Source organism: Ranitomeya variabilis, chromosome 5, assembly GCF_051348905.1.
Source record: "Ranitomeya variabilis isolate aRanVar5 chromosome 5, aRanVar5.hap1, whole genome shotgun sequence".
Classification (NCBI taxonomy): Eukaryota; Metazoa; Chordata; class Amphibia; order Anura; family Dendrobatidae; genus Ranitomeya; species Ranitomeya variabilis.
Genome location: NC_135236.1, coordinates 373,658,320 through 373,719,267, shown reverse-complemented (window position 1 = coordinate 373,719,267; position 60,948 = coordinate 373,658,320). Strand labels below are relative to the sequence as shown.

At 41.0% G+C, this 60,948-nt stretch overlaps 1 protein-coding gene across 1 annotated transcript; it reads right to left on the bottom strand.

Moving 5' to 3' along the window:
- Nucleotides 1–6,122: 6,122 nt before the first annotated feature.
- On the bottom strand, nt 6,123–49,717 carry SLC13A1 (solute carrier family 13 member 1). Its single transcript, XM_077264940.1, has 17 exons — nt 49,706–49,717; nt 45,163–45,290; nt 39,359–39,487; nt 38,195–38,331; nt 37,832–38,019; nt 37,460–37,511; nt 37,323–37,368; nt 25,781–25,828; nt 18,727–18,881; nt 17,875–17,994; nt 16,370–16,468; nt 16,183–16,284; nt 14,173–14,276; nt 10,402–10,511; nt 9,752–9,913; nt 9,119–9,256; nt 6,123–7,654 (listed from the first exon to the last, which is right to left on the bottom strand). The coding sequence occupies exons 2-17, from the start codon at nt 45,262–45,264 to the stop codon at nt 7,484–7,486; spliced, it is 1,863 nt and encodes a 620-aa protein (XP_077121055.1). The 5' UTR covers nt 45,265–45,290; nt 49,706–49,717; the 3' UTR covers nt 6,123–7,483.
- Between the last annotated feature and the right edge of the window lie 11,231 nt (nt 49,718–60,948).

Sequence of the window (60,948 nt, the reverse complement as noted above, 5' to 3'; positions counted from 1 at the left end):
TGTGCTGCTCCATCCTGCGCCCCCATCCTGTCATGTGCTGCTCCATCCTGCATCCCCATCCTGTCATGTGCTCCCATCCTGCTCCCCGATCCTGTCATGTGCTGCTCCATCCTGCATCCCCATCCTGTCATATGCTGTTCCATCCTGCGCCCCCATCCTATCATGTGCTGCTCCATCCTGCGTCCCCATCCTGTCATGTGCTCCCATCCTGCGCGCTGAGTGCGGGCGGCTGTGCTGAGTGCGGTGCTGAGTGCGGGCGGCTGTGCTGAGTGCGGGCGGCTGCGCGTGGCGGTGGTGAGTGCGGGCGGCTGCACGTGGCGGTGATGAGTGCGGGCGGCTGCGTGTGGCGGTGGTGAGTGCGGGCGGCTGCACGTGGCGGTGGTGAGTGCGGGCGGCTGCGCGTGGCTGTGCTGAGTGCGGGCAGCTGTGCGTGGCGATGCTGAGTGCGGGCGGCTGTGCATGGCGGTGCTGAGTGCGGGCGGCTGTGCGTGGCGATGGTGAGTGCGGGCGGCTGCGCGTGGCGGTGGTGAGTGCGGGCGGCTGCGCGTGGCGGTGGTGAGTGCGGGCGGCTGCACGTGTCTGTGCTGAGTGCGGACAGCTGTGCGTGGCGATGCTGAGTGCGGGCGGCTGTGCATGGCGGTGCTGAGTGCGGGCGGCTGTGCGTGGCGGTGGTGAGTGCGGGCAGCTGTGCGTGGTGGTGCTGTGCTTGGCGGTGCTGAGTGCGGGCGGCTGTGCGTGCCGGTGGTGAGTGCGGGCGGCTGCGCGTGGCTGTGGTGAGTGCGGGCGGCTGTGCGTGGCGGTGCTGAGTGCGGGCGGCTGTGCGTGGCAGTGCTGAGTGCGGGCGGCTGTGAGTGGCGGTGCTGAGTGCGGGCGGCTGTGTGTGGCGGTGCTGAGTGCGGGCGGCTGTGCGTGGCGGTGCTGAGTGCGGGCGGCGGTGCGTGGCGGTGCTGAGTGCGGGCGGCTGCGCGTGGCTGTGTTGAGTGCGGGTGGCTGCGCGTGGCTGTGGTGAGTGCGGGCGGCTGCGCGTGGCGGTGGTGAGTGCGGGTGGCTTGCGCATGGCGCTGCTGAGTGCGGGCGGCTGCGCGTGGCGGTGGTGAGTGCGGGCGGCTGCGCGTGGCGGTGGTGAGTGCGGGCGGCTGCGCGTGGCGGTGGTGAGTGTGGGCGGCTGCGCGTGGCGGTGGTGAGTGCGGGCGGCTGCGCGTGGCGGTGGTGAGTGCGGGCGGCTGTGCGTGGCGGTGGTGAGTGCGGGCGGCTGTGCTGGGCGCCGAGTGCCGGGGGCCTGAGCAGGTGGGGACACCGGCGCCCTGGGGGGGTCAGGTGCCGGAGTCGCCGCTAGCTCAGGCCCCCGGCACTTGCTATATTTACCTGTCCCCCGTTCCACTGCTGCGCACCGCTCCATCTTCCGGGTCCTCTGCCTGTGACTGTTCAGTCAGAGGGCGGCGCGCATTAAGCGCGTCATCGCGCCCTCTGAACCGTTCAGTTCAGAGGGCGCGATGACGCGTTAATGCGCGCCGCCCTCTGACTGAACAGTCGCAAGTGGAGGATGGAGCAGCGCGCATCACTGGAATGGGGACAGGTAAATATAGCATACTCACCCTCGTCCCTGCTTCTCAGTTGGAGATCGCGGTGTGCGTTCAGTGCTTATGCATACCGCGATCTCCTGGGAGCGTCACTCTGTGGGGTCCAGACTGCGCCGGCGCTTGCGCTTGCGCAGTCTATAAAGGCTTCGGACAGAGTGACACTCCCAGCGTTATATTATAGATTTGGCAAGTTTCTGCTTCAAAAACTCAGTTTAAGACAGTGTCTGTCCATGTAAGGTTCTAGCAGGAACGAGGGATGCAGTGACAGGCAGGAGACAGAGCAAGAGTTAACAGGTTCTTTATAACTAACAAATTCAGCAGTTACTCTCCACACAGGGAGAATGGGGGAACAAAATGTAAACAACACATAAACGGTAAGGACAACAGGGTAATAGAATAGGGTCAAGTAATGGGTTAACTTATCAGTCTCTGGTTCCTGGACGGTGTAGGCTGGAAAATCCCACGATGGGTCCGTAGGTGACACCAGAAGACTCTGATCCGGTCCTGGATCTCTGCATGGCAGTAAAGTATCCAGTTCTTCCTGCACGTGGTCTCCTTATCTTGGAATGGGGAGCTGTCCATGAGCAAGTTTGTGGCACCGCTGGTGAACTGCACAGTCCAGGAGGGTAGGCCGCAATCTCACTACTGTACTCAGCGCGCACTGCGGGATTGGTACTGCACGGTTTGTCTGCGGTTGTCAGAGGTACAGTCCGGTAAGCACTCTCAGGGTCAGAGGGTGACATGTAAATGTCCCTTTTGGAGACAAGGTCTGTCGGAGCCGGGACCGTAGTTGGATCATGCAGCCCTGTCAATTGGCCTTGGTCAGGGGAGAGGGAGTCAACCTTCTAATGTCGCACACGCTGGGTACCAGCCAAAAGCCCCATCTTCCCGCGCTCAGTCCCTTTTTTACCCGATCCGCCCCCATCAGTCAGGTGCAAAGGTCTGCTCCAGTCAGGAAGTCTTTCCCCTGTCAACAATGGTGACAGCCCCTACAGTTCTGGCCCAGACACACAAGAGGGACCCCTAGCCCGTTCCATCTTCCTGCATTCACACTGATTTTTTTAACATAACCTCTCCAAGTACTCCTCAAATGCTCAAAACTTGGTTCTAGTGATTAATTAATGTACTAACGGTGATCTTAGTGATGTGTTTATGTAATTAGCCTTTTACTTTTTTTTTTTGCAGCCCTTGGGTTTCGTTCAGCATGGCAATGTGGCCCAAGGACCAAAAATATTGTGTACCCCTGATATAGACCATAAAAATATATAATTTCTTCATTCTTCAGTCAGTCCGTTGGCTGAATCCCTATCAATTTGAATGGTCTATCTTCTTTTTACAGTTTAACTTCATACTTATCTACTGCAATGCCAAGAAAGAATGCAAAGCTGACACTCTATCCAGGTCCTTAGGGTATCTGATGCCTCTGAAGATGTACCCTCACGTGTAATTGAACCTGAACATATCCTTGCGTTGAGATATTGAACTGGTAAATTTATTTCTGCTGTATCTAATGGTGGCCCAAATGAATACAAGATGTCACAGAATTAGGGACATCTTACCCTCAATGTGCATAATTCAAATCCTCACGTCAGGTGCCTCTCTACAAAAGCTATGGGCTGATATTGCTATGGACTTTATTACAGATCTTCCTGAGGTGCAAATATTCACTACTGTTTGGGTTGCAGTGGAAGTGCTCCACAGTTTGCCAAAGCGTTTTTCACAGACTTTTTTCAAATGCTATGCTCTTGCAGCTTGTATAGTGTCTGACCATAGTGACCATAGCAATTTGTTTACAGGTTCTGCAGGGTGCTCTGCAAAAAATCTATACATCTCCTCAGACTTTTCCTCAGCGTATCACCCTCTAAGGAACAGACTAAAAGAATCAATTAGTCAATAGAACAGTATCTGTAAATTTTCTTTCAAGATAATTGGCCGGACTTGCCGATCTTCTGCTAAATCCTTGTTTGTTGCAGTGTTTGGCCTAGAACCTCATTTTCCTATGTCAATTTTATCTTAAAGGGACACTGTCACCTGAATTTGGAGGGAACAATCTTTAGACCTAGGGGCGGGGTTTTCGGGTGTTTGATGCACCCTTTCCTTACCCGCCGGCTGCATGCTGGCTGCAATATTGGATTGAAGTTCATTCTCTGTCCTCTATAGTACACGCCTGCGTAAGGTAAGATTGCCTTGTGCAGGCATGTACTACGGAGGACAGAGAATGAACTTCAATCCAATATTGCAGCCAGCATGCAGCCGGCGGGTAAGGAAAGGGTGCATCAAACACCCGAAAACCCCGCCCCTAGGTCTAAAGATTGTTCCCTCCAAATTCAGGTGACAGTGTCCCTTTAAAGTCATCTTCCTGCTGTGAACAGTGACTCTCAGGATATTCATAACATCTGGACTAAGGTGTAATCCAATATGGCAGGATGTGCGGCTAAAACAAAGAGTACAGATAGACACTAACACCTTACCCAGCGATGACATTTGGATTTGCACCTAAAACATATATTTAATGACTTGTTGTTTAATTCCAGATTGTTCATGAAATTAGTCCTATCACTTTTTGTCCAAGGTTATCTTCCAAGATAAAAATTCCAAATATTTTTAATATCTGCTTACTACATCCTTTGGTCCTCAACAAATGGACTTCTACTATTGAGACAGATCCTGCTAGTGTCTTTGATACTGAGTATGTATGTATGTATGTATGTACTGAGTACATGGAGTATGAGATCAACCAAATTCTGCCTACAAGACGGTTCACGGGAACCTCTTTTACTTGATTGACAAAAAGGGATTTAGTTCTGAAGAGATGCTGGGTCTCTAAGAAGGATATTAATGCCCAAGAGATTTCATACTAATCATTCTATTTCTTCTGTTACAGACTTTTCTGAGAGGCTAAAAATAAAGGGATACTGTTCCTGTTATTCACCAGTCTTGTCTCCAGGGCCGGGCTTGCTCTGTTTTATTATGGCTGCCTTCTAGTGTTCTGGTCCTTGTCAGGTTCCGCAGGAAGCCTTGGGAACCCCTGTAAGATCATCATGCAAGGCCTTTTTAAGGCTGCCTCACAAAGCTTTGTGTATCTGAGTATTCAGTAAGTTTTGGATTCAGTTACCATGTGCTTTGGAGTTTGCGTTACTATCCATTTCTTTCAGGTAGCAATACCTCCTGCTAATCAATTATCTGCATTACTTCTTGACTGGGCTGCTAATTAATTAATCCTTCATCTGCTGTAGGCATAACACACTGTTCTCTGGTCCTGTCGACACTACAGCCGCTACTGTAACAGTGTGTATCTTCTCAAAAAGCAAGTATTCAGGTTGCCTGCCCATCAGTGCTGCATATGTCCTTGCAAAGGACCATCTCTATGCTAATAGGATACAACTTTGTTTTAACCACTTGTTTGCTGCAAGTCTTGTACTGTATGGATAAGTACAATTGATTTGCTTGCCTGCACACCTGCCTCTGTCATTTCTGGGGTTTCCTGTTCCCCTTGTCTCTCTGACATCCAACATACCCTGTTGCCCTGGTCCTCACTGATCCACATCACTTCTGGCAAGTCCTGACCCCTGTGCCATCACCTTCAGTCCATGTTGCTTTCCTGACCCTTCAGTTAGAAAATCTATTTGACCAGGTGAGCATATAACAATAATCATATTATATTATAACATTGAGTGTAAATGTGTCATTGCTAGTCTCAAGGATCACTTTGGTTCTCTCTCTGGTCTTGAGTTTTAGTACTATCTGTGCAAAAGTTCTACGTTTTAGTCTAAGTTTTAATTATGTTGCAAGCTGATTAATTAGATCCATGACATTACATAGGTAACGGCTTGGCTTCGCATCTTGTTTTTGTCATTTCTGATTGGTGGCAGTTCCAGTTAGGTTGCAAGCTGATGAACTATATCATTGACCATATATAGGGAATGATATGTATCTACACATCTCATTTTTCTCATTTTTGGTTGGCGGTTAAATGTCGTTAATCTCAAATGTTGTTAGTGACTGGCCACATCTATGTGATGCTCTTTCAACGGTTCTTTGTATAAATAAAGGGAATGGCTCTTTTGGACCTCGCCATAACCACACAACTTGTCTATGTGCTTTTGTCTACACTAGCGAGTATTTACAGGGTATTGCTAAATTAAGATAAGAATCATGTACAGGGTTTTGCCTATCCATCACAAATTGAGAAGCATTATTCCAATATTATCCATATACATCAAAACACTCCTTTTAACCGATGTGCCAAAAGAGTGTAGAATAACTTATGATTCAGAATTATTACATCAGTGATTTACATTTATAAATGAAATCACAGTTTATAGTCACGCAGAATTTTACATGTGTTTAGTATAAAATGTTGCCATCATTTTCTCATGTGGTATATAGACATGAGATTAATTCAGTTACATCGAAGGCCCAGCAAACAACAAAAATAATCTAAATTAACTCAGTTGCGATTAATGTAAACATTAATAGTAACAATACTGTCAAGCTACATATCAAAAAAAAAAAAAGCTAACAAAATCAATACAAGTTCTTGGATTTGATAAACTGTTTATTTTTGTGCTTTTATATTTACTTAGTAGCAATTATTCTGCCAATGGAAATTAGCATTCATCTACTACATTTTTAGATTGTGACAGAAAATATGTCATCTTAACATGAGAAGGCACATGCTATATAATCACATCATAGGTATGTAACAATATTGGAGTATGCGGTATACAAAACACAGAAATGTCTAGTACATGAATAGAGTATTATGACATGTGTGGTACATTACTAAATATGCACACAAATATTCAAGAATTATCATAAAAAGTATGTACTTAAAAATATCTTGTTGACAATAATTCAAATATAATTATACTTTATAAAAGTAGGATTTATATAAAAATAAAAAAAAATTGTACACTAACATTATTTCTTGCATTAAACGTCAGCACCTTACTGATATCATCTGCTGTTTTACTTTTTTTTAATAATAATGTTTTTATACATTTTTGTAATTTATTATTCTAAAGTGACTTTGCCCTGAGTGCTTTAAAAACATGGCTTTTATATTTACATTAGCTTTATTTTACATGGTTTATGCTAAATTATAATAAATCCCTCCTCTATGTACATATATACATTATACACTATGTATTTTATAGGCAGTAAAACGTCTATTTATTGGGGTTCTTAAACTACACTTGTATGAGTGTCCATGAACAAAAATATCTATGAGGTAACCTACTGAGTTCATCGTGAAGCCCTCTCAACCATAGTTTAGGTTATGTGATGAATAACTGAATGTTAATGTTGTTTTCGGATACCCAAACCTTATAATTCAGGAAAATGTAGGGGTTCTCTATATCTAACTATTTTGTCCAATAACCTAGCAGGAGCAAAAATAAGACTTATTTTCTACTGCTAGTATTGAGGTTGACTGAGGATGAGAAGTTCCAAGCTTCTGATTATCTCTTTGGTTTACTCGTCAGAGGCCACTTGCTGAAAAATATTTACCAGGAAGACGTGTTATAAGAGGTAGAAATAGAAGGCACGAGTATCTTGCATATACTTCACGAGGCATAGCAAATAATTTTTTCCTAATGTGTCTGGCAAGTTATAGGTTGAGCATGACTTACAGAGGTCACATACATATTTCTTTTTTATCAATAAATGCAAGATTTCAATAATATTTTTGTAGAAAATCTTCATAATAGACAAAGTCCAGTTGACCAGCAGGCATCCAACAAAGAAAAATGGCTGATCTGGTCTTGTAGATTATCAGTGAGGATAAGGCCCCAAGGCTATAAGCTGCTCCTCAATGACTATTAAAGTAACCAGTGTGGTATTTTCAGAATGTTGTGAAGATAGCAGTTCTTTTGCCGGTTTAAACTGGGTCACTTTTCATTTCACATTCCTGTTGTAAGAGCTGTGGTAACCAGCGCTGTAGTGTTTGTAGCCTCAATGATCGGAGCCCAGGATGGATAAATATTAAGTTTGAACATTGGGATCGCCCATGTTGATATACACAGCATTACAACAAGGACTCCTAAAATATTGATGCCTAGACCAGCTTTTACCTAGAATGGAAAACAAATAAAAACAATGGGTAAAAATCACAAGAGGTTGAAGGAAATGCTGAGAATATATTTTGGAAAATAAAATGAATAAAAAATGTTTTCTTTATAAAGATTTGCAAACTTATGACAACTCCTCCCTAAGTGTCTTTTCATTCTGCGGTTCTTCCCCACATTCGGTGACCCAATTGGGGCTTACGTCCAAAACCCCCTGAAAAATGGGATACAGGCGTTAGAGCCATTGACTATGATGATTCAGATTGAATCACCAATTCTGCATTATTCGGTATTATTCTGTTTGGATGGGGCCATGCATACCAGGACGGAGATGGGGGTCCTGCATACCAGGATACGGATGAGGGGGGCCATGCATATCAGGATAGGGATGAGGGACATATATACAAAAGGATGTAGGATTTTAGTAAAGAATTGAGCACATTTTTTGCTCCAATTTTTTTCTATTTTCCTTTTTTAAAACTTAGGTGCGTCTTATGGTCCGAAAAATACGGTAGTTTAGTTATACAAAAATGTTCAGATTTTTGGCATGTATGCACCAATATTTTGACAATAGAGCAGAGCTTTGCGTGAGTGAGTGTGTTCTAGTACAGCTCAACAAATTCATAATAATCTATGTAACAAAAGTGTAAATCACAGCAAAACTTGACTACAGTCCATAACTGCAGTACATTTTTAACTACAGCACACGGCAGCTCCAGCAGAATGTGCCTAAGTCTGGCATGCAAACACCACTCTTGAGAAAATGGCCTTACAGACTTACAGTGTCTAATGATTTTGATTACATGAACTGATTTTTATCTGTGTTTTGGATCTAAGTTTCAACAGTCTTTGGTCATTGTCCGTTTTTACAATCAATGTTTCATTAGGGATTTTCTCCAATACATTACAAGGTTAACCATGGACAGCTCACGGTTTGCATATGCATGCCACCTACGGAAACATTTGTGATTTTAATGGACCCATAGACTTTTGAGGGTAATCTCGATCTGTGTACATGATTCATGGACATCTGAATGGAGCCTAAGTGTTTGTATTTTTTTATGCCTAATATTTTCTATTGTCCCAAAATTTGGCCCAAGATAAATGTGTTGCCCAAATGTTATCTATCATTTCATAGTCATGCCAACCTTCCTCTTGAAGATGTAAGATTTGCAAAGTGAAATGGTACAAGTATAAGTTAAATAGCATGATTTTTGTTATTTCTTATGATTTGTGAGATCTTGAAACTAGCTGAAAAAATAATTTCCCACTTTTTACTCGAAAGCTATATAAACTGTCTTCAAACCTTTCCACTGAACCTTCTTTTGCTGACATCACCATTGCTTCTACATACATAGCATGACGCACCAAATAGTTTTATACATTTTGGGGTTGAGTATAATTATTGGTTTTTGTTTTCCTTTTTTTTTTTTTACACATCATGAACACCACAGTGAAATATCTACTTACCATGTCTATGACTTTTAGATGACCATAAGAAAAGACAATTGCATTTGGTGGGTTTGCCACTGGAAGTAGGAATGCGAAAGAGGTGCAGAGAGTTGTGGGAATAAGGATATAGAGGGGATTCACAGATATTGCTTCAGCCTGTGCAAGAAACATTGAAGGAACAATCATTAATATGTCTGTTGTCATTACTCAGATTTTTTTAAATTACATTAAAGAGGGCTCGCTCACTCCGCCGTATACATCGGACAAGTGTTATCCGATATAATTATCGGATAGCACTCGGACCAATGTTATGCAATGGAGCAGTGCTGACAGAAGCATGCTACAATTTCACTCTGCAATCGGATGGCACTCACCCATTCAAGTCTATGGGTGCATGGAAAGCATCACACTGCACTCAGATGACATTCAAGTGCCGTTCAATTTTCGAGCACTCACAAAATGGAGAAGATGGAGAAATCTTGTTCTCCATCTTCTCCTCACAGTCTACTATGGTTCTCTCATCAGAGAGAATCAGATCACACTATGCTAACACTCTGTGCAGAGTTTGATCAGAATGTCATCAGGATAACTGCCCGATTCTCTGGGATGAGAGAAGGTACAGTCGTGGGACCCTGCCCTAATTATACTCACCAGGGGTGCTAATATAGGTAGGAATATTGTGATTGTTGCTGGATTGCTGGCTACTTCGGTCACTGACGTCACAATTACACAAGCAATGAGCACAATAACCCATATGGGGAATGAGCCAAGTGGAGTCATCTTGTTCCCTATCCACTTGGACAGTCCAGAGACCTGAAAATGACGCACAGGTTACTATCATGCACTATATGTTTTTACTAATTAAAACAACAAAATGAAACACATTTTTCTAATCTTTCTCAATTTTCTTTACATGAAGGCATAAAAAAGGGTCATCTTCATACAGTTTAAAGCATTTTTAGAGATGTTTTAGAAACTCTCATGTACTTTAGGAGTCTGTAGCATGAGATATTCATTAACGTCTATGGGAGAACATAGAACATACTCCTTGATCTTTTCATAGCTTATTGTATGGGGAGAGGAATAATTTAGCCGTGTCTGTAATTCGTGAAAAAGATCGAGCAGGCTCGATCTTTTATCACGGCCGTAAATACAGCCCTCACGGCCATACGGCACATGGCGCACCGTGAAATTATTGTGGCCCTTTTTTGGGCCGCAAAATTGGGCTGCAAAACAATGGTATGTGTAAAAGAAGCCTAAGAAGCATATTTCTCCAATAAGCTATTACACTGTTTCTTCACCTCACATCCTTCAGCCAGTGCAAATCCACCACCAACAAGAATTCCAATATCCCATGGCATGCAAGCTTGAAATTCCTTCCATGTAATCAGTGGCGCATAATCGAAAGAATCTATTAGAAAAAAGTAATAAAAAAAAGTTCAGATATCATTTTGGCTTATCTTCACCACTAAGTTTTGTTATTTTAACTTGGCAAATAGTCTTTATTATCTATCTATAGAAAAAAACAAACTGACCAGCAACACCGAACTGAATAAAGCAAGTGTAAACAGATGCAAGCTGCTATGGCTACATTATATACAAAGAGAAGAATACAGCAGCACTCTGTAAGCACTAAGATGTATGCAGAGATTGAATATATGAAATTTGGACTGCATAATTGCAGATTTTGTGAAAGCCTGGAGCCCCCTGCACATCCTTTACTGCGATGTGGTGGCATCCAGAAAACTGGCCACCGGGGGCGGCATATGATCAGATTGAGATCTCAGCAACAAAATCTTAACAAGATCTCGGGTACCAAGATCTCGTCTCCATTTTCCCGGAGGCCACCGCATTGGGGTAATGGATGTGCGGGGTGGGGCTCCTTGAAAATGGCAGGCGCATCCTCAGATTGAGATGTTGGCTACAAGATCTTGAGTGCCGAGATCTCGTTACCAAGATCTCTATCTGAGCATGTGCAGCGCCCCAGAGTCCTGGTCGTTGCAGTACTGTGGCTCCGCCGCTAAGGGGGGCTATGGTACGTCTGATGGCACTGAAGGAGTTCATCTGACCAGGTATCACAGACACCAGTCTGTGTTTCACAGTCTGGCCTCCAGGGGGAGCTATGGGTTCTATTTATTAGGCCACTCCTCACAGTCTGGTAAAACTGGGGGTTAGGCAGGAAGTTAGACAGAAAGCTGATTGGGTTGGAACCAGGCAACACCTTGTGGCAGAGGGTGTTGTAGGGGAAGATTCGGAGGGGTCCCTGTCAGGGGTGGGATCCTGACAGAGGCCTAGCAACCAGAGAGAACGTTACGGGACCGCGCCTGCACGATATAGCGGCGGTACCCCAAGAAAGGATAAGAAGCGAGGTATATTGTGCTGAGTGAGAAACGAGATCAACGCAACAAGGAGAATACCAGTAGGAGTCGTGCTGTAAGACGAGGCAACATCCTACTGAGGCGCATAACCGGTGGCCGGAACGCCGAGGAAGTATAGAGCTCCAAGCCAAACTTCGAACCTACGGCAGGACAGTCAGTTACAGGCGGGCTGTCTCACCCAGACCCAGGAAGACACAGGGGGGTAACAACAGGAGTGGGGCGACGCAAGAGTCCCGGAAGAGCTCCGAGCCTCCCGTCATACGGGTGCGTCCTAACCGTAAGATCAGGGGGACGTAGAGGGAGAACATCAGAATCGAGTTGTGAGGGAACACGAGAAACAGACACAACAGTTGTGGGGTACTATCCCGTAAGCACAGCAGGGGAGGACCACAACACAAGCGCAGGAAGGTAGGCACAGATTTCCACCTGCAAAGGGAACTCTGGAGGTGCCATCGGACCGGCCGGACTTGCGCAGCCCTGTTAACCGTATTCCGGATTGAGGACTCAGAAGCCTTCAGTAAAGAGGTAAAGAGACTGCAACCTGGTGTCCTCGTTATTGACCGCGACCGGCACTACACCGCACCATAACCTCAGCACCATACCACATCTATTATTGTACGCCCCTCAGCAGGGTCACGGACCGGGTCTAGCCACCGTGACAACCCCAGAGCAGAGACTCAGAGGCCCGGTACCGGGTACCCCTCGGCCCTGCGGCAGTGGGGGCGCTGCACATGTGCCGTCCCCAGTGGCCATTTTCCGAGAGGCCACGGCATCGCAGTAATGGATGTGAGGGGGCTTCGGGCTTTCAGAAAATGCTGGCGGAGCCCCCTGCACCACAGAGCACCGCTGAACTTGCCGCACCAGTCTGGGAATGGATTGTGATCATTGCCCTCCAGCGTCAGACCACTGCAGAATTGCCTGACTCCTGCTGCCGCCACACTACTTGTAAGTATATTCCAACTATAAGACACATCCCCATTTTCCCCAAAAAAAATTTGGGGAAAAAAGTGCGTCTTATAGTCTGAAAAATACGGTATCTGCAGTGACTTAATTGAATGCCAGAAAACTGCTTGTTTTATAATGCAGTCATGAGTTTCAAGCCAACCTTGAAACATTCCATAGAACAGGTTGAATTAGATGGTCTTATATCTATTAAACCATATTATATTACTAAAAGGAAATCTTGTATCTGCCACGGACAAAAAATGAATTAACAAGGGAATTATCCCACCCCTATTGGTCATAGCACCTTCAAATAGCTGCCATCATTTTGATGGACTTGATATATCTTCTACTACATGCTTGGCAGGTCCATCTGACTAGTACAACAGTTGGACCCCTGATATTTAGCTTATCATTACAGCATAAACCAAAAGTTTTTTTGTTATGGAAAAATTCCTGAAACATACAACAGTGGCCTCATTCAGACAACCATGTTTTTAGTACATGTTCTTTTCTTGTTTTTTTACGCTCAGGTCACATGCTTATTATACTCTAAGTGGCCTTATATATATGCGAGCGTCCGCAAAAAAATTGTCATGTCCATTTCAGATCCGGGACACAGCTCAAACTTGCCAAAGTAATCTATACATGCATCTATACATACATGAAAAACTTAGACAAGATATGGATGAATTCTAGTTGCATCATACTTTCATCTTTCACTGTTTGACACAAGAGAAGTCGGGAAGTCTTCAGCAGTTTTTTTTTGCACATGAGAAAAACTGATGAAACACATAAAAAAACTGTACAATTTGACACACTGAAATGTGATACAAAGCACTGCTGAAAATTGGTCAGTTTTTCATATAAAAAAAGCAGATCTCTGAATGAGGCCATAAATGGGTTGTCCGCTACTTGGACAACCCCTTCTCAATTTGAGATTTTGTCACTGTTAAAATAATGACACTCATACTCCTCTCCAGTGCCTACACCATTCTAGCTACCTTGGCACTCTCTCTCCCAGGGCTTGCACAAGGTTATTATGACATGTGAGCCCTTCACACAATCAGTGTTTGCTTCACTGTTCTCTCCTTCAGATGTATTGAACATAAACAGGAAGTCAGGGCTGCGGTTGCTTTCTGACTTCCTCTTGATGTTCAATACGTCCAAACTTGAGGACACTGAAGCCATCGCTGATTAGATGCAGGGTTCGAGTCACATAACAACCTCATGTGAGCTCCCGGAGAGTGAGTGCCGACACCGCTGGATCAGCGATGAGCCAAAGGTGGGTGTAGATGTTTTTATTTTAACGGGGGCAAACACTGAGATTGTACAAATAGTGGACAACCCCTTTAATATGTGGATTGTCCACTGTATACATAATTGTGTATAAACCTAAACATGCCGTCCATACAGCCCCATTGACACGAGGTCTTAGATTAAACAGAAAATATAAAGTATATTGCAAAGTTTTTGCGGCTATAATTTTAAGCCCAATGTATTTTAAAATCTAAAATCCCAACAACAAGCCCTATAGATGCCTTATAACTAGAAACACCGCAATATTATAGCGGTGCATGGTTTCTAACAAATTAACAAGATAATCAGCACTATAAATGTCATTTTCCTTTATTTACTTTTTTAATTGCTGCAAATTAACATATTTTAAAATATATAAAGAGACCTGTTGTGTGTAATTGCTCAGCGCTACCCAAGGATTCAACGCAGTGAATTGTGCAGAGAATACTCAACTGATTTTTCCAGCAGTCTTTCTTTTCCAGGGATATGCAGGGATGATAAAGAAAAGAATTCCCAAAAGCAAAGCCGCTGTTGAATCAGTAGCAAAGCCCTTGTACCTAGAAATACAGATAGATATGATGAGGTTTTGACATTCCGTACATCTACAACACAATAAATGTTATGGGAAGTTTCAGTTAGGCTCCTCTTATATCACGTTAGGAGGAGCACTTCTATTGTGTCTCTTTTATTAAAGCACTATTCCTGTGGGGGGTTTTATTGCCGAGCTGGAGAGTTGCAACTAACCCAAGACTGATACTTACCAGCCGCCATCTTAATTTTTTATCTGCACCGCTCCTTCTGCAGATTGTGACCTGCCGGATCTCTCCAGTGTTTGCTGTGCGATACAGAAGTCATTACTCAATGTAAGTCTATCTGAGCCAGAATGAGACTGTCATGGACTTACATTGAGAGCTTGTGACCGTTACCTCTGACTTCCGGTCTTTCAGAAGTTGAATTAAAAAAATGGCAGACAGGGATTGGAATGACGCCGGGAACAGCTGAAGATGGTGGCTGGTAAGTATAATAGTAGGGTCAGGGAACTTAGATTAGTTGCACAACTTCAGCCCTGAAAATCTGTCCTGCATGGAGTTGTGCCCATCCCTTGCACAACACTGTAAGGTGAGCAGCTATTTGGTCTGCATTCTTTCCAGTCTTTCATCTATTACTACACCTAGATTGCTCCAAGTGTTCCATGCTCTGTCTTGTAGAACATTCTCCCAGACTCCTAATATCATACATACAGTAGAGTGGACTCCTGGGTATAGTATTAGCATTTAAAGATGTGGAAAGTGAGTTTAAAAATAATAATTACATTGTTGAAATCATTTTCTGGTTAGCCAATAAAGGAATCACTCCTAGAATAATTTTGTCATTTTGGGGCATAAAAGTATTCACATCATCTGTTGAAATTCATGTCTCTGTCTTCCAGCTCTTCATGCATTATAGTACTTTAGGTCTGTTTTCCATGATGATAAATGCATTTTAAAAGCATTCTCCGAGTATAAGATATTGAAAAATAATCATAATATATATTTATACAATGGTCCTTTAGGCTACATTCGCCATATAAGACTTACATGTTTTATGCCTCTGTACAATGGTCTTGAACCACATTAAACATACGATGCTTTAAAAGGTGCAATATTGGACATACAATTTGCTTGTCCATCAGGATGCATATTTTACTTATTAAGTATCGGACATTTTCTAAAATCAGAGGAAAACATTAGGGGCAATATGTACTGTGCTGGTCTAACAGTGTACGGGACTTTGAAGATGCTCCTGTCCTTAGTATCCTCGTGATTTTATGTCCCTTTTGTTAAGGATCACGTGTGTAATTGTCCTGAAGGTAGTAACATACTCACCATTCGCCATATTCTCCCAGTTTCAGGTCTGTTTCAGCAGCACATGACTGCATTTTTGACGTGTTAAATCGCACAGTGATTGCTGTATGGAAGGGAGGCCACTGTTTGAATTTTCTCAATGCAAATCTATGAGGCTCAGAATGCGGCTAGAAAGTCTACTTCTGAGCCTAATGAACCAGAGGGAGAGTAACCGGCACTCCACACATGGATCCAGCAGATTACAGATGCGATCACATAGTGCCGGAGTGGACTGGAGCACTGCTAAAACCAGGAGAAGGTGGCAAACGGTGAGTATGTTACTTTCTTCATGACACAAGGGGCAAATAAAAAGTAATCACTGGACTCGTCTTTTAAAATAGAAAGGGAATCTCCAACTTCCAGCAGCTCTTCTTGTCTTCTATATGTAATGATTTGCCTAATCTGCATTAGATATTTGCTTATTTTCCTTTTATCTTAATTTTGTATTATTTGGAGCTGACAGGGTATACCTCATGTTTTAAGTGGACAGATGTTAACTGCCTTCTGTAGCATGAAATGTGATATACTGTATATTTAACATAAGGAAATAAGCTACTTCGTGGAAGAAGGTGATACTTACTGAGGAAATAGTTCAGACCATCCGGGTATAAATCCAGGGTCTCTGGTAAACCATAGCAGAGCCATCAGAAGGAAAAGGATGAAGGTCATAATTTCTTGATAGCTATAAAAGAATAAAGTCTTGTAATCTGAATTTTTCGTTTTTTATATACTTTATATTTTAAATTACAGTAATTTTTTTGCCTTACCTCAGTGGGCCAAGTCTTTTGTATTCATCCAAGATTACTTTAGCAGAAGCAATTTCTCTTTCTGTTTTAGCCTTGCCACATGTAAACAGTTCCTTAAAGCTTAAATAAAACAAAAAGATATAGATATATATATTTTTCCAAGTAGTGTACTAACTTGTTAGTTATCTTCTAAAAGAAACTAAGTCGGAAATGTACTCACTCAAAACCTAACCATACCTGTTATAGGACTTCTAACATGCACATACATTATTTGTTACACCTTGCCTTAACTGTCATTTTCACATGTTTTGTAAAAGAAATAAAGAAAGAAAAAATACATTTTTTCAAGAATTTGATGATTAAAGGCAACCTAACGGTATATTCATGCTGCCTGTGGTGCAGAACACATCTACTATGCATTTTACATTCCCATTTATATCTTCTGTACTGGCAATGTAAATCCCAAGTTACAATGTGTATTAGGCAGTGACAACTTATTAATGCAAAGAAGGTGTGCAGTCCAATTGTATGAACAGGGTGCCTAACTACGACGAAATTACACCATGTATTTAATAAAAGGGTTTGTGACTTGATACATTGCTATGACTTTGCAATATCTGTTTTATTTTAAGTGCAAGTATACAAAACAACAGTTTTGTTTGAAAAGAATATCTGAAACTAATTTCCTTGACCAGTGCATTCAGCTGTTTTGTTGCATAATTCGTCATATACACTTGGTATTATAAATAAATCTACATCTTAATAAATAAAATTAAAAATATAGGAGATGTAGGAAAGCCAGGTAGGCTAGGGTTGAAACTTAGCACTACAGGCTCTGAGTAGATGCACCTGGCTACCTCTGTATGTATACCGGCTAGATGTTCACCTTAGTCAGTAAGCTGGGGAAGCTGACCAGACTGGATTTGTGTTGGCACTAGAGAGAAAGATAAGCCAGAATCTCTCTCTGTGAATTGAGACTTGTGTGCATCAACTGCAAGTGTCAGTGGTTGCTATGGACAATAGCCATTTTATTTGACCAAACTGGGGCTAGCTCAGCTGTGTATGAGTAGCCGGGGTGTATTTTGTTTAGTTAGTGCCTGGGCAAGGGTAGGGATTTGTGTTTTTTTTTTGTTTTGGTGCTGTGCAACCTGTGGAAATAACCTTCACATTGTCTTGACACAAGAATCCAGTGCCTGTGTGAAGGCTGCCTACTGCTGAGCGTAAGTCCTTACAGAGCCCATTTCAGGTCAACTACAATGACCTTGTCTGTGGATTCTAACATTACTACAATGTGCACTAACAGTTATATTACCTTAGCACAGTTACGTTTTTTGAAAAGATGCAGCACCAAAGTGCGGATGTCGGCACTCCCTGCAGAACTAATTGATAGTAATTTAATACCTCCACCTGCTATAATCAATTCTGTTGTAAGCCAGTTAGCCTGAGAACTTTCTTGAACTGTGAAATATAAAAGTGGCTGAGTGACATTTAAATATTTTTCGACATAATAAAAATGGTCTCCTTACTTGAATCCCAGGAAGAGCCATTGAATCCATATCCAAGATAGTATCATCAAAATGATAGTGATTGGAATGCAGAGAAGAAACCATGTTCCAAAATTAATCTCTGTGCTCTGTGGATAGCGCCTAAAAGAAAAATCCATCATACATACTGCAATGAGCATAGTCTTAATAAGCAGACTTGTTGAATTATGATTTCCCAGTTCCTTCATTAGTTAGGAGCATCTTTTAACTAGTATGTGCCAAAATGGTACTAGAAGGACTGGAGTGCATTTCTGGAGTAAGATACGCCACTAAGGTTGTGTAGGTTTTCATTAATTTTTTGGGCAGGCGTAGCTGCCCTCTGTCTCGCCCATGCCACGCTCATGCCCAGCCCAGATTGGTGTAGCTGGCTGATACTAGATTGTAAATGCCAAAAGTCAGGATAGTTTTGCAAACCAGTAGGTGATCTGCTGTTGTTCTTTATTACTGCTGGTTGGCTTGTGCAAACAGATGCTATATTTGGATGAAAAGCTAAGGCTGTGTGCCAACGATCAGGAATGGTAGCGTTTTGGACATAGCGTATTTTTGCTGGGTCAAAAACGCTGCGTTCTACATGACCAGCACAGTTGACAGGATTTATGGAAATACCATGCCCACTATGCTTTTTTTAACGCTGCGTAAGCTGACCTGTGGTTTCCGAGCCACAGCATGTCAATTTCTGTGTATTTTCCCCAATAGACTGTCATTAGATGCAGTAAATACGCATAGGTCCAAAGACAAGTATGTAATGTAGAATGCAGTGAAAATATGCTGCGTCCAAACGCTACTATTCCTGATCATGGGCACGTACCCTTAGATGAATGCAACAGGTCTTACGTTTGAAACGTTTCTGCAAAAATCAAGTTAGTTGATGTTCCAGTTATGGTGGTCAGTCCTCCGATCGTTGATGAATATGCAATGCACAAACACATGGCTTTGCACATCATGTGGTCCTTTTTATTTCTGTATCTTTTTTCTGAAGCTGGCTGAATCTGCAACAAAACAAAAAAAGATTAACATACGCCATGGTAAATGATATTTGTTGCATTACTAATTTTTACTCACAACGCTGGAACATGGCAATAGGCTCTGCCAGCATTGCAAAAGTTGGAAAAAAGATGGATTTACAAGTGGCTAAAAGTATGAGTATTTATCAGACTCCATTGATTTTGGGAAGAAAATACAAAACCAACACTACAATAGTGAATCCTGTTTAGTATTTTTAACATCCAAAAATACAGCCATAGCAACACTCTGGACTGATAACGGCATTAGTCGTAAATAAGCTGCAAACACTTTTTTATTATTGCGATTTTAATTTCTTCTATTAATGACAATGGAGGATTTTTGTTATATCATCATCATTACATATTTCATGCCATTCTTCAATAAGTTTATTATTTAGGCTACAATAGCAAAAACATGACTGAAAATGTATTATAATTTTGGAAATGTCATCACTTCTGAATATACAGACTGTTTATAGAGGAATGACTGTTTCTCGCAGTAAACTCTAAGGGGAAAAAAAAGCTTCAGGCAAGAGTTTTACCCATGCTGTACTGAAGATATTGAGGACAGGATTCTAACAGCGTACTAAACACATGTCAAGTGATATAATACAAAATCAAGCAGTGTTACTTTTATATTATAGGCAATCTTCCTATTAGTGAGATGACTGCAGTTTTTTTCAAAAGTGCTCTACGGATTAATTATGTAAGATATACAGATATAAGATATTGAAATATTTGTATAAAACATTTTGGATTGAATTTTTGTAGCTAAAAGTTTGGCCTTTGATGAATGTCTAAAAGGGCCTTAGAAGTGGTAATCAAGATGCTCATATCAATGTTGGAGGTATCTTCAAGAGGTTGTCCACTCCTTTAACATCGATGACCTATTCTTAGGATAAGTCACAATGTCTGATTGGTGGGGTGCAACAACTGGCACCCCTGCCAGAAGCTGGATTGGCTCAGTTATCAAGCTGCACAGCTCCATCAACAGAATAATGGCCATGGCCACAATAGGGGGCGGATCTGCAGTGCCTGGCCGAGGCCACTATAGAGTTGATAGAGCTGTGCAACTCCATATCTGAACTGTTTTGGCTGCTGCCGACTTCGGGAACAGCTGATTGTCGGAGGTGTCGGGGGTCACAACCCATTGATCAAACATTGATGACCTATCCTAAGAATAGGTCATCAACATTAAAGTAGTGGTCAACCTCTTTAAAGTACAAAGGCTCCTAAGAGCACAAGACATTTCCTATTTAGTACAATCATTGGAGGTGATACCAACTGGCCAGCATGTCTCTGGATGGTACTTTGTACGCATATTGTATGAACAGAAACCGTTAGATCAAACCAACTCTTTGATCACAAAGTGAGCTACAGTGTCTCCAAGTTGGAGGTGGAAGTGGATTACTGGGGTATAAACAACCCAAGGGTGACACATGGGATGGGGTTAATTGAAAGAGGAAGGAGCATTTGTTGGCTTTCAGAGATGGGTCCCTGAGAGAGGTAGGCCATACCAAAGAGAGAACATTTCAAGGAGATGTGAGCCACCAAGGTGGCATAACCAGCACTTACTAAGGAAGATGGCAGTGAAATAAGGATTGCAGATAGATACTATATGAATCCAGTATAAGACTACTGGAGAACCGTACGCTATTTTTGGTGGGCACTGCATGTACTCTTTTTAAGTGCTGCCTAATATAAAGTGCACTATATGACACTATTTAGCATGGCATCGTGTACCACTGCTCAAACTGTGTATGACACAATTTATAAGAATACCTTGGCAATGTCGTAGTATTGCATGTACTATTTTTCTGAGGACTGGCATTATGGTGTCATGTACTGTTTGTGGCACTATCATTTAGCTGGCTGTTGTGTAGTGATATATGGACGCTAAATCGCAATATTTATTTGATCTCTGTTTAGCACCATTCAGTCATTGTATGAAATTATATGGGCACTAAGTGGCATCATTTTGGCAATGGATTTACTATTTTACTAATCTACTACTACTACACCTTTTTTTCACTACAACCTCTTATTTGTGACAGTTGTTTTGCCTGTAATACAATATATTTAAATATTGTTAACATCATTTATTGACCCTTACTTATTCTATGTAATTATTTTATTATTCTCCATTTTATTCAGGGAACATAATAGCTGTAAAAATGTGTTTCATTGTAAAGAAACGTGTGAAGAATTTTTTTTTTAAAAATACCAATGGATACAAGTGATATATCATATGCACAGCTTGTTATTGTTGTAAAAAATATATTTTTTTCTTTTCGGAAACATAAATAAAAATCTATTGAAACTAAAAAACAAACACCAATGCATTTATGTGCATATTTAAGGATATGATGATTTATCTGTAAAGTTCAGGCTCTCTGTATACTTACATATTATGTGTTTAATAATAAGTATTAAGTCAATTATCATGTAATACAGTAGCAGTGAAAGAATCATCTACCTGAAAGTCTGAATGTTTATGAACTTGGTTAAGGTCTTAAAGGTCAATAACTCATATATGGACTTTGTCTATGACAGTAATGTTAAGGAAATTTAGTAATTGATAAAATGAGTTCATCATTAACATGTAATCTGCTTGTTAATACTGTCATAAAATAGCAGTTCACCAGTGGAATATGTGCCAGCAGAATAAGCCTATCGTAAAGATAAGAAAACACTTTATAGGTTCCTCTAAAATATCCAATCCAGAATGTAAAATAAACAGTCTTTGGCCACCAAAATGCTATTTGTGAGTGTTTTAAGCGCAATCAATTTAGAATGGTTTGTTAAATATATTTTGTAGATTTTGCACCCGTGACAATAAGAAGTGTCATGTGAAAGTGAAATATCACTGCAGCCTGTAAGTGACAACTTTATGACAGCATAGTTGTCACATTAGTGACTCCACTAGTAACTGACTTTCACAGTGAGCATATCACTGATATATCAGAGGAGGAACCTAAAATAGAAGCTACGGTACTAAAGATAACATAGGAGAAAACCGTTCACTGCATCCTACATGATCAGCACATGGCAAAATGGGAAATGGGGTTATAACTGCTCGAAAAAATGAAAAGCAAATGTTCCATGTCACCAAAAACATTCATTTTACACATACAGTGCAAAGTGTCTGAAAAAGAGAACAAAACTGTTATGTCAAGTGGAACTATTTAGGTTGGAAAGATGTAGCCGTACAATATTAAGTGTCTGCAGGCAGCAGTGAAGCAGGATCGTGGCTGCATTTCGGCCATGGTGTTGTGGATTTATTCAGGATTAATGATGTATGCAATGCTGAGAAATATAGGCAAATTCTTATCCATCAGGAAGCCTCTGATTGGCTCCAAATTTATTCTGCAGCAGGAAAGCAACCCCACACATTCAGCCAATGTCATTAAGAACTATTTTGAGCATAAAGAACAGAGATCTGTGGAAGTGATTATATGGCCCCCATAGAGTCCTCCTGATCTCAACATCATTGAGACAGTCTAGGGTTCCGTAAAGGGATAGAAATATTTGCACAAGCCCACATCCACAGAAGATCAGTGGTTAGTTCTCCAAGATGTTTGGAACAATCTCTGTGTAAGTGTATCTAAAAGAACTGATGCTTTGATGCTGTTTGAAGACAAAGAGAGGACACAGGAACTATTGATTCTAGATTTCTCTTTTGCTCATTTATTTTGCATTTTGTTGATTGGTAGAAATAAACTAGCGCTTGTCTATATTTGAAAGCATTTTTACTTTGCATATTTTTTACCTGTCCACATAAGTATGTGCATATCTATCTATCTATCTATCTATCTATCTATCTAACCAACCCATATCTATCTATCTATCTATCTATCTATCTATCTATCTATCTATCTATCTATCTATCTATCTAACCCATAAAGTCTTTGAGGAGATCAGATAGTCTCCTGAAGTGAGTGTTCTTCACTGCGAATTCTTTGGGGCATCTATCTATCTATCTATCTATCTATCTATCTATCTATCTATCTATCTATCTATCCAATCTATTTCTCTCTATCAATCTATCCATATCTATCTATGCAGCTCTTTATAAGTAGATAGCATTAATCTTAAAGAAGCCCTCCCATCAAAATTTGTATCCTCCTAATATATTGCAGTCATCATAATATACAGTACTGTGTACTTACAATTGCTCAATTTTCCCTTCTACCCAGCTAATTCATCTTTTTTTTCATTAGGTCTTTGACATCACGTGATTAAAAACTGACTGGCTGAATCCTTCTAAGTTCTAAGTAGAAATAGGGGGTCCCTGTCAGTTGGGTCAGAAGTTGAAGATGGGGATGACTCATGCAGGGAATAGAGACTTCCTGTTACTACGTAGAGCAGAGAAAAGAGGAGAACTAGCCTGGTAGAAAGGCAAAATGAGCAATTGAAAGTACACAGTGCTGTATAATATGATGACTGTATATTAAGAAGATACAATCTTTTATGGGAGGGCTTCTTTAAAATAATTAAATAGCAGTTATTGTGGGACTATTATAGGCCTGTATCAGCTGTCTTATACTAGCAGTAAAATCTTCAGAACAAGATTACACATTTATGGTTATTGCTGATAAACATCTTATAAAGTGACTTTCTGTATTCTGCAATTATCACTGTCACAGATAATCCAGTGTCATTGTCTTAAAAATGGCTTCTAGGTGATTGTGCTACTTTGCACTCAGCAGAGGTTATTCACTGTTAGGTCATGGGCCTGAAGTTCAAAGCTATCTATTTCTGGTCAGCTACGTTCGTATGTCAGCAAAGAAAATGGTGAGAGTGGTGCCAACCTTTATGACGTCACCAGTGACCATTAACTCATGAACAGATGCTTCAGACTCTAATACCAAATAGTTACTATATATGTCAAGACCCCAAATAACGGCAAAATAGTCAATAGATCTCTGCCTCAAACATTTCACATATCATATCAAATACCACTTTAAGTGTTAGATTGCCCTATTCTGGTCAAGTCCAATAAACATGTTGTATCACAACCTTAAAGAAAGTCTTTCACATACTTTTTGTCCATGAAATCAATACCAGCACTTGGCAGTGGAATGGAAATGATGTAAAAGTGTACTTGTGTGATCAAAGACATTGGTCTAATTGACAAGAAAATGAATTTTTAGGACTTTTACAAAGTCCCATGGGAGGTGTCAAGTCCGGCAGGTGCTCTGGCTTATGTCAACAAATCCTACTCCATGCCTCCCCCCTTTGTTTTAATTGATGGATCAAATGTTGTCAAACTTACTGTCAGTAGTACTGAAATATTTCACGTTTTGTGAGAGCCAAATATGGAGCATGACCTGTACTTTATCTACTGTTGTTCCAGCAGCAACAAAAGTACTGATCTACACTAAAGATTTCAGTTCTGAAGAGTTTAAGTAGGACAACTCCTAAGCCACAATCATGACCAAGGGTGAGACACTGGGTAACGTTTGCTGATGAGAGGCTGAGCACTTTCCAGGAGTGGGACCACCCACATGACACTTGCCCACCCAATAGCATATGCCTTCACAGTTCATTACCTCTTCTCACCAGTCACTAAAGTAAGTTACTACATCTGTACCAGTCCACGTTGTATACCGCTGCAAGACCAGCTCTACCCTCACCTTCTGTATCCTCACCCATCCCCTGTAGATTGTGAGCCCTCGCAGGCAGGGTCCTTTGTATTACTGTACCAGTCATGACTTGCATTATTTAAGATTATTGTATTTGCTATTGTTATGTATATCCCTTTTCACATGTAAAGTGCCATGGAATAAATTTCGCTATAACAATAAATAATAATAATAATTGTTATAAATATAAGAGTGGTTTAAACAACTGAGAATAGAACTACAAAAGAGCTGAGATTGGTAGAACTGCACTCAGCTGCTCTTGGCTGTTTCCACCATGGTTGAAACCAATGAAACTGCACATCCAATCTGAGCGCATAGATATGTACTTGTTATTATTTTTCACCAATTTTCAAGAACTTAAGAGTATATTTACACATAGAGCTATAGCACCATTGTCATGTTTTGCTGCATTTTTGTAAAAAATAAATTACTCCCCATTTTCTTTAAATAATTGATGCCAAATAAGTCCAAAACTGCATTTTAAAAGTAACACCTTTAAAAAGCACTTGCATCATCTAAATCCAATTAAGGGAAAATCAAATCCCTGTATTTACCACAAGTTGTGTAGTTTTAGCAAATAATTTGAAGCAGATGCTATTTTACTGGGGTTAGAAAATACTAAGGTTATCACGACCAGAGACACTGAACTTTGTCAATGGACTTTACACATTAACCTGTTTGGAAAAATGCAATCAGAAATGTCATGCTCACTTAAGAACATGCTATAGTCTACTTTGACTGACTATTGCTACTTGGTCATAAAAGCTGAAGTTTATGATGGGTGCCCTCTAGGCATGAGCGAATAGCTTTGGATAACTCCTTATCCGAATAGCAATAGTGCTTCCCGAATAGCTGCATCGGTAACCCAGATACCTGGATCGCTCCCGATAATCAGGTGTCCGGTGCCACAGCTGCCTGTGTCGCGGCTGTGTGACAGTCACAACACATGCATGGAGAGCTTGTTTGTTGTGACTGTCACACAGCCGTGACACATTCAGCTGCGGCACCGGACACCTGATTATCGGGAGCGCTCCAGATATCCAAGTTACCGATGCAGCTCATGCATGAAGTATGAATGATACTGCTTATCTCTATAGTAGATAATTAATATGAGAACATAAATAATTAGACAGATGGAATTAACCTTTGCCTGGTCCATATATTCCTTATTCATGGGATTTTCTTATCCACCAATAGAGTGAGGAAAGGATTCCATTCATAGTTAAAGTTAGATTTTACCTCTTTCTCTTGTTGACTGTAGGTTTCAGCTTGATGTTCTTCATCAGCCTTGTTAAAGAATAACAGTTGTTAATTTTATTCTGATCTTAATTCTTCACAGATGTACAGTACAGACCAAACGTTTGGACACACCTTCTAATTTAAAGATTTTTCTGTATTTTCATGACTATGAAAATTGTACCTTCACACTGAAGGCATCAAAACTATGAATTAACACATGTGGAATTATATACTTAACAAAAAAGTGTGAAACAACTGAATGTATGTGTTATATTCTAGGTTCTTCAAAGTAGCCACCTTTTGCTTTGATGACTGCTTTGCACACTCTTGGCATTCTCTTGATGAGCTTCAAGAGGTAGTCACCAGGAATGGTTTTCACTTCACAGTTGGGCCCTGTCATGTTTAATAAGTGGGATTTCTTGCCTTATGAATGGGGTTGGGACCATCAGTGGTGTTGTGCAGAAGTCTGGTGGATACACAGCTGATAGTCCTACTGAATAGACTGTTAGAATTTGTATTATGGCAAGAAAAAAGCAGCTAAGTAAAGAAAAACGAGTGGCCATCATTACTTTAAGAAATGAAGGTCAGTCAGTCTGAAAAATTGGCAAAACTTTGAAAGTGTCCCCAAGTGCAGAGGCAAAAACCATCAAGCACTACAAAGAAACTGGCTCACATGAGGACCGCCCCAGGAAAGGAAGACCAAGAGTCACCTCTGCTTCTGAGGATAAGTTTATCCGAGTCACCAGCCTCAGAAATCGCAGGTTAACAGCAGCTCAGATTAGAGACCAGGTCAATGCCACAGAGAGTTCTAGCAGCAGACACATCTGTACGACAACTGTTAAGAGGAGACTTTGTGCAGCAGGCCTTCATGGTAAAATAGCTGGTAGGAAACCACTGCTAAGGACAGGCAACAAGCAGAAGAGACCTGTTTGGGCTAAAGAACCCAAGGAATGGACATTGGACCAGTGGAAATCTGTGCTTTGGTCTGACGAGTCCAAATTTGAGATCTTTGGTTCCAACCACCGTGTCTTTGTGCGACGCAGAATAAGTGAGCGGATGGACTCTACATGCCTGGTTCCCACCGTGAAGCATGGACGAGGAGGTGTGATGGTGTGGGGGTGCTTTGCTGGTGACACTGTCGGGGATTTATTCAAAATTAAAGGCATACTGAACCAGCATGGCTACCACAGCATCTTGCATGCATGTTATTCCATCCGGTTTGCGTTTAGTTGGACCATCATTTATTTTTCAACAGGGCAATGACCCCAAACACACCTCGAGGCTGTGTAAGGGCTATTTGACCAAGAAGGAGAGTGATGGGGTGCTACGCCAGATGACCTGGCCTCCACAGTCACCAGACCTGAACCCAATTGAGATGGTTTGGGGTGAGCTGGACCGCAGAGTGAAGGCAAAAGGGCCAACAAGTGCTAAGCATCTCTGGGAACGCCTTCAAGATTGTTGGAAGACCATTCCCCATGACTACCTCTTGAAGCTCATCAAGAAAATGTGTGTAAAGCAGTCATCAAAGCAAAAGGTGGCTACTTTGAAGAACCTAGAATATAAGACATCATTTCAGTTGTTTCACACTTTTTTGTTAAGTACATAATTCCACATGTGTTAATTCATAGTTTTGATGCCTTCAGTGTGAATGTACAATTTTCATAGTCATGAAAATACAGAAAAATCTTTAAATGAGAAGGTGTGTCCAAACTTTTGGTCTGTACTGTATATATAATTTTGAAAATAAACTAATAAAAAGTAGGATGAGCTGTAAAACAAGGGATCAGTAGCCTAAAAAACTTAATTATCAGGTCATAGATATTATAAAGGTATACCGAAAAGATACTCTTTTGACAGCAGTCTGTGCACTAGCAATAAGTGGATGCAGTGCACATCTGACTGACCAAAAAGGTGCTATGAAGACGTACGGTAAATTCCATTTTTATAGTCCTGCTATCTGAAATTTTAGGTACAGTGTGAGTAGTGGCCAAAAAAAGAATTACTTTTCTACATGTGTAAATGGTGCAGCATTCATAAAAATTAACAAGTAGTACAGTGTTCAAGTAGACAAACACACAATGAGGAATTATTAACGCAAGACCTATTGGTTTAGTATAACTTGGTGGATGCAACTCAGAATAATGGAATAAACAAGCTATCATTGCTAAAAGAAGGGGTGCAGTAGAGATTGGTTGATGGAAGGAGCTTACTGTAAAGGCCCCCATACACAATAGATTAATACCGTTAAAATCCACAGATTTCGATGAGTTTGGTCGATGGTTTAATATGTGTATGGGTTCCAGCTGACTGGTGGTGGGGGAGATGTTAATTTTGTACTGCTGACCGCTTTGTTCTCCCTGGGATAAGCCACCAGCCAACATGTCAGTTAGCGGCTTTCTCATAAAGATCACAAGTGCACTCGGCCAAGCGAGAGTCAGCTGAAATGACTGTCGGCCAAACAATCGACCTAAGCATTGACCAGCCAACAACCATCTAATGTGTATGGCCAGCTTGTGTAAATGGTTGGTATGCCACCACTGTTCATTCTGCATACAGCCTATGTATATTTCTACACAAAAAATATTTTCCCTTAAAATAAATGAATTAGTGTTGACTACAATTATATGTGAACATGTTCTGCTTTGGATCTCCCTGATTTAAAGGAGAAACTCCATTTCATAGTGTTACTCTATTGTTCGAGGATATGCTATAATATTTTGAATATCAGGTTATCTCATGGGATCCTAGTAACAAAGGAAATCTCCAAATTTCTCCTGCACAAAAGCACTTTGAGCAAATATCTAAAAAGCATATTGGAAAGCCAGAGTCAGTTGATAGGTGGGCAACTAGATTAGTAATTAGGATGGAAGGACTCATATTGAAAGGTTAGAAAAGTTGGGCTTGTTTAGCTGAGAAAAAATACGCCTCAGAACAGGTGTCATTTATATGTATAAATACATTTGGGGTCAATTCAAAGGACTGGTGCATGACTTATTCCTTCTAATGATCTTAAAAAGAAATAGAGGACATTAATTTACATGAAAGAAAGGCAATTTAGACATCTACAAAGATTATGGTTCTTTACAGTTAGAGTAAGACTTTTGAATGGCTACTTATGTTCCCTTGGCAGTTTATCCTGCATAGCACCGTTTCCCAGATACGCAGGGGGAACTGTAGTAGAATTAAAGGGAACCTGTCAGCGGGATTGTGCACAGTAACCTAAACAAAGTGTCAGGTTGGCACCGTTACACTGATGAAAATGATACCTTGGTTGATGAAATTCGTCTTGTGGTTGTTGTTTAATCTTTTTTTTCAGTTTTGAGCTAATGAAATGCTCATGCCCCGGATGTCCTGTGGGAGGCTGTGTAGTAGGGGAGATTATGAATACCTAATCAGAGCACCAGATAAAAAATCCCCTCCAGGCCCTCCAGAGCATGAGCATATCATTAACACAAAACTGAAAACAAAGATTAAAAATTTTGACAAAGTCTCTCTATGGCTAAAACATTGTCTATATACAGTCAAGCTGAAAGTCAGGTACGGAAATTCAGTCCTGGCATTCAAAATCACACAGGCCCGTGCTGTCCCCGTCCCCATGAACCAGAGGGGATATATTACTAATATTACCCTGGATGTTGGAAAGGAAGATTTTCTACAAGACCAATATGTCTAATGATACCCGTGGCCTGTTGGGGTAAGTGACGGAGTCAGCGACTTTGTGCTTCATCACAACTCTTAACAGTATGGGTGTCTTGAGAACACCGATTCTGTTAACAACGTAGCAGACAAGGCAGCCCATGACCAGACAGGCCCTTCTGGCATTTGCCAGAATTGCCAGATGGCCAGTCCAGCCCTGCTGGAAGGGTTGGCATCCTTGAAATTGCTTCAGAAAATGAAGTATTTCTCGAAGACAATTATTGAAATTACATGTGTTTTCTTATACACATGTGGAACAACACAAAAAAGCAGAGAAAAAAAGGAAAATTGGACATAATTTCATGCAAAACCCCAAAAATGGGTAGTATAAAATTGTTGGCACCCTCAACTTATCATTAGGTTGCACACCCGTTGGAATAAATAATTTCCATCAATCGCTTCCTAAAACCATCAACAAGCTTCTTAAACCTCTCAACTGGAATTTTGAAACAATCTTCTTTTACAAACTGCTCCAGGTCTCTCATTTTTGAAGGATGCCTTCTCCCAAAAGCAATTTTAAGATCTCTCCACAGGTGTTCAATGGAATTTAGATCCATACTCATTGCTGGCCACTTCTGACACTGGGCACTACATTGTGACCTAAAATCCTTTATTGATCTTCAGATTTCATGATGGCTTGCACACAGTCAAGGCACCTAGTGCCAAAGGCACTGAAACAACCCCAAAACATCAACCTTTACCATATTTGCCTGTAGGCATTGTGTTATTTTCTTTGTAGTACTCATTCCTTTATTGGTAAACAGTAGAATGAAGTGCTTCACCAAAATAGCCTATCTTGGTCTTATCTGTCCACAAGATGCTTTCCCAGAAGGATTTTGTCTTACGTACATTTTGGCAAACTGTAGTCTAGCTTTTTATGTCTGGGTTAGCAGTGGGGTCCTACTCGGTCTTCTGCCATAGCGTTTCATTTCATTCAAATATCGATGGATAGTTCGCGATGACACTGATGCACCGTAAGGCTGCAAGATAGCTTGAATTTTCCCTTCCCCATGACAGCACCGTTACATGAGAGATGGTCCCGCCCCCAAGAACAGGAAACCTGCATAGGAGATAAAAGATGGGGGCGGCACCTCTCTCCTCAGTTTGGTTTCCTGTTCTTGCGGGGAACCTGCGGTGCTGCATGGGGAGAGGTCTCCCGTGCTTGGCCGGTCTCTGACCGAGGTCCGCGGTGGGAGCAGCGGTGGCGGCGTGTGCGCGTCGCCTCCATACCTGGAGCTGCAGGTGCGTCCTTCCCACTGCGGACTCCCCGGCGTCCGCTCCTGGCCGGAGGCTGGGCCGAGGGAAAAAGAGTGAGCGTTCCCATCACGACGCTGGCGCCGACTGAATGGGGGAACTTCCGGGATTGAACCGGAAGTGACGCTACACGCTGAAGAAGCGGTGTGCTGACACTCCCCGGGGGGGAGGAAGTTCAGAGGCGCACACACCGCTTCCTGCCCGCCATATTTAAAACTGACAAGGCGGCAAGCAGGCGCTGGGAACAGTCTCCTGCAGGATGACAGATCCGAAGGAATCGACGATCCCAGCTGAAATCCCACAACCTGTCGTGGTACTAAGGGTCCGGTGGGTGAGTGCCTTTGTAAGGCAAAAAACATGTCAGTGACACTGTGTTTTTTGTATATATGCAGGGAAAAAAAGTCACCTCTAAACAAAAGCATAAAGTATGTGCACTCTGTGATAGAAGCCTTCCCAAAACGTATGAAAAGCGTATGTGCCGCTCATGCATAGAAAAAACTGTGTCTGAAGAGTCATCATCTTTGCTTCAGAATATAAAAGATATAGTTAGAAGCGAAGTACAAAGCACTGTAAAGGAGCAGTTAAAACATCATGGACTGCAGAGCTCCGTAAACCCATTCCCTACGTCTGCCCAGGCATCTGACGTAGAATCCGAGGGTGAACTGGGTGAGCTTCCGCCCGACGAGGGTTCGGACCTGGACTCTTCAGATGAAGAGTGTGGCCGGCCTTATGTGTTATCAGAAGATGTGGGGAAGTTGCTAAAACTGGTCAGGTCCACCCTGGGGGTTGAGACGCCAAAAGAGAAGCAAACAGTGCAGGACTCTATGTTCAGTAATTTGGAGGATAAGAAACGAAAAGTTTTCCCGTTTCATGATAACATTCTAAATCTCATTAAAAAAGAATGGAAAAAACCGAATAAAAAGATTTCAGTTCCCCAGGCCTTGAAACGTAAATATCCCTTTAGTGAGGAAATTTGCGAGAAATGGGAAAAGGCGCCTAAGTTGGACGCTGCTATCGCAAGTACCTCCAGGGGCATAGCACTTCCCTTCGAGGACATGGGGGCCCTAAAAGACCCCCTAGATAAAAAGGCGGATGCCTTTCTAAAATCAGCCTGGGAAGCCTCAACTTGGGCGTTTAAACCTGGAGTAGCGGCTACTTGTACTGCCCGTGCCATGGTTAAATGGTTGGAGGAACTTAGCGACCAAATAAAAAACAAATGTCCAAGAGACAGACTTCTGGAAGTCATCCCTCCACTTCAAAATGCAGCGGGATTCCTGGCGGACGCTGCCATTGATTCTGTGCGGTTTGCTGCCCGGGCTAGTGCCCTTTCAAATTCAGGAAGAAGGGCGTTATGGTTAAAGAACTGGAATGCTGATTTCCAATCCAAAGTGAAGCTCTGTGCAGTCCCCTGTGAGGGCCAATATTTATTCGGCAGCGCTTTAGATGAGATTTTAGAAAAAGCGGCGGACAAGAAAAAACACTTCCCTCCACCTCCCTTCTTTAGAAGACGTTGGTATGACAATCGTCGGTCCTTTCGAGGATCGAGTAGGGGCCGAGGCCGCCCAACGGATAGAACCACACGGGGGAAACCCTGGGGTGAGAAAAGAGAAAGAGGTTTTCTTTTCAATAAACCCCCAAAACCAGACCCTAAACAATGACGCCATATTCCAGGTGGGAGGAAGGTTACGGTTTTTTGTCCATCAGTGGGTAACCTTACAGCCGTCCCAATGGGTAATCAACTTGCTAACAGACGGTCTACGGTTAAATTTCATCTCCCTTCCTCCCCACCGAATGAAAGTTACTCGTGTGGCCAAAAAGAACCAGTTGGTTCTCGAAAAAGAAGTTCGTCTTCTTCTAGACAAAAAAGTCCTGGTAAGAGTACCTTCGCAGGAAATAGGAAGGGGATTTTACAGCACCCTTTTCCTCACTCCAAAGCCGGATGGATCTTTAAGAACTATTTTCAATCTAAAAGAATTAAACAAATTCATCCGAGTAGAAAAATTCAAAATGGAGACTCTGAGAACGGCGGTAAAACTGCTGTATCCAGGATGTTATATGGCAGTGATAGACCTTACCGATGCCTATTATCATGTGCCAATCAGCAGAGAGCATCAACAATTCCTGAGGTTGGTTGTGCAGCTGGGGCAGGTCTACACCCATCTACAATACCAATGTCTCCCCTTTGGGGTATCGGTAGCTCCTCGTATTTTTACAAAAATAATTTCGGAAGTAGCATCCTTCGTAAGGAGAGAAAACATTCTGCTAGTGCCCTATTTAGACGATTTCCTCTTGATAGCAGACAATCAAGAAGATTGCATAAAAGCAGTTACGACAGTACGAGAGCTACTAACCAAACTAGGGTGGATAATAAACTTAAAAAAATCAAGATTGATTCCGGCCCAGATACAGGAGTTCCTGGGGATCCAATTAAATTCAATCAAACAGATCTGTATCCTTCCAGACAGGAAAATCGAGGGCATAAAACAAAGAATAACACAAATACAGGTGGCCCAATACGTCTCGGTGAGGGAAGCCATGTCCCTCCTAGGCATGCTTACTGCAACAATTCCGGCGGTCCAATGGGCACAACTTCATTCAAGGGACCTACAGTGGGAGATCCTGTCAGAACAAACAAGAATACCCTACAATCTAAACCGAAAAATCGTATTGTCACAACATGTCCGGGACTCTCTAAGCTGGTGGCTAGATTCCGGAAATCTAAAAAAAGGGGTCCCATGGTCAATCCACAATCCGGTGATACTGACCACAGATGCGAGCCCGTTAGGTTGGGGAGCACACCTATCAGATCGGATCCTACAGGGTCTATGGGATCCACAGATGCAACCAGCCTCCTCAAACCTGAGGGAATTAACAGCAGTAAGGCAAGCAATTCTTCAATCAGAAGAAGATCTCAAAGGAAAACATTTGGTAGTATTATCCGACAACAGCACAACGGTGTCGTATATAAATCGACAGGGAGGAACCAGATCAAGTTCCCTAATGGAAGAAGCAGGAAGACTATTTCTTTGGGCCGAAAACCACCTTTTATCCCTCACAAGTACACACTTAAAGGGGTCGGAAAACTTTGTCGCAGATTTTCTGAGTCGTCACGTCCTGCACCAGGGCGAGTGGTCGCTAAATCAAAGAATATTTGGAGAAATCTGTGCAGTCTGGGGGCTTCCTCAAGTGGATCTTTTTTCCACAAGGCAGAATCGGAAAGTAAAAAGGTTCTACTCTCTAAACCCGAAAGAGAACCCGGAAGGAGTAGATGCGTTACTACACCAATGGAAATTCCAACTAGCCTATGCGTTTCCCCCGATCCCATTGATCCCTACAGTCCTGAAGAAGATCCGAGAAGAGAAATCACGCATAATCTTAATCGCACCCTTCTGGCCAAAGAGAGCTTGGTTCACTTGGCTCAGACGTATGTCCATCTCGGACCCGTGGATACTTCCAGAGGTCCCAGACCTTCTGCACCAGGGTCCGGTGACACATCCTCAGGTTCACAGCCTACACCTCACTGCTTGGAACTTGAGAGGGGACTTCTGCTAGCAAAGGGGTTCTCGGATCCGTTAATTACTACTCTACTGTCCAGTAGAAAAAAAGTCATAACTGATAAATACCAAAAGGTATGGGGAAAATTTTTAGAATTCTCAGGCCGAGGGATAACTGATACCGTTCAGAAGGTCCCTATATCTGAAATCCTAGAGTTTCTCCAAAAGGGTCTGGAGAGGGGATTATCTACCAGCACTCTAAAAGTGCAAGTCTCGGCGCTTAGCGCCTTGTTTGACCAAAAATTGGCTGATCACCCCTGGGTGTGTAGGTTCATTCGGGCCTCCTTTACAGCCAGACCATTCAAACCTCGTCCAAAGGTCGCTCCCTGGGATTTAAATTTAGTTTTAAACGCCTTGACCTCCTCTCCCTTCGAGCCTCTTTCCTCCATATCGGAAAAAGCGCTAACTCTAAAAACAGTTCTCCTGATTGCCCTTACCTCAGCCAGACGCATTAGTGAGCTTCAGGCTATATCTATTGACCCTCCGTATACTGAAATTCTGGAGGATAGGGTAATTATAAAATCTGATCCGGCCTTCTTACCTAAGGTCAACTCGAAATTTCACAGGGACCAGGAGATAATCTTGCCTTCATTCTGTGCCAACCCAAAATCCCAGGGAGAAGAAACCTTCCATTGCTTGGACGTCAGACGTTGCCTTCTTCAATATATAGAAGTGACAAAACCATGGCGACAGTCTTCAGCCCTTTTTGTCTCCTTTCAGGGAGCAAACAGGGGAAAAAAGGCCACAAAGTCGACTATTGCACGTTGGCTCCGTATGGCCATATCACTTTCCTATTCCTCTTCGGGACAGGTCCCTCCACCTGGTGTTACGGCCCACTCTACGAGGGCTATTTCCACATCTTGGGCAGAGAGGGCAAATGCATCGATAGAGCAAATCTGTAATGCAGCAGTATGGTCTTCACCCTCTACTTTCTTCCGCCATTATAGATTGAATCTGGGGCTATCAGATCTTGCCTTTGGTAGGAAAGTACTATCTGCTGTTGTCCCACCCTAGAGGTTCTTTCTATTTCTTCCTCTCATGTAACGGTGCTGTCATGGGGAAGGGAAAAAATGATAATTACTTACGGGTAATTTGATTTTCCAGATCCATGACAGCACCGCTCTAGTTCCCGCCCTATCTTGGTGATGGTGTGTGTTTCACAAAAAAAAAAAATCTCTTAAAAAAAAAAAAATATATATAAAAAAAAAAAATATATATATATATACACAAATGAAAGATGGGGTAATAACCACTTAACAATAGATAAATAGTCTTAGAGTTAAATATAATTTTTTATATGCCTAAAACTAACATAGCGGTTACCTTACATTCTCTGTAAACAAACTGAGGAGAGAGGTGCCGCCCCCATCTTTTATCTCCTATGCAGGTTTCCTGTTCTTGGGGGCGGGACCATCTCTCATGTAACGGTGCTGTCATGGATCTGGAAAATCAAATTACCCGTAAGTAATTATCATTTTTCTTTGGCACTTGATTGGGGCTGCTTATCCACCATATGGACTATAATGCGTTGCAACATTTCATCAATTTTTCTCTGTCGTCCACGTCCAGGGAGATTAGGTACAGCGCCTTTGGTTGTAAACTTCTTGATTATGTTGCGCACTGTGGATATAGGAACATCAAGATCTCCGGAGATGGACCTGTAACCTTGAGATTGTCTATATTGTTCAACAATTTTGGTTCTCAAGTCTCATACAATTCTCTTCTCCTCTTTCTGTTCTCCATGATTAGTGTGGCATACACAGACACACAATGTAACGATTGAGTCACCTTCTCTTCTTTTATCTTGTTTGAGATGTAATTTTCGTATTGCCCACACCTGTTATTTGCCACAGGTGAATTTGAACGAGCATCACATGCTTGAAACAAAGTTGTTTACTCACAATTTTGGAAAGGTGCCAACAATATTGTCTATTCCATTTTTAGGGTTTTGTGTGAAATTATATTAAATTTGCCTTATTTTTTCTGGGGCTTTTTTGTGTTGTTTCCATACACACAAAGAAAATAAACATGTATATAACAAAACATTTGTAATTGCAATAATTTTCTGGGAAAAATACTTTATTTTCTGGAACAATTTCAATGGTGCCATGACTATATAAGCCTGCAAGGGCAGAGCTAGGGGTGGAAATATCATTGGTGCAACTGCACAACCACACAGGAGCCTAAGGCTGGGTTCATATTGCGTTGGAGGTGTCCGTTAGACTGACTATATTACACTGCGGCATAGCATGGTGTAACGCAGTCCATTAACGCCGCCTTTAAGTCCTATGGGCGTGTGCTAGCGATGTGCCGTCATTGAGTGACGGACCCTGGGATGCGGGCTGCAGCATTTCCGGGTCCGTCACTGCTAGCGCAGCTAGCGCGATGACATATTGGCACTTGCGTTAACAGCAGCCCGTTAACGCATGTGTTGAACGGGCTGTTGTTAACGCAATGTGAACGCGGCCTAAGAGGTAACAGTACCCATTTTCACTTCAAAATCAGGTTAAATTTTTCACTATGATCAGTTATCGGGCTGCAAAGGACCCGTATATTATTCTTGCACATGATGCCTTTTCGGTTTGTGTCCGCCAGTGGGCTTGGCCCTCTTCTTTCTGCACCAGTCTGTCATTGTTAGTTTGTTCACTAAGTTATATTTATATTTTGTATGTAACCTCTATGTACAATCATGTACAGATCAATGGTGCTCTATAAATAAATAATAATAATATACTTAGTTGGAATATAGTTTTTACTTGCATCATAAAGTTAATTTGTGTGCTTTATTGTCTTACCTATAACTATAGCAGCATATGTTCTTTAAACTTACAAAGTTATGTTTCCCAACTGCCCATAGCAAGTGTCCCCTGAAAGCTGTGTGCAGGGTGCGCAGCACAATGCCTATAAGTAAGCTTGCTTGCCCTTTGTACACTTTAGCTGAAGATTGCTTCCAGGTCAGGAATTTACATCATTGTTTGACTGATCCATATATAGGAGGACATTTTTGCACCATGGCTAGTATAGAAATATATACTCACCATGCATTTTTCATGATTATACGTTGCTATTGTCCCATTACCATACCTGTAAGAAATATTTAGCATTAATATAAGTCTTATTAGACAGAAATAAAGAGCAACTAATGTACTAGGAGCTGTGAAATTCTGACCCTTACCCATTAACATATTTCTCTGGATCACATTTTGCATTCTTTTCGGTGCAGTTCTCTGTAAGTCATTAACACAAAGGATAATATTGTGAATCACATAGAAAGTGATTTCTTTCGCACAAGCTGTGTGACTATAAAATAACTGTGCTTTGTTAGTTGGCGTCAGGTGGGTATTTAACATTGGTTTCTCGAAAATGTCATCAGCGAACAGCGAAGGCTGCGATCATCTTACATCAACCTAAACCTCTCATTTTAGAGCCAAAGTCGGAATATGTTGAAAAGCTCACAATCCAGTGAGAAAATAAGAAATAGAGTGAATTAGATGCGACATAATGGCAACACATACATACACTTATCTAAGTGGGAAATAGTATGTACCGTCAAGTTCAAATACTTCATTGTGAATTCCGTCTGATGAATTAATTTGCATGGCATCAACTTCAGCCTCGGCATTAATGATTTGCTGAGCTACAGCTTCTACTATTGGCATCACCATAGCAGCTGTAGAGGTGTTGCTAAGCCACATGGAAAGGAAGCCGGTGCTGAACATAAATCCCAGCATTAACCTACAGACAAGGTATAAATAAAAATGATTTACCGATCCGGTCATATATTAGGTAGATAGTGGACTGAAAATGTGCTACAACTTGAGACCATCAAACAACAGGGAGGACAAGTAACCACCAGTCTCCATATCTAAATATATGACAGAGTAGCCTACAGAGCATCAGTAACACCTACCATGCAGGATTCACTCCCACCAGCATCACCATCCTTAAGGCAATTCTTTTGTGTAAATTCCATTTTTCTATCGAGGTTGCCAAACAAATCACCCCCGTCAGCAAAAGATGAAAATCTTTAAAATATGTAGAGGCAATCTGAAGACAAAATACATACAAAATTATCTTCATGTAGACTTTACTTGATCTAATAAATCACTGCAGCACATTTGTAAATTGGTGCTCTATATTTTGTTAAATCTTTGTGTGATTTCTTCTGTTTCCTTTTGGCTTCCGATGGGTAGGTCTGTGTCAGGAGGCCCGGTGTAATTTTCAAATTTTTTTAACAAAATATTGTAATTAGTGCAGCAACTTTCCTAATGCATACAGATGCATCCAATAGAAAAAAAAAACCTTAGAAACCAGATCAGAGCAGGGAAGTGATGCTATCGTGGTTGTCAGTTTTAATATAGTTTGCCACCAACTGATTACAAACTCTTATTATTTATTTATTTTATTATTTTTATTTTTACTCACTTATATAGCGCCATTAATTCCACAGCCCTTTACAGACATTATCGGCTCTTACATAGTTATTGCTTGAGGAAAGTGACAGCATGACAGTTAATTGTTAGTTTCTGAAACTTTCTGTACTTTCAGTTTTCAATTTTGCAAATCATAGCCCTCTACAAACCGTAAAAACACCAACACAAGGGTAAGTTAGCAAATAAATTGGCATATATTAGTATTGCTTCTCTTTCTGCTTTCTTGTATATGGTATAAATGTGTGTGAACATGGTCAGGAAGAACCAGTGAACTACCGGATCCTCTACTGGGCCTAGACTGGAACACAACACTGGGACTCTTGAAATCCAGTACAAGACAAAGGGCTCAATTCATCAATATTTTCAAACCAGAATTCTGGTGTAAAAGTTTTGAAAAATGGAAAAATGTAGGCGCAACTTGGAGTTGCACTTAAATTGGTAACTTATGGGGGCTTTCACGACAGTTTCTCCCAATTTTGACAAAATGGAACAAAATGGGCATAGCTGGGGTGGGATGCTACCGCTTGTCTAATTCATGACTTGGTATTATTTCTTTCTGTGTCTCCAAAGTAACTCAGCCCAACTGACTGTCAATATCAACACATAGACATTATAATCAATGCAAGGAGTTGTGCACTTACTGTTTTAGATGGTAGGATCCCAAACAATGGAAACATTAAAGCTGGAATAAATGCAGTCACTGAAAGAGGCAAAGCTTCGGACAGCCAGAACACAGCTACTACAAAGAGCACAAACGCACATTCTGCTTCCTGCAATCAGAACACAATATTTAAATTAATACCATGGAATGTAGATGTGTAGGTTATATTGTATCTGTCATTTCAGGTAAGCTTTCATAATACGTCTTCATGAATGTATACATGTATAATAACACTATTTCTAGCCATTATCTGACTTCTATCCAGCATTTTACACCATCTCTAATTATAAGCTCTGTCTGAAATCGTGACTGGAGACCAGCTACTATGCTGTCTTCCATACACAGAGCAAAGAAGAGGGATTTCTGCTCTTCTTTTTATGTAAAACAAATGTTCAGAAGTAGTAGTCGTAGCAGCATAGAAGAGATTATGCATTAGTACCAAGCTGTGCTGCTGTGAATCCAGCTCTGAGTTAAGCCAACTCATTAAATAACTGCAGGACATCTGTTGTTCCTGTCAGGCATGTTTCCTCATTCTGCTTCTCACGCCTACATCTGTCCTCTTTCCATTGGCTGTAGATTGTAAGCTTACGAGCAGGACCCTTACTCCTCTTGGTTTCTGTTGAATGATGTGTTACTCTGTAATGTCTGATATTGTCTGTGCATGTCCCTTCTGAATTGTAAAGTGCTGCGGAATATGTTGAGATATATAGTTTTGAAGTAAGCAGTAGTGGTGATGTGATAAAATCAGATGCATAGAGACATAATTGGTATTTTTTGTGTTACAGGAGCATCAGACTACCAGTCCATGGGCAACTGTTTGCATTGTCCCTACTAGAGTTATATACCTGAGCCTAAAGTTGCAAGTCATTCTCCTTGTTCGTGTTTTAAAGCCTCTTAAGAAATTTAGAAATTACGCAGTGGATTGTCTAAATAAGGGGAGTTCAAGGCAAGTTTAGAAAAGTATCTAGAAAAATGGGCACAATTAAGATGACCTATGTAATGCATCAAATTGAAGATATAAGGTACTGTTCATGCATAACAGTGGGGCAAATGTCTGTTGGCCTATAGTGACGCTTACCAGATATAATTTTTTTGCGCCATATTGATAATTCGATAAGCTTAGTTCAATGAAAATTATTTTCACCTTGTGATAAAACTGTTGCATCCTATGACACTAGAGCTTAATCTCAGTCACATGCAAAGTACGCCATTTTACTATTCAGTATGGGCTGGAAAATTAAAGCCTGAATTCAGATAACCTGTATGGATGCACTTACAGTATGAACTATATTATGTATATTCACATGTGGTGCGAGAGGAACAATACAAGGGCATAGCGTGGATGGAATGCTACTGGTCTTTCACAGCATGAAATAAATATTTCTATAATTTTGAAGCCATAAGTCATGTCAGATTTACAAATGTAAATAGGATATAATCTTCACCTCATATTCCTCAGAAATGAAATTGGCTCTGTGAGAAAATACATAATGGGACATTACACAACCACCTATTGAAATTAAACAACTACCGTAGTTTATTAAGATTAAGAGATTAACATTTTCATAAGGTCACTAATCTGGTTTAGGCATTCAGGACATTAAAAAAAGGCTACAATAAAACTTTCATGTTAAGTAGCTTCCTGTGAGATGCTGTGAGGGAATCTGACACTGATGGAAGCTGTGAGTTGGCCATAGCTGAGCGTTACATCTTGTCACCAGGCAACGATAAAGCAACGATAAATCCCGACCTTGTATACTGAGAAAAATCAGACTATGTTTTTTTTGTCAACTTTTAACACATTATATTTAGGTCTGATATTCAGTGGTTTGAGTGGAAAATTACAGAAAGTTCATTAAAGTAAATGTCAGCAATACATATAAGGCTGTCAGATACCTAGTCAGAACATAAGCTGCTGTAATATAATATTTGCTTCATTGATATTCAGAATATTATTAAGGTATTGAGAATTCACAATACACATGTAGCAAAAATATGTAAGACGCAAAATAGACAAAATATTGTAATGACTGACTCAATCTCACATTGGCACTGATTCTTAATTATTTACATTTTGGAGTAAATGTGAGACTGAGTAAGCAATTGAAGAGATAGGTCTGTGCTTGATTTGCTGAATATGAATCATGTGAGCTGACTGGCTTGGGGTTATGTTGGACTCAGATCTTAACTTCAGTCATCCAATCACGCATATGCTCCTCAAAAACATCTCCAGAATTCCATTTTTACTATAGAATTGGCAAAGTTCTCATTGCTGCTCTGATTTATTCATGTCTTGATTATTACAAATCACTATTAGTCTGTCTTCTTAGTAATCACTAAACTTTCCACTCTCCAAACTATATCCTGAATGTATCAGCCAGGCTCATATTTCTGTCCAGCCACTACACCAATGCCTCCATTCTTTGCCAGTCATTGCACTGGTTACCCATCCCCTACAGTGTTTGCTCCACAAATGCTCACTCTCCTTTGCTATCCCAAACCCCAGCACCCTCTAACCAAATAATCATCTCCCTTTCCCTCTTTCCTCCCCACCTGACCTCCTTTGCTAACCTACTCCTCAACCTCAGCTCTCTCCAAGTAAAACATAAAACAAGCCGGTCACTCTCTTTCTTGCACCTGCTCTCCCTTTCTCTGCTTCTCCTCACTGCTGGCAACATATCTCCCAATCCTGGACAGCTAATACTTCCCATTAATACCCCCTCCTACCGCTCCCTATCTAATACGAACTACTGCAATCTCTCCAACGTAAAACCCGTGCCCTTGATGCCCACCCCCTTGCTCCCTCTCTCTCTGGAGCACTCTGGAATGCCCGCTCCATCTGCAATAAGCTTCATGTGATTCATGACATCTTTCTCTCTCGCAAGCTTGCCTTCCTCAGCCTCACAGAAACATGGCTGACACCCTCTGACACCGCCTCCCCTGCTGCGCTGTGTTACAGCGGCCTCCATGTCACCCACACTCCTCGCCCCGGCAACAGACACGCTTTTTTTTTCTGCTGCAATTTCACTCCAAAATCAGATGGGTGCAAGAAAAAAATCAGATGCCATTAGAGTTGCATCTGATTTTTACAGATACATTGCAATTCTGTAACATAGGAAACTGCAAATGGTTCTGTAAATGATTAATAACTGCTGAGTAAAAAAAATGGATTGCACACCTATAGCACACGGACAACACACAAATGAGAAAAAAAATCATCCCTCTTTTCTGGATGAAAATCGGACTGATTTTTTTTTTTTTAAATACGCACGTGTGACCCCAGCCTAAAACTAACATCCTCCATAGTCTCAACCTTCATGTTGGCCCCGTCTACTCTTGAGTCAGTATTTCCTAATTCCAACTCTCTTGACTTGTTGTAAGATAAATTCCTCTATAATTCGAACTTCCCACTTTCATCTTCCAGAGTATTCTCAAGCTGCAGCAGTTCTCTTTAGTGCACTACTCCAGACAATCAGGTTATTTCTGAACATTCCCAGCACATCATTTAATCGAGCTCTCCTACATTAATCCTCCCTAATCCTTTTTTTCATTATTCCCCGATCCCTTTATTCAACAGTTTATCATACACTAAATGCCCTCATATACATTTCATATCTGTACAGACACAAACTAGTTGGTGCTTGTCTCTTACAGCTTTATATGCAATACCGATTTATTATTAAAAGATCTGGACCACTGTAAAACCCTTTTCTTTTATTACTATTTCCTCTGTGATAGTAAGCTCTTGTGAGCAGAGCCCTCACCCCTATTGTTGAACTTTTTATATATTTCTGTGTAATGTCTGATATTCTTTTTACGTATATCCTCTAATATGTGCTTGGAAATTAATATGTTGGCACTCTATAAATAAAGATAATGATTAATATCATGACATTTTCTATATTAATAAATATTTCCTTGCTTACTGAGTAAATGCAGTATTTACCTTATAAATTAATATGTTGGCCCTTTGTAAATAACTATTATTATTGTTATTATTATTATTATTGTCATTATGACACATACTATATTAATTAATGTTACCTTGGTTACTTAGTAACTGATATTGCAGTTTACCATTTTGTATTGCTCTTTGAGTTTTCAAGATCTTACTGAGATCAACCTTTGACCTTTGATTTACAAAAAGTTTTCTAGATGGTTTTCTAGTTCATTCTTCAGTTTCTTATTTAACATACACCACCCTTGGAACAGTTTTACAAGGGGCTGATCTCCAGGTTAATTTGAAAGCCATTAAATTAATGGAATCATCATAATTTATTTTAGCAAAATACATGTTAATCAGCATCAAAATGCCAGAGTGCCCTTGGGACCCTAGGCGCTGATTTATTAAGCCTGTAACTCCAGAAAATTTTACTAAACGGCAGTAAATCAAATTTTTGCCCAACTTTTAGGGCTTTTTTCATGCCAATTATGCCAATCTATTGGAAAGTGGGCATATCTGAATGAAAGCAGGCATGGCATAGCACAGCTCGGTATATTCAACATAATTTATGTCTCACAAGTGGCAAAGACCTACCTCTGGCTTCCCCAAGCTCACTCAAACTACCGTATAACACGGCCAAGTGCTGTGAGATGTTTGATCGGATAGCACTTGGCTCAGTGTTTTACTCTGGGGTAGTGCCGATCTGCGATTATTTTCTCATACTGATTCAGCATGAGAGAACAATCTCAAAATGCTGCGAGTGCGTCTAAGAATCAGATCGCACTCATCCATTGAAGTCTGTGGGTGCATGTGAAACATCAGACTGCACTTTTATGTCAACTGAGTGCAGTCCAATATACGTTCACTATAGAGAAGATGGAGAAATTAATTTCTCCATCTTTTCCACACCTGTGCTGCCATTCTCTCAGACAATTGGATCACACTAAGCTGACAATGAGCTCAAACTCAAACAGGGAGAAAATACGCTGTGTGACCTCCGCCTTAGCAATAAAACTGACTCGTTAAAAAGAGATTATAGGATAACATTAGTTTGTTTGTTTTTTAAATTAGTATTTTGACAACCAAGGGTGAAGCCCATGCACCATCCTATACTGGCTGTATGGGTCCAGTAGAATAATATTGAGAAGCATTGTGCCATTTTATACCATATAGAGATATTGTCCCCTAGATGCATATATTTCATACATTCCCGTGTGCACAGGCCCTTTGTTGTTTGAATTCTAAAGTAAGAAGTATAGACAAAACCTAAAGTGAACGTCCATCTTCAGAGCTGTTTTAGAAATATGTGATGGAAACACATAAGTAGCAGCAATTCTACATCTATTGTTCCAGTAGTGGTCCTAGCGGAACGATAATAGAATAAAGTATTGTGGGAAAATGTAAGTTCATTTTTCCTGTACCTACTCCAGGTTTTCACTTACAAATACCAATTCAAATTAGTGGCCAATAAGTTTCCTTGTGAAAGTACGGTTACACTCCAGGAACATTTAGATACTTTCCTCTTGCTTGTATTCCAACCCCACCAGCAAAGATGTCACTGACGGATCTTCAAGTAATGTTGTGCTCAGTCATTTAAAATCTGACTTCACATTACTTTAGGAAGTCGCTAGTTATGTGATTCTTTCAAATACTATCTCATTGACCTTTGTTGAAACCTAAGTATCTAGACCCTACAGGTACACTCCTCTGATATGAGGTTTCCTTTGAAAAAAAGTGAAATAATATGTCTTAAATCTGACATTTAAAGAACCACTATGTATCTACTATAAATGAATGAATAAAGGAAAAAAGCCGAAATGATGAAATAGAAAAATACTTACTTTTGTTTGTATGATGAGCGGTACAGGTAAAAGAAGTAGCGGAGTTAACACAATCACTAAAAGCCTGCGGTACATCCATATGTAATTGAGAAAAAGACGCATGGTACTCTCGTACTGGTTCAGCTTACCTATGAACAAAAAGGCTTAGATGACCCTTAAATAATGGAGCTTGATTAATGTTTCTCTACAGAATCACCTTTAACCACTCACACAGGCATTTCTCAGACACAGTAACCAATAAAGTTTTATTGTTTTACTGCAGGAATTTCAGTATTGATCAAGTGAAAAATATTTCCTAATAATGGTTATAGACTTTCATGTTAATCAAATATTGCAGTAAGGAAATCATTTAGAAGATCTGAATGGTGTTATAATTCTATTGAAAAAAAGAGAAACATAAAAGGGAAACATCAGTAAGGCTACATGGCCACGATCAGGAATTGTAGTGTTTTGGATACAGCGTATCTTTGCTGCATTCTAATTACCGCACATGTGTTTAGGTACTTGCGAAATTACTGCATGTAATGACATTCTATCGCTGAAAATATGCGGCATCTCTGCTACAGAAATTCATATTCTGCGGCTCGTAAACCTGCACCGCCGGTGAGTTTACGCAGTGGTAAATAAAAGCATAGTGGACATGGGATTTCTATAAATCTGACCCACTGTGCTTGCAATGTAGAGCGCAGCATTTTCCAAAATGCTATTCTTCTTGATCATTTACACTTAGCCTAAAAGAGGTTTTCAGGGTTAATACTATCCTTAAGATACATCATCGATGAAACACCGGTAGAGATCTGATCTCAAGCACCGCTGCTATGCAGTTGACTGAAGAGGACATGGCTTTCCATCACATGCTTAATACTAATTCTAAATATACAAGGTCGGATGACTCCTTTTGTTGAACCCATAATGTTTAGAGGTGATGGAGTTGTGATTTTCCAGGTATTTCAGCAACAAAATCCATGGCAGTCATATAACAATACATGTGAAGTGAACCCAACAGCTTTCAAGATGTTTAATTTCTGACCCTTAGGGATAGACTCATGCTAATCCTGGGTAACAGTTAAGCAGTTTAAAATATGGCAGATTTTTTACGGGGGCTCATGTGGATCCTACATTTTGGTGCATCTTTTAAGTGTCTAGTCTGTGACTGAACCTCTTGGTTGGCTTACTGTCAAACCAATTTACAAGCAAAAAACTGTCAGACATCATTAAAACATTTTGCAAATGTTCTCAGTCACACTTTTCTAGATATTGTCTAAAAGTCTAGTGAGGTGTAAGAAGCTGTCTAAATCTGTTAATAAATGTTGTATATAGCATGTGTGCCAAAATTCTTGCTCATTTTAGTTATCTCCCTCATTGTTTCAAATTTGAGATTAAAAGTCTGCCCTTATAGTTTGCTATTTGCAAAATAAATAAACCTCAAAGAGTATAAGTGGATTTTTCCCTTCGCTAACAGTAGACAAACATTTATAAAATAAAAAAACAAAATACACAGTATTTCTATAAGATTGTATAACTTTATATGCAAAGATTTTCCTTTTTCTTTTTGGAATGTGCACATTGTTGATTTAGACTGAGGCCAGCAAAACCACAAAGATACAGATTGTGACATAAAACCAGAATATGCATTAATGCTTAGATTCCTCAAAGTACCCTCCTTTACTGGAAGGCAGCTTTACCTAACCTTGGCTTTCTATAAAGGAACTTCAGGTAGTCTGTCAAGTAGCATCAGGTAATCACTGGAATGGCTTTAAACAGTCTTAAATATATTCCCCGAAGCTGCTGAATACTTAGCTGACTGTCTTCACTTTGTGGTCCAACTTATCCCAGACCGTCTCAATTTGGCTGAGGTTGGACAATTGTGTAGACCAAGTCAGCTGACGCCTCACTCTATCCCTCTCCTTATTGGTCACATAGCCTTTACATAGCCTGGAGATGTGTTTTTGGTCATTATGTTGTAACACAAATGATGGTCCCACCAAGTACAAATGGGATGGTATGGCATTGCAGAATGCTGGGTAAATGTGCCTTTATCTGGAAAATAACCACCTTTAGTGCCACCTGTAAAACACACCTCCCCACCATGTTTCACAGTTTGTACTACACATGTAGAATTCATCTGCTCACCTTTGCTGTATCTAACAAAGTCATGATGTTGGAACAAAAAATCCCAAATTTTGACTCATCAGACTACAACACAGATCTTCACTGATCTAATGTCAAGTCTTTGTATTTCTTGACCCAAACAAGTCGTTTCTTATTATTTGGGATCCTCAGTAGTGACTTCTTTGTATATTCAACCATAAAGGCTTGATTCTTGCATTTTCATTTGGACACTTGATGTTGAGATGTGTTTGCTACTTCATGTCTGCGTATCATTTATGTGGGTTGCTATTTGAAGTGCTGTAAGTTTGCAGTTTCTAAGTCTGGTAATGCTGATGAATTCATCCTCTGAGCCAGAAGTAATTTTTGGTCTTCATTTCCTGCGGCAGTACTTTAGATATCAACTTTCAAGATGTTTTCATGACTGAGCCTCTGAGCCAGAGGTAATTTTTGGTGTTCATTTCCTGGGGCAGTACTTTAGATATCAACTTTAATGATCTTTTCATGACTGCAGTTGAGAATACCTTCAAGGTTCTAACAATTTTTTGGATTGACTGACCTTCATGTCTTAAAGTAATGATGGACTGTTGTTTATCTTTCCTTAGTTAATTGTTTTTTGTCATATTCTGACTTAGAACAATTGTGGAATAAGGGTTGCACTGTATGGAACTGTGTACCCACACTACCTCTGCAAATCACACCTTATTGTTGCAAACACTTTCTGAAGGCTGGTAAATCCACAAATGATCGCTTGATGAGGCATTCCTGTTCACTAGAAGCCATTCCAGGTGACTACATGATGAAGTTGCTGGAGAGAATTCCAAGGCGGTGTAAAACTGTCATCAGCCTAAAATGAGGCTAGGGTGAGGAATCTAAGATTTAATACACATTCTGGTCTGTTTCACACATTTCTGTTCCTTCATGGTTCTGCTGCCTTCAGTCAGAATCTGCAAAGGGCACATTCCAATAAGAACAAGGAAAAGAGCTGCATGAACAGTTGTGCCCAAACTTTTTACTGGCTCTGTACATAAAAGCAGAAAAACCCCTCATTTACTTCAGAAATAAATGCTGCCTAAAATGTTTAATTTTAACTGACCATTAAAAGGGAGTCTGTCAGCAGAAAATAACTGTTCAAGCCAAACACAACACCTTGCAGGAGACATAGCCCTAATAATAATCATACCTTTTCATACCTCTTCTTATTCATTGCTGCACTTGCCAGAAATTGCTTCTTTATTTAAATCTGCTAATATGAGATGCTCAGTGCAACCTTTGAATGGCCAAGCAATCCACTGCACCTTCCCACCTACCGGTACTTGTCTTCCATCTGTCTCTGCTGTCATTTTCATTGATTGACAACTCTATATTTACAAGAACTGCTCAGTCATGCCAAGAGTGTACTGAGCAAAGATCAATGCAGCAATTAACTAGGTCACTATGGGTATTATTTTTATTAGTTCTTGGTTTACAAAGTCCTTTTGTGCTGACAGACTCATTTTAATTTAAACTTATGATACACCTAAAATTATTGTATAATATTTTATCAAGTCTACAATTAACATAAATGATATTTACGGATGTACTAAACTTAACTTAACCATATATATTTACATATACTGCATGCATATACAGTATATATATATATATATGTATATTTAATTAGATGGATAGATAATAGATGACACCATAGAAAATGTGATGTGAGTAAGAAGCGTGCTGTACTCACTCAGATGATGAAGACTTAACAACAGCTCTGTTGGAGAGAAATGCTGCTCATGTACAGTAACCCTTATAATATAAAGGAAGTACAAGGAAACTGGCAACAGTTATTGCCCATGGGTGTGTTCAAGCAAAAGCAAATAAACTCTTTCTCTAAACTGTAATGAATACAATACTAATACAATGCAAAATCTACAAATATAACATAATGGAAGCAAAGAAATTCTATTATATAAGTGTGTGTGTGTGTGTGTGTGTGTGTGTGTGTGTGTGTGTGCCACATGTTCATGTTGTTTTGTCAGCATCCTAGTTGGACTTGCTGAACCTAAAAATCCATACGACACTGCTGTGCAGAGTAAGATAGTGGTATATTGGATACTCCATCCACAATGTGAAAAATGTCCACAGTCGAGCTCTGCATCACCATTTGCATGCACAAATTGCGGGGTGCAATGAACCTACCAAGTAAATTCATCTACTCAATACTATATATATATATATATATATATATATATATATATATATATATATATATATATGTATATACAGTATATATACATATATATATATGTACTATATCCCTAAAATCTTCTATATAACAGATGGCCCAGCCTACAGATACTGTATATAGGAGAACACAATGGAACCATATTAGACCACGCTTCCCCAGAATAAAACAGACATATTAGTTTGCAAGAAAAAAAACTGTACGTACCTGCACCTCTAAACTATAAAGTGTAGTGGATCCAGCAGCTCTCTTTTGAGGCCAGTATTTATTCCAGAGTGCCTTTGGTTCATTGTTCTGAGAATTAAGCTTCAAATTCCCTCCTGTAATCTTCCAACAATGAATGCTTTCATGCTGACAAATATTCCAGGTAAGGAAAGGACAACTAAAAGAAACATTTTAGATCTAATGTAATTTTCATTCTGGCCCATTTAAGCTAGTGTTTCTGCTAAAATAAAAGACAATTTCCCTGTCAGCAGCCAGAATTGTAATTGTTGGATTCCTCCTGACAAAACTACAAAGCTAATAAATATGCATTTTTCATCTTCTCATCATGACATAATACCTTCTTCCATAACACCTATATTCAATACAGGAAAAATATAAGATTTCAGAACTACAAATGTCCAATGTTATATATTATTCACATTAAGAGATAACAATGGTTTGGGAGAGTTGGTCCAGAACATGGATATTTCTCTATTGTCTGTTATTTTTACAAGTAGGAATGTAATATTGTTCCCTTTTGTAATGGGAACCTGTCAGCTGATTGATGTTGCAGGAATCACAGGTAGAATGAATTAGTCATTGACCGAGTTACTGCATCCATATATGTTTTACCTGAAATGTTGTGACAGTTCAGAGGAAGCACTGTAAAAAGTTAACTGTAGACTACGTGTCTTGGCCGATTTGCCAATGCCTGGCCGCTTCTCCTTGCCCCTTTCCTCTAGACTTACATGTGTTTATAAACAGAAACTTTTCAATCTTTTTAGATTGGGTGTAAAAAAGTCAACAGAGACCTGCCTCGGGCTGTTCAGCCAAGACACTTTGGATGTCTTTTCAAAGCATATTTCCTAAGAAGTGCAACAGCATTTCAGAGTAAAACATGTATGGCTGAAATAGTGCCGCTAGACTTTAATCAATGCTGACCATAGTTTGAGCAGCATGAATCAGATGACAGGCTCCCTTAGAAACAGAACTTTATAAAATGACCTCAAGTCTTGTTAGAGAAAAGCATTTCCGTAATACAAAATTACTTTGCTTGGGTCCATCCCCTAACGTTCATATGCTATGGAACAGTGTTGACGACTAAATGGTCGCCAGTAAAAATTAATTTATTGCATGGTATACATTTTTAGGCATTGGCAGTCTATGGGTCATGAATGCCACTGTATGGCATATATGTCAAACAAAAGCCTAGTTTAGCCCTTTTTTTCTGTGGTGGAGGAGCTCTTGGATCTTTTCAGGTATCAGAGTCTGGACGCGTATTCATCCTCTTTAGCTGTACAGCTGCGCCCCTGAGTATTCAACATGTTCACCATGCATAACCAGGATGGAGGTTGATTTAAAAATGCTATTGAAACTTCTAAGATTCCACAGCATGGTAAAGAGATAAAACTGAGTGTAAAAAGCACATTTTTAGAATCCTGTAAGGACGACAGGATGTAGCAGACAGTGCTGAAGCCTTGGGTGCTGAGTAAACCTCCTACCTTAGACTTCCTGAGAAACAAGAATTGGTTCCTGGATTAGATAAATCACAGAAGAAATGGCCATTAAACCATTCACTATAACAGACCACCAGAAACGTTTGTATTAACCCTTCTACCCTAGAGCACAAGGGTTGCCAACATTAACATCTCAACCAAACTAGATAATCAGTTATGCAGACATCAAAGGGGTAATTCCATCTCAAAGATCCTATTTCAATATGTACTAGGTGTAATATTAATAATATTAGTAATTACCTCCAATTAGATATTCTGTATAGTTTTTTTATTTGCATTGCTTACTCCATGTGCAGGGTATCACAGTCACTCAGGTATCCATAGGTATTGCCACTATGGAGTTCCTGGCCACACTTGCGCTGTTAGTAAGGAGTTTGTCATTATCACTGGCGGGGTTCTTGGTAGTGCGCATAGTTGGAGCATGCACAGTAGCTCCCTGCCCGGCCATCTCACTCCTGCTGTTACGGTGTGACCTGACTCAATGGGTGGAATGTCAACGGATGGCACAACTCACATACAACAGGGATGGTATAGGCGAGAGGAAGGCCCTACCAGTACGGAATGGGGAATGGTCACCACTTGAGCTCAAATCTGAGCCTGTCCCTGCACTCCCATAACGCCCTATGCGGCTTCTTCCCCCCCGCCGCCGTCAGGATACCTCCTTCCTAGTAGTCACCTAATACTGCCCTGGCTAGTGCACTGGCTGGCAAGGAGCATTAGCCTCACCTCTGCAGATAATACACACAGGGGGAAGTGACAAACACCAAAGGGACAAGGTAACAAAAACACCACACTTAGGTTATGAACACTGCTGCTAAGCTCCTCAGATAATAACAGTAACTGGACTCCAATAACCAGATGTGGCTGACACCAGAGAGCAGCTAGGCTGGTCTCCAGAAGGAAGCTGTATCACAAACAGTCAGTTGATGCATCAGGTGACCTTTTAAAGGATGGTGGGAGTGGTCACCACCTGCATCTGCTGACCCAGCAGCACTGCAGTAACACCAGATTGCCAGTGGGGGAAAACTGCCATTAACACCTGATGGTCCAAAAGGAAAATTTTTTTAAACTGAGTGGAAACAGAGCTGCCACAAATCCAAAAATGGATAGTGACACCTGCTCTATAGAACTGCTGTAGTGCATGCGTAAGGAGTTTATCATTATCAATTGCCAAGTTCTCATGAGCATGCATAGTTAGTTAGAGCCTGCGCACCCTGCCAGGCCACCTCACTCCTCCACTGCACATTATCAATGGCCAGTGTCTATGCACATTGACTGCATTGCTGTCCTGTCTGGAAGCTCTAAATGCGCATTTATATTCATATTCAAGAACAATGAATGTGATCATAATTTTTTCATGTATACGTGTCTCATCTTTGCTTCTGCTCTTTGTTCTTGCTCTGTTTTCCTTTATAATTTGCTCAACAAAAAGTTTTGATTAGAAAAATTAATAAATAACCAAGCTCACCAAATAGATCCCATAACAGAACCAAGTTCACCACATAGATCTGATAGCAGAACCAAGCCGGTTACGTAGATCCATTGACAGAACCAAGCTTATCACACAGATCTGATGACAAAGCAAAGCTTATCACATAGATCTGATAACAGAACCCAGCTTATCACATAGATCTGATAACAGAACCCAGCTTATCACATAGATCTGATAACAGAATCAAGCTTATCACATAGATCTGATAACAGAACCAAGCTTATCACATAGATGTGATAACAGAACCAAGCTTATCACATAGATCCGATAACAGAGCCAAGCTTATCGCATACAGTGGGAAAATAAGTATTTAATACATTGCCGATTTTGCAAGTTTTCCCTGTCCCTACCACTAGGGGGTGCCCTATTTCCCGGCATACTTCTAAAGGTGAAGACACCGGGGTCACCACCTTTGCCTTATCTCCTGAGTTAGCCCTCCATCTGTTCTCTTCCCCAACCCAGGGAAGAGGGGCACTACTGTGCACTGCAGTACACCAATCCAACAAACAAGGCTACACAAACAAGGGGGTAACTGAAAATACCAGGCATACAAATATACTATGTCCCAGAATACAGAGAAATACTTCCGGAACATAGTGCACCTGCGCATGCGCAATAATGCTTTTTGGCTTTGCCTGCAGATGGGCAAAGCACACTGCGCGTGCGCAAGACAAGATTGCATTGCACATGCGTGAACTATGGAGGACACCTACTCCAATTCCGGAAAATATTGCAGACAGCGGGGAAAAATGGGGTGGAGGAAACAAGAAGAAACACCGCCCATCGGACAGGACACAGGGCATTTACATAGCCCGCCAAATTCAGGTGACACAGTCCCTTTTAACGGGGCTGAATAATATTGCATGCCCCACTTTTCAGTTTTGGAATTTCCACAAAATTTAAAATATCCAATAAATTTCATTCAACTTCACAATTGTGTTCCACTTGTTGTTGATTCTTCACCAAAAATTAACATTTGGTATCTTTATGTTTGAAGCATGATATATGGGAAAAGGTTGAAAAGTTCCAGGGAGCCGAATACTTTCGCACGGCACTGTACATATGGACAGAGTTGTTCATGATACAATGCCTTTCACCATTTTGTGTATTTATTCAATTATTTTGAATCTTATTAAACTTTTTTAACAAGATTAAATGTACGGTAAATGTGTTTCTACATTTTAGAATAATATACAGTATGAGTGACATGCAGAACAGTCTGCTTTCCCCATATGTTTCAATTCACTTGATACAAACACTTTGAAGGCTGATAACTTATATTACTGCATTTCATCATTTTGACAAATGTAATGCGAATAATTTTCTCTTACTAATCTGTCTAGAGAACTGTAAAACATGAATGCTTTGTAAAATACTTCTTGACATTTACAGGAAATTATTTTACAAATAATCTAAAGCCTTAAAGCCAATAATAACCTGAATAACTGAATTCATTTACATCTCTTAATTCCTGAAGTGCTTAGCAATGCTCCATAATTACAAGGCCACCTTAGGATCTTAGTCCCTAAGTGTGTAGCCAAAGATGATGGACAGTTTAAAATGTGCCCGAAATAAGAAAACAAAGTGTTCTAAAAAAAAATACATGATACAACTTGTAATTTGCAGAGATGCTGAGTGTAATCTTAGGATGTAATATTAACATTCTAACTTCAAAGATCCACTACTTAAATTTTAACCCTAAATCAATGAACTTTGACCGTTCTCTACTATGATAAAATTGTGTGGCAAGGATTAAATAATGCTTCTTAAAAAGGTAATTGTTTCTAAGACGGGCCCTGATTCATCAAAGTGCTTACATGAGAATTCTGCTGTAAAACACTTAAAAGTTCCAAAATTATTGTACAACATGAAGATGTGCAAGAAAATAGCAACGTTTGGCGTTTTAACTCCACTTTTTGGTCAGCTCCTCCAAACTTGTGCACTAAAATTATGAAAAGTGAGGGCATGTTTTATTCCAGAGATGTTATTCTAGTCCGTGACTGGATTCGTTTTTCTAACTAGGTGCCCGGAGGGGCAAGCCACTGAGTGGCCTGCACCTCTTAATTAATTCATCTTACTCCCGTACACCCCCTTATTTAGACTGGCATTCGAAACGTCAGTCTTAATGAATCATTTCAATCATTTAATGAATCATTTCATTAACAAATTTCATTAAAACTTGATTCATTAAGACTGGTGTTTTTTATGTTAGTCTTAATGTGGGGACGAGCTGGAGTGAGACGTGCCAGATCATTTAGAGGCGCACGCCACTTAATGAATTCGGTACATTTTATTCCTGTATGCCCATCATTAAAACTAGCATACAAAATTCTAATATTAATGAATTGGGCAATATTAGAGAATTCATCTCCTTTAACTTACATACATGCTCATCATACAGGGGAGGTTGTAAATTTGTTTTACACTGTCTTTTGCATTTAATGTATATTACTGACCAAATCTAAAACTACGGTACTTTTATTACACATGTAGAGATTTAAGAACCCTTTTATAACACTTAACAAGGTTGTCCTAATTGTAAAACTCTAACTCCGCTTTAGTTTAAATGTGCAGGTTTGGCTGCTGAAACTTAAGGGTCAAGCACATTGTTGGACTGAGTTAACAACTCTTTATAGCAGCAATCTAATTTAGATATTAGAGGATTGTCCCAAAGTTGTGACCTTCCCCTTTATCACTCAATAAAAAGAACTGTTAGAACATGCACACTTGTCAACAATACCAATTTCGCAAAGGGTTTCCTGAGAAGCAGATTGCAGGGCTCAATGAAACCACGTCCCAAACATGTTATGTTCATACTGGTCAGAGTCATAGTTTTAAGGTTCAACAAAACAAAATTCATATATCACATATCATAATTTAAGTAATAGGGCTAGAGTTTAACCTCCCCCTTTGGTATGTCATTATGCAATAAAGTGGTGAAGTACTCCAAACTATATACACTGAAGTAAAAGAACCAAAAAAGAGTGTAATGCAACTGCAAGGCAGTTGCATGTAACCTCCACCAGGGGATGCAGGTAAGGGGAAAAAGGTAGCACTACAGTGCAAAGCACGGAGCGCTACTAGGAGGCGGCAGAGAAGTCAGACAGGCCGGTCAACACCAAACAGGAAGATGAAGTACCAGAGGTCACAGCAATGCACGTGGTCAGAGACAAGCCAGAAATTGGAACCAGATGGGAGCACGGGATCCAAAACGTGAGTCAGAAGACATACCCCAGCCACCACTACACCGCGCTGATGAATGGAGGAAGGAGGTTCAGGAGATGATATCGGGTCCAGACTATGAGACAAGGCATCAGCCTTGACATTTTTAGAACTGGGTTGAAAGGTAATAGAGAATTGAAACCATGAGAAGAAATTCGGGTCAAATCAGTGAAAGTCCACAATGGCTTGAACCTTTCTGGGGTCCATACGAAACCTCTCAGCAGACAAGATGAACCCCAGAAAGGACAATTCCTGAACCAAAACCAAACATTTCTCTGGTTTAGCAAAAAGACAGTTCTCCCTGACCCTCTGGAGAACAGCACGCAGATGACTTATGTGGGCCTGCTTCTCCGCATAGTACACCAGAATGTCATCTAGATAAACTACCATGAAGCGCCCAAGGAAGTCAGAAAAGACATGGTTGATAAAATTCTGGAAAACTGCTGGCGCATTAATCTGACTGAAAGGCATAACCACATTTTCAAACAACCCTCCAGAGGTGAGGAATGCAGTTTTTCACTCATCCGCCTCACGTATACGGATGAGATTGTATGCCCCTCGGAGATCCAATTTGGAAAACCACTTGACCCCAGACATTTGGTTATATAAATCAGGGATAAGTGGGAGGGGGGTAAGTATTCCTCACAGTAATTTTATTTAACTCTCGGAAATCGAGGCATGGACGCAAACCACCATCTTTTTCTTTTTTAAAAAAAAGAACCCAGCTGCCACAGGAGACACCGAAGGGCGAATATGCCCTTTACAGAGACTCTCAGAGATGTATTCTTTCATGGCGGCTATCTCAGGATCAGACAGATTATTCAAACGGGCCTTGGACAATTTAGCACCAGGAATAAGGTCAACAGTACAATCAAATGGGCGGTGTGGTGGTAAAATCTCAGCCTCTTTTTTGGAGAATATATCCTCAAAGTAATTCAGGTACTCCGGAATACCCTCCAGACTGACGGATGACATAGGCATAGTAGTAAGACAATTTTCAGAACAATTAGGTTCCCACTTTACAATATCCCAGGACCCCAGTGAACAATCGGGTTATGCAGTAGTAACCAAGGAAGCCCTAACACCAGACAAGCAGGGAGATTACCCAAGACAAAACATGACATTTGCTCCTGTTGTAGGGCCCCCACCTTGAGGATGAATTCTTCAGAAATAAAGTGGACACCGTCCTTGGTGAGGCGTGTAGAATAAATGGCAACAATCTTTATGGGAGTCTCCAACCTAACTGTCCCTAACTTACAGCTGGCCACCAGTTTAGAGTCAATTAGGTTCAGGGATGACCCACAGTCCACAAAAGTCGAAGTGGAAGTAAAACAGTTCTCAACACCAAGTTCCACTTTTAACAGTACTTTAAGGAATGAATAAAAAGGTACCTGTGAGTCTGGGCAACCTCCTCGGTAATTACCCAGACTTTGGTGTTTTCCGACACCTTGGGAGTAGGAGGGAAGGAGGGACAGTCCTTCTTCCAATGTCCTGGAGCACCTCAGTAAAAACAAACTTTACCCTTCTGTCAATGTCTCCTCTCCTTCTCCTTGATGGTGATGGCCCCTACTTCCATGGGCTCAGAAGGTTTTGAGGGTTCCAGCTTAACCAGAAGAAAAGGAGCCTCCCGATGCACCACTCCTCTCTCCTGTAATCTCTGATCCATGCGAACGGCTTGAGTCATTGCCTCTTCCAGGGAGCAGGGAGGAGGATGGAGAGCCAGAGCGTCCTTTAAATGATCAGACAGTCCTCTCTGGAACTGACACCTGAGTGCTGAGTCGTTCCAGGACACCTCTGGGGACCATCGCCGAAACTCTGAACAGTACCATTCGGCAGAGAGCTTTCCTTGAGATAGACCCATAATAGTGTCCTCTGCCTATCTAACTCAGTCGGGTTCATCATAGATGAGGCCCAGAGCCTCAAAAAACCTGTCCACAGACAATCTCTCAGGGGCGGTAAGGGTAAGGAAAAAGTCCAAGACTGTGGACCCTCCCTCAATAAAGACATAATTATCCCCACCCGCTGACTCTTATCCCCTGGAGATCGGGGTCTAAGGGAAAATAGTAGTTTGCAACCCTCCCTGAACATGCGGAAGTTATCCTTCTCACCAGAGAAGGTGTCAGGGAGTTTCACTAAAGGTTCAGGAGAGTGCAGAGACATGTCAGTCACCTCACCAGACTTACTGACGGAGGGAGTCCCCCGGGCTATCTTAACTGTCTCAGCTATTTCCCTCTGCACCTGCTTCTGGGAAGTAACCAAAGCCCTGTGCTCCACAGATAACTCCTGCATCATCTGAGTAAGGTACTTGGTCCGCCAGAGTACAGAGTGGATCCATACCAGAGAAAGGAAAAAAGAAGTGAAAAATCTCCTTTAACCCCTTAATCCCGTATGACGTACTATCCCGTCAAGGTGACCTGGGACTTAATTCCCGGTGACGGGATAGTACGTCATACGCGATCGGCCGCGCTCACGGGGGGGAGCGCGGCCGATCGCGGCCGGGTGTCAGCTGCCTATCGCAGCTGACATCCGGCACTATGTGCCAGGAGCGGTCACGGACTGCCCCCGGCACATTAACCCCCGGCACACCGCGATCAAACATGATCGCAGTGTACCGGCGGTATAGGGAAGCATCGCGCAGGGAGGGGGCTCCCTGCGGGCTTCCCTGAGACCCCCGGAGCAACACGATGTGATCGCGTTGCTCCGAGAGTCTCCTACCTCCTTCCTCCCTGCAGGTCCCGGATCCAAGATGGCCGCGGCATCCGGGTCCTGCAGGGAAGGAGGTGGCTTACCGAGTGCCTGCTCAGTGCAGACGCTGGTAAGCCTGCAGCCCTGTCAGTGAGATCGGTGATCTGATAGAGTGCTGTGCACACTATCAGATCATCGATCTGTGATGTCCCCCCCTGGGACAAAGTAAAAAAGTTTAAAAAAATTTTTTCCACATGTGTAAAAAAAAAAAAAAAAATTCCTAAATAAATAATAAAAAAATATATATATATTATTCTCATAAATACATTTCTTTATCTAAATAAAAAAAACAAAACAATAAAAGTACACATATTTAGTATCGCCGCGTCCGTAACGACCCAACCTATAAAACTGCCCCACTAGTTAACCCCTTCAGTAAACACCGTAGGAAAAAAAAAAAACAAGGCAAAAAACAACGCTTTATTACCATACCGCCGAACAAAAAGTGGAATAACACGCGATCAAAAAGACTGATATAAATAACCATGGTACCGCTGAAAACGTCATCTTGTCCCGCAAAAAACAAGCCGCCATACAGCATCATCAGCAAAAAATTAAAAAAGTTATAGTCCTGAGAATAAAGCGATACCAAAATAATTATTTTTTCTATAAAATAGTTTTTATCGTATAAAAGCGCCAAAACATAAAAAAATGATATAAATGAGGTATCACTGTAATCGTACTGACCCGAAGAATAAAACTGCTTTATCAATTTTACCAAACGTGGAATGGTATAAACGCCTCTCTCAAAAGAAATTCATGAATAGCAGGTTTTTGGTCATTCTGCCTCACAAAAATCGGAATAAAAAGTGATCAAACATGGTCACGTGTCCGAAAATGTTACCAATAAAAACGTCAACTCGTCCCGCAAAAAACAGGACCTCACATGACTCTGTGGAGCAAAATGTGGAAAAATTATAGGTCTCAAAATGTGGAGACGCAAAAACTTTTTTGCTATAAAAAGCGTCGCTGGTTTCACACTTGCGTTTTTGTCTGCAGCGTTTTTTGCACAAAAAAAGCATGCGTTTTTTCCCTATATTTAACATTGAAAACGCATGCGTTTTTTTGTACGCGTTTGGTCGCGTTTTCAAACGCATGCGTTTTTTTTCTGCATGCGTTCATTTTCAGAAATACAACCTGCACTATTTTCTTGCGTTTTTAAGCACATGCGTTTGCGTTAAAAACGCATGCGTTTTTATCGAAAAAAAACAGAAAACACACTGAAAAGCCACCCACCACCAAGGTGATAAAGGGATCCAAACCCTAACCCTAACTCTACCCCTAACCTCACCCCTAACCGTTTAATGAACATTTTCTGACAGTCATAGTGCCATGTATTTAAGTGCCACGTATTTAAGTGCCACGTATTTCAGTGCCACGTATTTCAGTGCCACGTATTTCAGTGCCACGTATCACGTATTTCAGTGCCACGTGTTTCAGTGCCACGTATTTAAGTGCCACGTATCACGTAATTCAGTGCCACGTATCACGTATTTCAGTGCCACATATTTAAGTGCCACGTATTTAAGTACCACATATTTCAGTTGCACGTATTTCAGTTGCACGTATTTCAGTGCCACGTATTTCAGTGCCATGTATTTCAGTGCCACGTATTTCAGTGCCACGTATTTCAGTGCCACGTATTTCAGTGCCACGTATCACGTATTTCAGTGCCACGTATTTCAGTGCCACGTATCATGTATTTCAGTGCCACGTGTTTCAGTGCCACGTATTTAAGTGCCACGTATCACGTATTTCAGTGCCACGTATGACGTATTTCAGTGCCACGTATTTCAGTGCCACGTATTTAAGTGCCAGGTATTTAAGTGCCACGTATTTAAGTGCCACATATTTCAGTGCCACGTATTTCAGTGCCACGTATTTCAGTCATGTTTAGGGTTAGGGTTAGGGGTAGGGTTAGGGATAGGGCTAGGGTTGGAGGTAAAGTTAGGGTTGGGGCTAAAGTTAGGGTTGGGGCTAAAGTTAGGGTTAGGGATTGGATTACATTTACGGTTTGGATTAGGGTTGGGATTAGAATTATGGCTGTGTCAGGGCTAGAGGTGTGGTTAGGGTTAACGTTGGGATTAGGGTTAGGGGTGTGTTTGGGTTAGGGTTTCAGGTAGAATTGGGGAGTTTCCACTGTCCAGGCACATCAGGGGCTCTCCAAACGCGACATGGCGTCCAATCTCAATTCCAGCCAATTCTGCATTGAAAAAGTAAAACAGTGCTCCTTCCCTTCTGAGCTCTCCCGTGCACCCAAAAAGGGGTTT

Bases quoted from the DNA above. Each gene is read 5' to 3' on its own strand.
- SLC13A1 (XM_077264940.1), bottom strand. From the start codon at position 45,264: ATGCGTCTTTTTCTCAATTACATATGGATGTACCGCAGGCTTTTAGTG. The intron at 25,829-37,322 runs GTGAGTATATAT...TTCTTTAACAAG, and splicing joins ATAATCATGAAAAATGCATG to GCTGATGAAGAACATCAAGC. The intron at 17,995-18,726 runs GTAAGACCTGTT...TTTTTCTTTTAG, and splicing joins TTTGCAGAAACGTTTCAAAC to GCGCTATCCACAGAGCACAG.